Source organism: Manis pentadactyla, chromosome 1, assembly GCF_030020395.1.
Source record: "Manis pentadactyla isolate mManPen7 chromosome 1, mManPen7.hap1, whole genome shotgun sequence".
Classification (NCBI taxonomy): domain Eukaryota; kingdom Metazoa; phylum Chordata; class Mammalia; order Pholidota; family Manidae; genus Manis; species Manis pentadactyla.
The window spans coordinates 157,845,614-157,899,452 of record NC_080019.1 but is presented as its reverse complement, the minus strand read 5'-3'; the positions used below and the strand labels follow the sequence as shown (position 1 = coordinate 157,899,452).

At 44.0% G+C, this 53,839-nt stretch overlaps 1 protein-coding gene and 1 pseudogene across 1 annotated transcript; both read right to left on the bottom strand.

Annotated features, from left to right (window-relative positions):
• Positions 1–272: 272 nt before the first annotated feature.
• Positions 273–13,305, bottom strand: LNP1 (leukemia NUP98 fusion partner 1). The gene is made up of 3 exons (XM_036916434.2): positions 12,766–13,305; positions 4,445–4,675; positions 273–733 (listed from the first exon to the last, which is right to left on the bottom strand). Exons 1-3 carry the CDS (start codon positions 12,916–12,918, stop codon positions 584–586), a joined length of 534 nt encoding a protein of 177 aa, XP_036772329.2. The 5' UTR covers positions 12,919–13,305; the 3' UTR covers positions 273–583.
• An 8,730-nt stretch (positions 13,306–22,035) lies between these two features.
• Positions 22,036–29,018, bottom strand: LOC118927887 (ral guanine nucleotide dissociation stimulator-like; annotated as a pseudogene).
• Positions 29,019–53,839: the final 24,821 nt, after the last annotated feature.

Genomic DNA, 53,839 nt, shown 5'->3' with positions numbered 1-53,839 from the left:
TGGCCCTAACTGCCACCTCATCAGTGAATGACTGACCTTAACTTCAGTTTCCTCAGCCAGCAAGTAAAAAGAAGCCTACGTCCCACCTCAGAGTGGTGAGGATTATTTTAGGAATTCATTGAAGCCCTCAGCTTAGCACTCGGCATGTTAATTACCAGTGTTCATTAAATGATGGCCATTAGACATACCTACATAATTACATCTAACAAGGAAGTAAACTTAGAGTCATATCAATGACTTTTATTTAAGATTATTTGCAAGGTGGCATGGAAGAAGGGTTGGTGAAGATGTGTGGGTGGCTCATTAAATATCTTCCTTCACATTTTCGAGAATTACTTTATTCTATTAAAATATCTTTTATTCTTCATGTTTCCATAAAAGCGCAACAGAACAAATCACACTCTCAACCAAGATTCCAGCAGCAGTTGGAATATGATACAGGTTGTCCTGGGGAGCAGCTGAACCACCCATCTGCTTCAAGTCACTCAGTATCTGCAGGCACATTTATAGCCACCTCTCCCTCAGTATGGTGTGCTGGGCCTCAAAAACACCAGCACGGCAGTGGTGATGTGGCAACAAAGTACTATTTGGGCTCTTTTTCAAACAGCAGGGCCGTGGATGCTTCCCCATGTTTCTCCTTCCTAGAGCTCCTTCTTTCCGCCACTTTCTTGTGAGATCTCATCTCCATCCTCAGGCCTGTTCCTTCATTTCTCCCCTTTCTGCTCTCAGGTCCCTGAAAGAAGAAGGTCAGAAAGGGGTAGAAATGTGCAGGTTGCCAACAACATTCCTCCTGACAATCAGAAAGGAAGAAAGCCCTGATCGTTTAGTAGACTTCCACGTCTGAGTCCCTAGTAATAAATCAGCATAAGCCTAAGGGTGTTGCTAATGGTTTCAGCTAGAAATAAAAGAAAATAGGGGGCTTAGTCATGAGGAGATGGTCTGTGGAGGAAACGCAAGTTGCACATGACTCTTGACTCTTTGATGCTGATGAACAGAGGGATATGGTTTCACAGCACTATAAAATTAATAGTCTCTTGGTGCTTTTTGAAAAGGAATGTGGTGAGTGAATCATACATGGAATGATTCTAACCTCCCTGTGTCCACAACCTTAAATTACATTAATAGTAGGCTTTGCACTAAGTTTTAGTGTGAAGAATGAAGTGTGGAATGAGATCCAACCACAATAACATTCCCTGATAGGTTGCCCAGGGGTCCAGTTCACAGATTTATTGAACACTGTGTGTTCTGGAACTATGTGTTTTAGGGTCAGGAGATATTGCCCTAACTAGAGAGACCCTATTTCCTAGATATTACATCTTGTCGAGGGAGACAATCAATCAATAAGCCTAAAGGAGACAAGAAAATAACAGGTAAGTGCGATGATAACTATAAACAGAGTGATATGGTAGGGAAGTGGGGGGGGGGGGACACTTCTTGTTTCCATGGTCAGGGAGAACCTTTTTAAGGAATAACTGACTAAAGAATGGCATTGATAAATGTGATGATGGTATCTGTTTACACTTCCATTTTTTAAAATAAGCAAAATCATGACTCTCCTTCTTCTCCATTTGACCTGGAAACACTGGGAAACCTCTGAGCATCTATCAGGTGAACATACACAGTAGTGAGTGGTGGTCAGGTGAGAAAGGTCTTGACTCGGTCCTGCAGGCTTAGTCTTGGAGGGTCTGGTTACTGTGGTTGTGTCAGCTGCTCTACAGGGCCAAATTGTTCTTGGATTGTTTCCTTTCTACCTATAATGATCCATGGTCAAGGTCAGAAAGCAAAATAAATGATGAAGCTGAGATATGTTAAGAACTTACAAATTGTGCTAGCTCTGTAAATGTGCCTTCCAGATTATTTTCTTTAGAGCCAGTAGTTGTATTAGATCCATCAGTTTGAACAAAATTGATATCTAGCAGTTATGTTTCTAATACTTGTAAGAACAGTATAAAAAAGAAAAAATATTGTGAAGATTATTTCCAATTTGGCTTTGCCTTTATTGAGAATAAAGAATACCTGAGAAATACTTGTAAATAATGACCTAAAATATTTTTTCTTACCTAATCACTGAGAAACAAAATGTGAAAATTATCAAAAGAAGCCAAATAAGTTTTCAGTATCAAAATGAAAGACTGCAATGTTGTGGGTCATGATGAGGTCATGAGAGTAGTGTCTGGCTCTTCTTGATGCTAAAGAATGTGAAATTTAAATCTATGGATTAGTATACATTTGGCCCTCAAAGGATAATATATATCATTTTTAAATTTGCTGACAAACCACACTTCTTAATGTAGTTAGCCTTAGAAAAGTGTGTCAAGTGCTGAATAGGAAAAAGTTTTAATGTATCTGAATTTTTAATTTTGCATTAAGATAAACTTTATGATACACTCATTAAAAACTGATACAAAATAAAATATTTAATTTAAAATTATCATGTGATATGAAAAAATTTGAATGATTTTATAAATTCCTAGAAGGTTTCTAGTTATTATATATAAGTGAGTTCTTGAGTCAAAAAATTTGAAAATGCTGTCTTGGTCATCTTGGCATTCAAAAGGAAGAACTTGGGAAATAAATGAACAAATATATTTTATACTTAAGAGGTAATGTGATGAATATCTCTTTAAATAAAAACACTGATTTCACATTTACACACTTTTAGGGCTTATTATAATATTAGCGAGTGATTTCATATGACCAGTTATATAAGATTATATGTTGTTACGTGAAATTTTTTCTGAGGCCGTCAGAATCAACAAAGAACTGTTCAGATTAAGATTTTTCAAAATATATTTATACCCTACCTTGTTCCAGTATGAATTTAAGGCAACTAAGCCTCCCAAATTAATATAATGAATGACTTGAATATGTAGTTTTAAAACAGGAATTCTTCCACTTGTGTTTTATTCCCCTCAGAAGGTTCATAATCTTAATCTAATCACAAGGAAAAATCAGATAAACTCAAATGGAACATCATTCTAAAAAATAATTGGCCTGCACTTCTCAGATGCTAGTGCCATGAAAGACCAGGAGAGACTAAGGAACTGCTCCAGAATGAGACAAATTAGAGGGGCATGAATATCGATTGCAGTTCATGATCTGAAGTCTCACTATAAAGAATATTATGGGGCCAAATGACAAAATATGAATAAAGTCAATAGATTAGATGTAAAAGTATTGTATTGATGTTAATTTCCTGAGTTTAGTTATTTAGTATTGTGTTTATGTAAGAGAATGTTCTTGTGCCCTTGCTTGGGTTTGAGAAGGAGAGAGAGGGTATAGGTAACTATGGCAACGTGTCAACATTTACAGAGACTCTAAGTGAAGGGTGTATTCTTTTTACTATTCTTGCAACATTGCTGAATCTGAAACCATATTTTTTTAAAAAACAATATAAAGGAAAGACAAAATAGGAATGCTCACTAAGGTTTAGATATAGTAAGTGGAAGCTGCTCACTATTTATCATTCCTTAATCTTCTTATACCAGGTAAAGAGAGCAGGCAAATGCGCACGGTGGCAGTCCCCACAGCCAACACAGCTAAGCAGAAAGCGCTGCTCTCAGGTGGACAATGAAGTAGGAAGCACTCACAGAGAACTTCCCATTGATTCACAGAGCATAGCTCAAGAACCAGGTCGGTAATATGCCTAGTCACTGCCTAGTCATACACCTAGTCATTCTGCCTACTACATGGCAGAAACATATCATTTTTCCTGTTTTGAAAAATAAAACAAAAAACCAAAGGCCCACAAAAAAAAAGTATTTTGCTCCAGGTCCACTTAGTGAGCATGTTGCAGAGTTGAAAATGACCTCCAAATTAATTGATTTGTAGTACTTCATGCATCAAGGTTGGCATATATCATTGGAGTTTCTATTCTTCCCCCATTTCATGCCTGTTTCCTTTGTGTTTTACTTAGACTCCCAGGAGGCCATTGTGAGCTCTTGGGCTGCTCCTACTTTTGGATATTTACTAGATAAGATGGCATCCAAAAAAAACTCCTTCTGTATGCTTTTTAGAAGTACAGAAGAGCACGGTGCCATCATAGACTGTTTACTATTGGATTAAATATGAAAGGACAGGAGTAGTAGTAAGGGCAGCTCTTCTGTTCTTCGAATACTGAAGAGAACAAGTCAAAATGATTTATAGTAAGGGTAACAAAAACAATCTTCAAGAATCAGGGGACTCAGGAACAAAAACATTCCACCTATGGTCCTCCAGGAATTCTTCCTACAAAGTCTTCAACTGGAAAAAAAAAGAAAATTTATACACCTGGGCTATCTGAAACTGAGTGTCATTTTTCAGATATCTCATCACCAAGCTCTAAATGAAGAAGTTAGATTTGTTCTCTTTAAACTTGGGGAGGATGAGCCCTTTGGGTTTACTTTTCTAAAGTGGCCTAAATATTCAACAAGTCTACTTTAATAAGTGGTTTAAATATTCATACCAGAGAGAGAGAGCGTTTAGTTCTAAAGCACAGTTGCTGTTCAGAGGACTCTGAAAATGCATGAATTCTGGAATGAGGTCTTCCTTTTGATTCCAGTGGCTTCCTGAAGGACCCATCCCCTGAGCATTTTCTGTAATCCTGCGTGTGGGTCTGGCATTGAAGCCCTTGGTCCTCATGAGGCTGCTTTCCAGGATGGCTGCCAGATGCTGGGATTCTGGGAAGCACAAGAAGCTGGAAATACAGAGTAACATTTTTCACATTAAGAAAAGACTGCACAGTATTGACGCAGAGACAGAAGAGCCATAAATCATAAACTAAACAGATGTTATGTTGAGCTGAACTTTATATTCTGGTTCCATAAGGCCTTTCTGCTACAATGAAGCAGTAGAGCCAATTGGTTAAAACGTTAACTAGAGCACCCCAAGGCCAGCTTTGTTATTCTTCTACCATTAGAGCAGTGTAATGAAGTGTTTCAAGCTTTAAGGTGAAATGTAAAAATAAATTCCAAAATTATCAAAAAAATGATGTTTCATGTAGCCATAGATGTTTAAGAAATAATACCAAGGTGAAGGTTTATGTGATTTCAGTATGGAGAAGTAATTTCTAAGCAAAAGAGTAATAGGAGAAGTCACAGAAAGAAAAGAGATTTAACTATGTAAAAATAAAGCTAATGTGCACCAAAAGCCACATAAACAAACATAAATGGCGGATAAAGCTTCAAAATATTTAGTACATGTTACTAATGTTTAATAGACAGCCTGAAAATAAGTATTTCTTACATATACCCAGGCAAACAAAGAGGTCATATAGTACAGTGATATCAGTGTCAAAATCACAGTTAGAAAATGATCAAAAGACTGGCAGTTCAGAGAAGCCAGGCTTCTTGGAAGAACTGGGACACTTGCTTTCTCCATTTCTCTCACTTCCCAACTCACTGAAATCTAGTTTTCGCATCCACAACTGATTTTGGTCAGGATATTTGTCTCCACATCATCAAATCCTATATACCTTCTGGTCTTTAACCACTCAGTAGTAGTCAGTCTTGTTGCGCATAGGGCCCTTCTGGAAACCCTTTCCCTTGCCTCCTGTCACTGACCCCTCTTGGTTTCTCTTTGTTCTTTCTGCCACAGTTTTGTAGACGTTGCTCACTCCTCCCTCCAGCTGCCCATAACTGGTGGAGTTCTCCAAGGTTCTAAACTGCTCTTCCTTCCCTTCCTTCCCCTTCTCACTTTACACTGTCCGCCTCAGTATCTCACCCTCAGGCTTCAGTTTCTAGCTATAGTCTGATTCCCTAATTTATGCTGTTACCCAGACCCCCCTCGGAGTTCCTGTCCACTCAGGTTCACTCCTGGTGCCCCACAGACACCCAGCCTGACTTGTCCAAACTTGAACTCATCATCTCTCCTCCACAAACCTGCTCCTCAAGTGTCTCCTGACTCAGAAGATGGCAGGACCATTCATCGGCTGCTCAGAAGCCACCATCCACATCCTATTGCCCAGTCAGCAGATTCCACTTCTCAAGTGTCTCACAAAGCCATGCACTCTTTTCCAGGGCCGCTGTTACTATGGTAATCCAAGTCTCCATAATCTTTCACCCAGATCAGAACAAAAGCCGCTTAATAGTGGATATCCAATAACCACTCTTACTCATTTTATTTCATTGTTCTCACAGCAGTGAGAGTTGTTAGAACAGCAGCCAACTCCTACCTTTTCGTTTTGCACCTCGTCTTGGACCAACCCACCTCTTCAGCGACAGCCCTTTGCCCAGTGTCTCTAGCTCACCGGCTTCTGCCCAGCACAGGCGCCTGCGCAGGTGGTCCTTTCCGCCGGTGACCTCCCCCACCAGGCCTCCCCTTCACCTCGGTCCTTCTGTGTCGCCCCAGAAAGGCTTTCCAGCCACCCTCATTGGTTAAGGACCCTGTTGGATGCCCTCCTGGGATCTCATATTTCTCTTTTAAGACACTCACCACAACTGTAATGAGTAACTTGAGTAATTTTGTTACACGTCTCTCTTCTCCATTAGATTATGCTCCATCATATCAAGGGCTGTGTTTCATTCTCTGCAAGAATCCCAGTATGCAACACCTTGCCTTATGCACAGCATGTGTCCATTAAATATATATTGGATGAATAAATGTATGAAAGAAAAAGAAATCCCAAATGGCAAAAGTTGTTTATGCTAATTAGTAATCAAAGATTATGTAAAATGAAATGATATACATTTTTGCCTTTTAGGAGAGCAAAAACAAATACTTTTTAATGATACCAACACTAGCAAGAGTACAAGGAAACAGGCACGGTAATTCCTTGCTGGTAGGACTATAAATATATACAGCCTTCCTAGAAAGCTGTTGGCAGTATGTGTGAAGAGGCCTGAAATACACCCCTCCTTGAATCCATCCATTGCACATTGTTATGAGCTGAACTGTGTTCCCACCACCAAATTTATATGTTGAAGCCTTAGGTGAGTAGCTCAAAATGTGGCTGTTTTAGGAGACAGGGCCTTTAAAGATGAAGTTAAAATGAGGCCATAAGGGTGGGCCCTACTTCAATCTGACTGGGGTCCTTACAAGAAGAAATTTGAACAGACCCCAAGGATGTGTGTGCACACGTGAGGACACAGCAAGAAGGGGGCCACTACTAGCCAAGGAGGGAGGCCTCAGAAGAAACCATACCTGCCAACACCTTGATTTTGGACTACCAGCCTCCAGAATTGAGAAAATACATTTCTGTTGTTTGAGCCACCAGCATGTGTTCTTTGGGTATGACAGCCTGGCCAAACTGATGCACGTGTCTAGAAATTTACTCTCAAACAATAATCAGAAGTATGGTCAAAGTTTTGTAAAGCTACTAAGATATATAAGGTAAATCTCTATATATTAGTCTACTTCCTGCAGGTCAGACATGGTACTTGGTGCTGTGGATAAGTTGGGAAATAAAACAAGCAGAGTATCCCCTCTTGGAGCTCCTGTCTGCATGGGAGATAGACGTTAAACAAGGAGGGCAAATGCTTACGTCCTTGCCAAGTCCTCTGAAGGGAAAGGTCAAGGTGCACTGAGAGGACATAACAGGGTAAAACCACATCTGTTTGGGTGGGTGTTAGGTTGGCTAGGAGGGTCAGGGAGACTTCTCCCAAGGGATGACCATTAAGCTACCATTTGAAGGATGAGCTTTAATTAGGGGACAGAGGACACTTTTCTGCCTGGGAATGGGCACCATATGTGCAGAGGCACTGCCATGGAAGGAGCTCACTGGTGTGGAAGGAAGGGAAGCCCAGTGGGGCTGGGGGTGCAAGCTCCTGAGAGGAGGGGAAGGCTGGAGGGGGAAGGCAATGAGGGTCTTGAAGGAGGGTAATAGCATAAGAAGGGCAATCCAGTAATACACCCAACTGTTTAGAAAGGTTCTCTCTGTGCTGTGGAACTGTTTTCTTCCTACTCCTTTGTAGTATTTTCCAAGTTTTCTACAGTGATCTTGTACTATATTATCAGTGGGGAAAAAAGGTAAACTTTAAAAATTTGAGACTGAAACACAGAAGGACAAATTTTGCATGATTTCACTTGAGGTATCTAAAAAAGACAAACTCAAAAAAGCACAGAATGGTGACTGCCGGGGGCTGGGAGGAAGGGCGATGGGGAGTTGTTCATCAATGGATATACAAGTTCAGCTATGCAGGATAGATAAACTCTAGAGATCTGCTGTACAGCACTGTGCCTACAAGTTAGCATTACTGTTTTGTATATTCAAAGTCTACTAAGAGGGTAGGTCTCATGGGAAGTGCTCTTACCACAATAAAACTTTTTAAATAAAACTTTTAAATTTGAGATTGGAAGTGAAATGAGGATGTTTTCAGACCTCTTCCACTGAGAGGCCTGAATAGGATGGCAAGAATTTTGATCACAATATAAATAAAATATGAACTTAATATCTCCTTACATCAGATAGGGTTTTCAGTTTGTTTGTTTTGATGTGTGACTTTGAGGGAAACAGGCTTAAATGAGTACTTTAATTGGTTACAGAGAAAAGCTCCCATTTTTTTAAATGTTTACTTATTTTGCAAGCTCCTCCTTTGGAATTTGATATGCCCTTCCAATGTAATTTCCCTCACAAGACATGAAACCATGCCCTAAAAAGCACCTTTTTACAAAATATATGCGTGCTGCCTCCAAGGCCATGGTCTATTTCCCCCGCTGTGATGCAGCCTCTGGCGCTGGAACAGGATCCCCCCCACACTGGTTCACCAGCTGGGCTCTGAGCTCCCAGGCTACAAAGCCTGCAGCAGGTACGGATTTCCAGAGCAATATTGTCCCTGCGCGCTGACCCGAAAAACAAAGAGCACTCCTTGGCAGCCTAGCTGTTTCCACTGTGATCCCAGAAAACAATTCTGTCAAGAAAAATCCTATGCACCCTCTGGCCCAAGTCATTGGTTCTCATTTGAAAAGAAATTGTGATATAATATCTTCATCCCAAGAACTTAACTTCTTGAGGTTCTATATCCCGGCTTTAATTGCAATGCCCTTTAGTTGTACCCAGCCTGCCCTCTGAGTAAACACAGCACCTGGGTCACCCATTGACAGCAAGATGAGAAGCAATGAGGAGGAAGTTCCAGGACCTGGGATAAGAAGACCCATGCTGAGACTTAGTGCCCAGCGTATACCAGGCATGCCAGGACTATGTCCTTAATCTCTAGCCTCACAACAAATCCTACAAGGGAGTCACTCTTCCCCGTTTACAGATGAGGAAAATAAGTCTTAGTTTGGCCAAGAGACTTGCCTAAGACTTAGGAGATTCATGATTTTACTGGAGAGACAAAGTGGCAGGCCTAAACATGAGACATCTCTTTCTTGGATTAATAATCCTAAACTTTAATCTTCAATAGCAGCAATTCATTTTATTTCTATGTGAAAATGTGACTTTTAACAATATATCAGTTATAACAGAATTCTATTATAAAAGTAATAACAATAATATGTAGGTCTTTAGGAATTAATCTAAAAGATTTTTAGGTGAGGAATATTTCATAACATAGTCTAATGCTATCAAAAGAGCCAAGAGGGTTGTAACCACTCCGCTCTGCTGCCTTTCCAGATACTCCTCTACCTTAGCGTCTAGTAGAAGAGAGAAAAGGAGTCCGTAGAGCATTATGGGAAAGTTCCTCTGCAGAGTCGTCACTGATACTGAAATCCTATCACTCATTTTGTTTCCTTGCATTAAGGCATTGTCTCCTGTCGAAATTAAACACAAACTTAATCAGAAAAACAAAAAACCTCTGTTAGTCATAAAACCTTTGGGCATCCCCTCTCTGTTCAGGTTTGTGAGAAATCCTTTAAGACGCTACCCCTATAATGAGAAGCTGTGATATGTCGTCTCATCATAGTGTGAATGTGTAGCCAGCCTCAAGTGAATCAGGAATAAAAATACAATTTAAAACATATTTTACTACTTTAAAGCAAGAAGGGGAAGAGAGAATATGAAATTGGTTAAAGATGCTAATTTTTAAAAGCAAAAAAAAAGAAAATCCCTTGGGAGCAGATAGGTAGAGGTTTATTTTATATCCTTTCAAATGATATCGTGACAGCAAGCACATATGGTTCCTACCTTGGAGCATAAAGGAAGCACCGAGAAAGTCCCTTTGGAGTCAGCAAAGCTCTAGGCCAGGGAACTCAGTTCCTCCTTGAAGAGGTCTGTCTCTCATTTAGAATGGTCTTCCCTTCCACTGAGCCCAAACTGTTATAGAACAATGTTAAGAGAACCTTTCAAAGGATATGGAGATGACTAGAAAGCTGAATAGACCAAAGTATTAAAAATCCAGTTTCAATGAGTAGAGTAAATAAGTTATGTAAACTGTTTTACTTCAAGTGTGTACTCGTGTGATAATGGTGAGATCAGTTTAGTAATGAGAGACTTCACATTACTTACTTTTTTCTTTCCACCAAGGACATCAGGTCAGTAAAGTTAGATTGTTTCATTCCCTTTACATCAACAATTACAGTTTGTAAAGAGTCCTGTCATAAAGTAGAGTTCTCTGAGAGGACCAAGCTTTACCCCTCGTCTATTGCATTCTTTCTGCCAAATCTGTATGTTCCCCTAGACTGGAAGTTCCACAGACACGGAGACCATGCATGTCTTCATCTACCCTGAAATCCTACTGGGCCTTGCCCAATGCCTGGTGCATAAATATATTCAATGAATTAATGCACCATCACTATGGTTTTGCAAGAATCATGAGGCTGAAAAGCCATATCAGAAACCATGTTCAAATACGAAAGAAGGGGAAAACTTCTCTTTCTGTGCATGTAATATTGATGGATATAGGTTATTAATAGGTTGCAAGAGGAGAGCCTTAGACTGGAGCAATGTGGAGAGAGTAAAAAAACATAAGGCTAAAAGTCAGCTCTCCTTTTTAAGTTATTTTCATTGAGCTCAAAGCAAAGCACAAAAATAAAAAAAACAGTATATTTTCATTATCTCTAATGTAAGGAAAATTCTAACACATTTTAGAGTTAGGAAAAGTTAAGTATCCAACTACAGATGCACTTCAGAAATACATGGCATTATGTGACCAGAGATGAAGGATCAGATTGCCAACTATTTGACTGTTTTCCAGGACTCTGCCCATGTGGCCCTGGACGCCCAGGTCTGTGTTCAGTGTTTGTGCTCTCTCTACTCTCTCTGCTCTGCCCAGTCGGATTGTCATTTTTATTCCATTCTTTGTCTCCTTAAATATACACATGCTTTCTGTATGTTAGTCTGATAAGTTTGGAATTCATTGTTGACTCAGAGAATCAAAATAGGTCAATTCAGTCAAGTGCCTGTAGTTGAGCCAAGCAGGAAAAGACATATGGATTCCATTTAGAAATGCTATACATAAATTCTGCTAGTCCCCAATACTTTAAGGCAAAAAACATTGCAATCTAAAAGAGAATTCTCTAAATAAGGTGGATTATCTCAGTTTTTAAAGTCTAATAGATGATAAAATGTATTCAAGAAGCTGTATTTTATGTCAGACTTCATTTTCATATTTTCTGTGGCTCCAAAGAGCTGTTGTTAAATAGTAAATCATGATTTTTCCCTTTATTTCTTCCCGGTTCTCACTATCTTGAAACTGAAAACTAATCAGACTCTGTTCACACATGAGTACCTCACTTGATGTGGAACATAAATGATTAAAATGAGAGTGTGATAAACAATTATTTATTTTATAACAGAATTGTGGAAAATCACTTCTCAGTGATTGTCCAATACCACCTCTCTTCTTTTTCACTTAAGAACCTGAAGCTCAAAGAAGTGTTGAAATTTGCCCTTTGTCCCTAAGCACGCATTTGGTAAGAGATCTGTTTTCAAACATGTGTGTCTCAAAGAGGTCTCATTCCTCAAAGTTGTTGATCACGGGGAGTAAAAGAGGTTGCCTTATACACTCTAATATCCCGCACAGGAATTATGCATGTGGGAACTGTGGAGCTAAAAATAAAATAACATTACCCCCCAGATTACTTGGTTCTGGGGTTGGCAGAAGCAGAGGATTGGGGAGGATTTCTCCGATCGCTGGAATTCTTAGTGACTTGTGAAGAAGTAAAGCTATCTTGTTTCTGTAAAACCGTGAAGCAGAGGACAAACAGGTCTACTTTGGAGCCGTCTAGCCCCCAAGTTGAGCAGAGAGAACTGCCGCCTGTACCTGCTGCCAAGTTCACACCTAGTCAGGCCCACCCACCCCTCTCACCCCTCTCACCCCTCTCAAGAGCTTTCCTGCTCATATCTTGCTCCCCAGACACTAGGGGCTCTGCCTCACCACAGGAATATAGTGCTAAGGGGACAGAACTTTGCTTCCCTCTTCCCCAAGGAAACCAAATGGCAATCAGAAGGAAAAGTATATCAGATTTATCAAAGGTAGCCACTTATTATGTGGACTCTCCAATTCTTTAATGACCACCAAATAGTAGAGATATTTTCAGTATTTCAAAAAGACTATTGGAAACATGCATTGATCCACACCCGTGCCACAGACTACAACATCAAATTTCTTTCCTTTGGCTTGAATTATATTATCACTCAGGATTATCTCAGGTTTCTCAGGAGATCTGAATAGCAGTTAAAGATATCTTAGGTTACTACAGATGAAGAAATCTTTACCAAAGAGATGAAAATCAGGTCCCTTGGAGGACAACGTAAAATAATAAAAGGGATTTTGTAGGCACAAAAAAAAGTTGGGAAGTACTGATTTTCAAACAAAGAAAATTTTATACCAAAGGACTCTTCAAAAATGATCCAGGAAAACTCCCCCTCCCCTAGTCCAGCTCTCCCCTGGCTCCATCATAAGAACTCACTGGGCAGGGCAGGGAGCTTTTCCTGCGTCGGGCATCTTGTGATGCGTGGCAGTCCCGGAGTCCTCTCTCTTCCTCTATCCAGCTGTGACCCCAGAAGCTGCTCATCCATTCGGCAAAAGATACATCATCGTCGTCATCATCCTTGTGCTCCATGTAAAGGTGATTCAGAATATGGAAGGCCTGTCCCTCAATCTAGCAGAGAGCAGTATCACCCAACACAGCTGACTTGGTGAAGCCCGGGGTCTCCCCAAAAGACAAAATGAAACTGGTATTTGCAAATGGCCTCCGATAATGAGATCCTTAAAGGAGAGAGATTTACTAAACAACCATTTCACCGTCAGGCAGCCTCGGGTACTGTCTATTTATAAATTGTGCAGCTCACACTCCCTTCCCCTCCCCTTCTTTTTTTCAATTGAGAGGCTTGTTTTAATCCTTCCATTGCTAGGGCTTGAGCCTCGAAGCCTAAGGGCAGGAAGCACAGTACACTGCCCGGTTTTGCCTGTGCTTTGCTGTTCATGGCATGTGATGGCATCTCCAGCTGTCAGTGGTGATGGAGCACGACCCTCATGATATGCCTGTCAGCTCCAGGCCAGCTCTGAAATGGGGCACTCACAAGAGACAGACCGACTGCAGCCTGCAAGATGGCAGGCTATTGGCATATCGAGAGCTAGGTCCTCTGCTAATAAATAACACTGATATTGATATAAAATCCAGTTCCTGGAACAAAGGGAGTACCCAACACCCACAGGCACACATGCACACACACATATGCACCCCCTACATATGTGCACACGCATCCACAGCTGCACAAGAATTTTGGCGTGAATAATCCTGAGGATCAGGCCTGCTGCTGAAGGCAAGACCTGGGGACTCGAGGTGGGTGCTGCACACTGTCCGACAGAGAGCCTGACCTTTCACACTTCTCTCTATGGATCCCCGGGTACTCTTCTTGCTCACATGGCACCAGGGACAGTCGTCACCCGCCTAGAACCTTCAGTCTGTCGGGGACCCGTGCCATCTCCGAAGTATGTACACTTGCGTGTCCTATCTATGCCACACACTCTACACTCCCCATATGTGTTGCCTCTTGATTGGAATTGCCTGTGTTGCTCTTTGTCCCTTTTTACAACATTGACTTTTGAGACTCCTTGGAACATGGAGATGTCAAACCTGACCTCAGCCTTGGGTTGAGGAATGGCTTTTGCTGTTTGTGGTTTCTCTTTCCAGCTGTCTACATTTTTCTTGTTTTTGTTTTGGCCATGGGAACAGCCAGCCATTTCCCTTCTGGCTTCTGGCTCTGGTGTCACACAGACTAAGGTCCCTACCCCAGATTGTGCACGTCCTTACTAAGAGAGCTTCACTTAGGTACCTAATCTTTAATTCACTAGGATGCCCCTTTTGAAATAGAAAAATGCTATTTTAAGTTAAGACAGAAATGAACTAGTTCCCTCATAAAATATGTGGGCAGACACAAAAGGCACCTGTTGTTTGATTCCATTGGTAGGAAAGATCCAGAATAGAGGAAGGAGCAGAGAGAGAAAACAGACTGGAGGCTGCTGGGGACCAGGGGAGGGGGATTGGGGAGCAAGTGCCCTGGGACAGGGTTTGCTTTGGGGAATGATGCGCCCTGACCTGGCCGGTGGTGAGGGCTGCAGTACTGCACTTAGTGCCCATGATGCATTCAATTCAAAATGGGAAAGACACGATTTTAATTCATTTAAAATTTTAACTTAGAGAAAATCATTAACTATATAAAACAAAAATGGAAAATTCTACCAAAATCAAACACAAACACACACGGGGTCAGGAAAAGATACAGTAGAGCAGCAGGTGGACTGAGTGGTTGGGGAGTTGGTGCAGAGAACTGTTTTGGACCTGGCACTCCCTGCAGGGGTGGGGAGACCAACTGGGCTCTTGATGCCCTGCAGGTGCAAGGGCAAGAGCAGGGATCAGCTCTGCCTTCAGGAGTCTGGGGTCCTGACCCGGCCCAGGATCCCCTACAGGGACAGGAGCAGGTGCCCCATCTCCCTGCCTGGGTATGGTGTCCTGTGCAGGCTGAGGGTCCCCTGCAGAGGCAGGAGCAGGGGTCAGCTCATACTCTAGTGGTCTGGGGTCCTGCACTGGCTCTGGGTGCCTCAGACAGGAGCAGGTGTCTCGTCTCCCTGCCTGGGTGTAGTGTCCTGAGCTGGCTCTGAGTCCCCTGCAGAGGCAGGAGCAGGACTCAGCTCTTTGTGTTTGTCCCACTGGAGTTCATTTGAGCTTCTGAATGGGTAAGTTTATGTCTTTCATCAAATTTATGACGTTTTCAACCATTATTTCTTCAAATACATCTGCTCCTTTCTCTTCTTTTGGACTCCCATTATGCATATGTTGTTACATTTGAGGATGTCTGCAAAGTCCCTCAGGGCCTGCTCATTTTCCTTCACTCTTTCCTTTCTGCTCCTCAGGCAGAATAATTCCATTGCTTTTCAATCAAGTTCACCGATTCTCTCTTCTGCCTGCTCTAATCTCCCATCAAACTCCTCTAAGGAGTTTTCATTTTAGTTGTACTTTACACCACCAGAATTTGTTTGGTTCCTGTCTTTTTATTCAGTTCCCTCTTTGTTTTTACCTCATTCTCTTGATTTCCTTTAGTTTTCTGTCTGAGTTTCCTCCAGCTCATGGGACATATTTAAGACAGTGGACATAATGTTTTTGACTAGTAATTTCAATATCTGGGCTTCCTCCGGGATGGTTTCTGTCAAATTCTTTCCTATCCTATGAAAAAGCTACATTTTCCTGTTTCTTTGTAATTTGTTGAGAACTGGATACTGAATGTTATTATCTGGAAATTAGATTCTCCCCATTCTCACGGATTGCTCTTGTTGCTTGTTGAGGGCTGCAGTCCTCCATTTCTAAGGTGGCTTCTCCAAAACATGTTTGCAAAGCCTGTTTCCTTGCTGTGTAGCCACTGAAGCTTCTGCCCATTGTCTTGGTGGTCAGTGTGTGACCTGGCAGAGGTTCCTCAGCTGGCAGTGTCCAGAGGCCCTCCACCAAGAATTCCTGTGGTTATTGCTCCTGATGAGGTTCCAGTGTCCCAAAAGTGTTGATTCTGATAGTTTATCCATGTCCCCCAACAACCACTTTAGTGGCTGTTTCCATGGTGAGACTGACCTCTGGAGATTCTGACTCCACCATTTTCCATCACAAGTATTAATTTTACAGACACCCAAGTCTGAGAGGTTGTTGCTATGCCCTGTGAAACCACCTCTGAACTCTGATGCCAGGGGCTCTTTGCAGCTGTCTCAACTTGTCCAGTCCAGTGACACCCAGGTGACCATCTTCTCTGTAGAAGGTGAATTTATATGTTCCCTTACATGAGCCAGAGAAGGGTGGCTGGCTTTTCTTACTTCCCCTGCATATCATAAAGTGATAGCCCTGCAAGAGATCCTATTTGAACATGGAAATATGGAATGTAAGACTCTATATATCATTTAAATTAGCACAGGACCTAGCCACGGCAATCAGACAAAATAAAGAAATACAAGGAATCCAGATTGGTAAAGAAGAAGTTAAACTGTCACTATTTGCAGATGACATGATACTGTACATAAAAAACCCTAAAGACTCCACCCCAAAACTACTAGAACTGATATCGGAATACAGCAAAGTTGCAGGATACAAAATCAACACACATAAATCTGTGGCTTTCCTATATACTAACAATGAATCAACAGAAAGAGAAATCAGGAAAACAACTCCATTCACAATTGCATCAAAAAAAAATAAAATACCTAGGAATAAACCTAACCAAAGAAGTGAAAGACTTATACTCTGAAAACTACAAGTCACTCTTAAGAGAAATTAAAGGGGACACTAACAGATGGAAACTCATCCCATGCTCGTGGCTAGGAAGAATTAATATCGTTAAAATGGCCATCCTGCCCAAAGCAATATACAGATTTGATGCAATCCCTATGAAACTACCAGCAACATTCTTCAATGAACTGGAACAAATAATTCAAAAATTCATATGGAAACACCAAAGACCCCGAATAGCCAAAGCAATCCTGAGAAAGAAGAATAAAGTAGGGGGGATCTCACTCCCCAACTTCAAGCTCTACTATAAAGCCATAGTAATCAAGACAATTTGGTACTGGCACAAGAGCAGAGCCACAGACCAATGGAACAGACTAGAGAATCCAGACATTAACCCAGACATATATGGTCAATTAATATTTGATAAAGGAGCCATGGACATACAATGGTGAAATGACAGCCTCTTCAACAGGTGGTGCTGGCAAAACTGGACAGCTACATGTAGGAGAATGAAACTGGACCATTGTCTAACCCCATATACAAAAGTAAACTCAAAATGGATCAAAGACCTGAATGTAAGCCATGAAACCATTAAACTCTTGGAAGAAAACATAGGCAAAAACCTCTTAGACATAAACATGAGTGACCTCTTCTTGAAAATATCTCCCCGGGCAAGGAAAACAACAGCAAAAATGAGTAAGTGGGACTATATTAAGCTGAAAAGCTTCTGTACAGCAAAAGACACCAATAGAACAAGAAGGATCCCTACAGTATGGGAGAATATATTTGAAAATGACACATCCGATAAAGGCTTGACGTCCAGAATATATAAGGAGCTCACACGCCTCAACAAACAAAAAACAAATAACCCAATTAAAAAATGGGCAGAGGAACTGAACAGACAGTTCTCCAAAAAAGAAATACAGATGGCCAAGAGACACATGAAAAGATGCTCCACATCGCTAATTATCAGAGAAATGCAAATTAAAACTACAATGAGGTATCACCTCACACCAGTAAGGATGGCTGCCATCCAAAAGACAAACAACAACAAATGTTGGCGAGGCTGTGGAGAAAGGGGAACCCTCCTACACTGCTGGTGGGAATGTAAGTTAGTTCAACCATTGTGGAAAGCAGTATGGAGGTATATCAAAATGCTCAAAACAGACTTACCATTTGACCCAGGAATTCCACTCCTAGGAATTTACCCTAAGAACGCAGCAATCAAGTTTGAGAAAGACAGATGCACCCCTATGTTTATTGCAGCACTATTTACAATAGCCAAGAATTGGAAGCAACCTAAATGTCCATCAATAGATGAATGGATAAAGAAGATGTGGTACATATACACAATGGAATACTACTCAGCCATAAGAAAAGGGCAAATCCAATCATTTGCAGCAACATGGATGGAGCTGGAGGGTATTATGCTCAGTGAAACAAGCCAAGCGGAGAAAGAGAAATACCAAATGATTTCACTTATCTGTGGAATATAAGAACAAAGGAAAAACTGAAGGAACAAAACAGCAGCAGAATCACAGAACTCAACAATGGACTAACAGGTACCAAAGGGAAAGGGACTGGGGAGGATGGGTGGGTAGGGAGGGATAAGGGGGGGAGAAGTAGGGGGGTATTAAGATTAACATGCATGGGGGGTAGGAGAAAAGGGAGGGCTGTACAACACAGAGAAGGCAAGTAGTGATTCTACAACATTTTGCTATGCTGATGGACAGTGACTGTAAAGGGGTTTATAGGGGAGACCTGGTATAGGGGAGAGCCTAGTAAACATAATATTCATCATGTAAGTGTAGATTAGTGATACCAAAAACAAAGCAAAAAAAAAAAAAAAGGGCAGTTCCTGTGTGGTAACCTCCAACGAGTTCTACACAAGGGTATAAAGGGCATATAAAAGTGTAGGCAAAGGGTCTGTTTGTGTTTATACAGAGGATCAAAGCCTAATTGGGCTACCCCGAAAATGAACTAAGATACGATATGAAAAAGTACTTCCAACATCAGCACTCTCTGGAAGACTCATGCCAGAAGATGATCATCAAAAAACCCCAACAAAGATCCACGCACTGCTACAGCTGTAGATGCACTCATCCCACCCGTTCCTGGACTTGCCATGGGAATGAGGAAGGAGATATCTAAGCTGGCCTGTGCATACAGTAAAACAACAAATTTGACTGGATCTATACTGTTGGAACTCAACCAAGAATTTGGAGAAGTGCAAATTGTAGCGCTCCAAAGTCTTACAACTACAGACTATTTACTGTTAAAAGAACATATGGCATGTGAACAGTCCCCAGGAATGGGTTGTTTTAATTTGTCTGATTTCTCTCAGACTGTTCAAGTTCAGTTGGACAATATCCACCATATCATAGATAAGTTTTCACAAATGCCTAAGGTGCCTAACTGGTTTTCTTGGTTTCACTGGAGATGGCTGGTAATTACAGATATGCTTTGGTTATGTAACTATACTCCTATTATGTTAATGTGTGTGCGCAATTTAAGTAGTAGCTTAAAACCTATTCATGCTGAGGTACTCTACAAGAAGATATGCCAAAGAAATAATCAATCTTCCCATGTTTTCTTCCGCCTGCTACTTCTACAGCTTTTCTTCTTCCTTCCTAATTACAACCCTTAAATAGAATTCGTGCCTCGTATCAAATTTACCGAGTATCATAATTCTTCCAAGTGGTAAAGATACCTCAAGACAAACGCTGGGCATAGAAGCCACAGGGCATAAATATGCAAAGATGTAAAAAGCTAACCTTTTCAAACAATAAGGCTTCTCTCTCACTTACCAACTTCACATTTCCCTGTATGGCCCCGGAAGATGACTGGTTAGCCAGAGACGGGTAAGATTCCTCAAGGGAGGAACAACCTAAGACAGGCACAGTCGCAGGGGGGCCATCAGGTGAGAAATTGGGGATCAACAGAGCTGAGGCTTAGAACCTCACCCTCCCTGTTCTGAGAGAAATCTTCTGCATATGTGGATGTTTTATTGCCCTGGTCTAGCTTGGATTAACACATAGTCTACAGGCACACACCTGATCATCTACATTTGCTCTCTTACAACACTAAACTATGTTTTCTACCTTTATCTTGTATCTACCTACCACTTCAGCATTTTATTAAAAATAATAATAATAAAGAGAGAAATGTAGTATCCACACATAAATCAAGTATAAAAACCAAATGAGTATTCATAATTGAACTGACTGTTTAGATTTCATAATGCATGAGCAAAACTGAAAGTTTCTGTGATGACTGCCCTTGTACTGTTCACTATGTAACTTATTCATTATGTAAGAATTTGTTCTCCATGTAAGAACTTGTTTGTTATGCCTCAGAAGATTGGAGACTGATGAAAATTAGGCTTGGGGTGGATTAATGATTGTACATTGAGCATTGACTCCCCTATACAGAATTTTATTGTCGTTAACAATCATTTGATCAATAAATATGAGAGATGCCCTCACAAAAAAAAAAAAAAAAAAGGACAGACTTCCAATGGTAAAATAAATAAGTAACCGGGATGTAATGTATAGCATAAGGAATATAGTCAAGATAATGTAACAACTTGGTAGGGTGATAGCTGGAACCTCGAATTATGTATATAAATGTTCTACCACTGTGTTGTACACTTGAAACTAATGTAATGTAATACTGTGCGTCAACTACCCTTCAATAAAAAATAATTATTAAAAAAAAAAAAAAAAAAAAACCAACAAAGATCCACGCACTGCTACAGCTGTAGATGCACTCATCCCACCAGTTCCTGGACTTGCCATGGGAATGAGGAAGGAGATATCTAAGCTGGCCTGTGCATACAGTAAAACAACAAATTTGACTGGATCTATACTGTTGGAACTCAACCAAGAATTTGGAGAAGTGCAAATTGTAGCGCTCCAAACTCTTACAACTACAGACTATTTACTGTTAAAAGAACATATGGGATGTGAACAGTCCCCAGGAATGGGTTGTTTTAATTTGTCTGATTTCTCTCAGACTGTTCAAGTTCAGTTCGACAATATCCACCATATCATAGATAAGTTTTCACAAATGCCTAAGGTGCCTTAATGGTTTTCTTGGTTTCACTGGAGATGGCTGGTAATTACAGATATGCTTTGGTTATGTAACTATACTCCTATTATGTTAATGTGTGTGCGCAGTTTAAGTAGTAGCTTAAAACCTATATATGCTGAAGTTACTCTACAAGAAGATTTGTCAAAGAAATAATCAATCTTCCCATGTTTTCTTCCGCCTGCTACTTCTACAGCTTTTCTTCTTCCTTCCTAATTACAACCCTTAAATAGAATTCGTGCCTCATATCAAATTTATCGAGTATCATAACTACTCCAAGTGGTAAAGATACCTCAAGACAAACGCTGGGCATAGAAGCCACAGGGCATAAATATGCAAAGAAGTAAAAAGCTAACCTTTTCAAACAATAAGGCTTCCCTCTCACTTACCAACTTCACATTTCCCTGTATGGCCCCGGAAGATGACTGGTTAGCCAGAGACGGGTAAGATTCCTCAAGGGAGGAACAACCTAAGACAGGCACAGTCACAGGGGGGCCATCAGGTGAGAAATTGGGGATCAACAGAGGTGAGGCTTAGAACCTCACCCCCCCTGTTCTGAGAGAAATCTTCTGCATACGTGGATGTTTTATTGCCCTGGTCTAGCTTGGATTAACACATAGTCTACAGGCACACACCTGATCATCTACATTTGCTCTCTTACAACACTAAACTATGTTTTCTACCTTTATCTTGTATCTACCTACCACTTCAGCATTTTATTAAAAATAATAATAATAAAGAGAGAAATGTGGTATCCACATATAAATCAAGTATAAAAACCAAATGAGTATTCATATTTGAACTGACTGTTTATAGTTCATAATGCATGAGCAAAACCGAAAGTTTCTGTGATGACTGCCCTTGTACTGTTCACTATGTAACTTATTCATTATGTAAGAATTTGTTCTCCATGTAAGAACTTGTTTGTTATGCCTCAGAAGATTGGAGACTGACGAAAATTAGGCTTGGGGTGGATTAATGATTGTGCATTGAGCATTGACTCCCCTATACAGAATTTTATTGTCGTTAACAACCATTTGATCAATAAATATGAGAGATGCCCTCACAAAAAAAAAAAAAAAAGGACAGACTTCCAATGGTAAAATAAATAAGTAACCGGGATGTAATGTATAGCATAAGGAATATAGTCAAGATATTGTAACAGCTTGGTAGGGTGATAGCTGGAACCTAGAATTATGTATATAAATGTTCTACCACTGTGTTGTACACTTGAAACTAATGTAATGTAATACTGTGCGTCAACTACCCTTCAATAAAAAATAATTATTAAAAAAAAAAAATTAGCACAGGAAATGAAAGACAAAAACCACAACTCCCAGGCTAAAGTAGAAATGGGATTTTAGTACAATATTCAAACCTTAGTTTTGCTATTTACAACAAATAAATATTGCCCTTCCCCAGCTGGTAGACATTTTTTCTTTTATACAAATATTCAGCCCCCTGCCCCCCTTGCCCCAAATCCTCCTTTCCCACTAAGCCACATCTCGTTTGGTCTGGTGAAGCCCAGGATGCAGTGGTGAATGGCACTGATAGTATCATGAGTTTCAACATCAATGGGACTCATCTGAGAGCATCCTCACCCCTGGAGGGAAGAGTGTGGTCTGTGAAGAGGGTCTCTTTCTCCTCCAGATGGGGGGTGAGTGGGATGTGGGTGACACTCCCTCATCTCAGTTGGCCCTGACCATGAATCTTTGGTGCAGCCTGAGAAAAGCTAGCTTGGTGGGAGGAGGGACCAGAACCCTGTGAAGGGCCTGGGCCAGTGACTGTGAGCATGAGGAGAGCACTGCAGTGGTCAGACCCTGTAGGTGAGGGTGCCATTGGGCAAGGTGGCAGTGACCCCCACCTGGGAAGGTGGAGGGAAGAGCACAGAGGGCAATGCCATGGCAGCATGAGGGGCTCTGGGCCCATGGGCAGCACTGCTCAGCAAAGTCAGGTGGTCCTCTGGTTCCAGAGAACAGAAGGTACCTGAGGCAGTGAGGGGTCCACGGGAGGCCAGGTCAGCCCGTTGACAGGCAGGTGTCAATCCTGGCAGCAGGAGAGGTCAGGGTGAATGAGTCTGGAGGAGGCCTGGGCTGGCAGGTTGGGCAGAAGGCCTAGACCACTGGAGCCTGTAAGTGCTTAGCTGCTGGCCAGCAGACACTGGAAGGGCAGTCCCATGGCCAGACATGCTTGGGACTAATTAGAAGATGTCTTTGGTAGCCTCAAGTTCCTTCTGCTTTATGTGAAGGAGGGTTATGCTGGCTCCACACCTGACTTTTCTCCCTCTGCTGAAGGTCCGTTTCTTCAGGACAAAATCATAGTTGGCAGTAGAGTTCATGCCATAGAACACATTGGGGTTCTCAGGGATCTTCAGCTCTGGGGGGGAAGGGGCAGAGACGGTCAGCAGTGTTTACAGGGGCCTTGTTGAGACACTCACACTTGAGAGCCCCCCAACAAGGACAGGCCTGAGCCAGAGACCTGAGACCCCCAACCCAACTCCAGCAATTTTCCAAGGACTCCCCTTGATGACACCTGCCTGAGGACAGCCTCTGCTGAGGCACTGATGAAACCTAACAACTCTCATTTATAAAGGGTCCCTGACTCCAGAAGTCCCCACCTCCGACTGGAGCTGGCAAAGGGCCAACTATCCCTTCCCTGCTGCCCTTGCTGATCAGAATCTTGAGCTGGAACAGTCTTTCTAGAATCCAGAACCCATGCCCCACTCATGACAAAGGCTCTGGAGTCCAGCGAAGGGCAGGACCCAGGAGGCCTCCACACTCCCTGGGTACCAGGCATCCAGCAGTCCTTACTCTTGGCACCCATTTGTTCTGCTCTAGAGCAAACCCAAGCTGGCAAGAATTGGTGCTCAGGTCTCTATGGGGCTCTTATTCTAGTTTCTTAGCCTGTCTGTAAGCGGGGGTCCCACCTGCCCTGCCCATCTCACCAAAATGGTGCAAGAAGGTGAGAGAGGATTTAGTAACAATATCTAGGGATTATGGGAATGGCTACACACTGTCTGTGCTATGGGCTGTGAGGTGGCAGCAAGCTCAGGAGAAAGAAAACACAATGAGGATATTTACAGTTCACCAAGGGCACACGTCCACCACAGGTGCTTCTAGATCTACACGTAGATTAACCGCTGGCTACTAACCTAAAGGCAGAGAGCACTTTAGGAAGGTGCTGAGGGCTCTGAGTCTGTGCTTGTTCTTGATTCCAACCCTTTCCATTTTTTAGAAAACTCAGCTGCTTCCTAGTAGCCTCTGCTTTGTCGTTGGTGTTTGCTATGGTCTGATTGTTTGTGGCCCCAAAATTCATGTTGAAATCCCAACGCCCCCCACCCCTACCATTAGGAGGGTGATGGCATTAGGAGGCGGGGCCTTTGAGTGGTGAATAGGTCATGAGAGCAGAGCTTCATGAATGGGATTAGCATCCTAGAAAAGAGCCCCCAGAGAGCTCTCGCACCCCTCCACCACGTAGGGCTCACAGAGAAGCTGGCCGTCTGCACAGGGAAGAGGGCCTTCACTAAACCTGACCATGCTGTCTCCTGATGTTGGACTTCCACCCCAGAACTATGAGAAATAAATATTTATTGTTTATAAACCATCCAGGTAGTGGTATTTGTTAGAGCACCCAGGATGGACTAAAATAGTGTCACGTGTAGAATTTTAACATATTTAGTGCTTAGGTCCACGGCAGTCAGATTCTTTCTGAGGCACACATTTCCCATCTTATCTAGAAAGTGTCCCTTAGAATGACCTGTGGACTTGACCATCTGGCTGCCTTATCTCAGGACAAAAGCCTTTTCTCCTCATTCCTCAATGCTGCTAGCTTTAAACTAGGACCCTATTGCCTGTTCACACCCAGGGAAGGGCACAGGAGGGGGCCCATCAGCCCCGGGGGGGGGGGGGGGGGGAGCAGACAGCCGGCATGCAGGGCTGCCCCAGGGCAGTCTGGGTCATGTACAAGGCCTATCCCCCACCTGGTGGTCCTTTTCCTGTGCCTGGGCATGGTGCTGACCCCTGCTCCCCTCCCTACCGCCTCCCTCCCCACCCTCCACCCACCCCTCTACCTCCCGGCTCTGACTTACTGTGATTGTCAGAAAAAACCTGCACCAGTTCATAGTCTCCTGGCGCATCCTCATCCAGGCTGTATTTGTCCATGGCCTTGCAGATTATGGCTGGCAGGGGACAGGCCATCAGGGCAAGGGTCCTGAAGTAGCTCCCCCAGAGTGCCGCAGCCAGGGGCTCTTGGATCTGCCTCGGCACTGCATACAGGGGCCTAGCCTCTGGCTGGGTGCTAGGTCCAAGGGGCCCCATAACCTTCTCAGGCCCCTTGGGAGACCTCCATGCGATGGTAAGAGGCCTCTCCCAACTGTCCCCATTCCCATTCTCCTGCAAGCTTGCCCCCTCCTCCCTGCCCACCTAAGGTAACCGCCTGCCTCCCAGGTCTGCTCCCCTGACCCTACCCTCACAGGACAAGGGTATCAGTGAGCCCAGGGAACCAAATCGAGGCCCAGTCCTGGAGTTAAGAGAAGAGGAGCCAGGCAGACACCCAGGGGCCGCCTACATAGTGGGCCTGCAGCGGCTGGAGGCTGCAGTGGTGGCCGGAGCACAGGCAGGCCTTAGGCACAGGGTCACACAGGTGACAGTTTAATGACACTGTGTTTGCTCCTGGCTGTCAGCACAGGGTGGGTGTGGAATGGGGCACCTGACCCAGGGTGGGTGGACTAGAGGCAGGTGGGGCTTGCAGCTGGCTCCTCTGTAGCCTGTGTTCTGGGGGATAAGAGGAGTCCCCCCAACTTACACGTCTGCAGGCAGATCCTGTTGCCTGATCTCCGTCTTCAAATCACATCCAGTGTCTGAAACTACTGGCCACCTGCCCAACCACCAGCCTGGGGCAGCCACCAATCTCCTGCCTGGACTGCAAAGCAGCCTCCTACCCAGCCCCATGGGGATAGCCAGGCCACGCTGTCCCTCCCCTGCTGCTCCACCTCCCTCTATGCTTCCCTGCCCCTTACCTTCACCCTGGTCCTCCTCACTGCTCCTCCAGCCCCCAGGCACCCTCCTGCCTCAGGCTTTGCAGCTCCCTCCTTCCTTCCCCCTCTCCTCACACTTTCTCCCTAAAGCCCTTCCTTTCCTTTGACCCAACCCTAAGGCTCCTGCCCTTGGTACTGATCCTCACCAACTGCACAGGCTGCTTTCTTTCCCTATCTGGCTGCCCGCAGGTCCTTCCCAACCACTAGAAGGTCGGCTCCAGGAGGGGAACCTTACATGGTTCTCCTCAGATTTGCCATCAGGCAGAGTGAGGTAAGGGGCCCACCATGCAGCTCACCAGGATGCTCTTGTACGTGTTCCCATTGCCACATCCAGCCTGATGCAGATGATGCAGCAGTCACCCACCTGCTGGTTGTAGAGGGTCTGCAGAGAACTGTGGTTGCAGATCCCTGAGGCAGAGCGCTGGTAGGTGTGTGCAGCCGTCACAGGCAGGCCGCAGGCTGAGGACGAGGAGGGGCCACTGGAGGCCAAGCTGAAGTCTCTGGGGATGACTGGGGGGTCAACTCCCAGAACAGTGGGGACAAGACAGCCTGATCAGCAGGAGCCCCAGGCCCTGCAGAGTGCCCCTGGCTGGGCTGCAGCTCTGGGGACTTCTGGGAGCTGGGGTTCCTGGCCCATGGTAGGTGTGGGATGGGGGATGCTGGCCATGGGAAAGGGGTCTGGGGACCATCAGGGAGTGGGGTGGAGCAATCACCTTTCTTTCCTGGCCATCAGGGGACTCAGAGACAAGGCTCATTTTGTTCTTTTCCACGTCTGAGCTGGAGTAGCCAGCCGAGTAGACGCTGAGTGCATCAGCAACATCCCTGCTGCCCAGGTAGGTGCCGACCTGAGCTGGTCGCTGGACTTGGAGTGGGAGTTGCCACCAGTACTGAGCTCCGTACTGGAGGCCTAGTGGCTTCATGGAAGGGCCAGCTTACCTGGGGGCCTTGCCTGTGACACACACACCCCTGCCCCCTGCACTCTGAGCTCCAGGCCCTGGACCAAGTGTTCGGTCAGTCACCAGCACCCCATTTGCTCCAGACTTCTGATTGATCACTTACCATCACCCGGCTTCACAGGGAGGAAACAGAGGCCCGGAGAGGGGAGGCAAATAACCCCAGTCACAGGGCTGCTCAGCGGAGACGCTGGGGTCCCTGTGCCCACTGTCTGCCCCTAAGGCCCTCACTCAACCCAAAGCTTCCTTGAGCCCCAAGGGAGCCCCCGCCCTCCCGGGCTCTCACTTGCTCCAGTACTTGACGATGGCCATGTTCTTTTTGGACTTGAGGTTGTTGCTGGATGACTCACAGGGAGACTCCAGCTCACAGGACAGGTTGTAGCTACTGTAGTAGACAGAGCGCCACTGTGAGCCACCAGGAGCCACAATCACATATCCCTCCCCACAGCTGGAGTCAGGTGCCCAGCCGACACCAGGGAACAGAGTCCAGTGCTGGCCAGGAGTCAGGCGCTCTGGAGCAAGCCCCCGCAGACAGCCTGTCCATTCTGAGCCCAGCTCCTGCCTGGCCTCACCTCTCAGTCTCACTGAGCAGTTGCAGCCCGGGAAGTGCTCCTCAGGTGCAATGCTGTAATTGTTGCAGGCCGACTGGAGCAGCTTGATCTGCGCAATCGCGTCGAATTCCAGAGGGAAGGACAGGATGGTGATGGCTTTGGTCGGGGGGCTGAGGAGGTGTGGCCTGTGTGGGGAGCAGTCCTGAGAGAGACCCCTCTCTGGCTGTGGAGAGGGGCAGTCTCTAGGCCCCTCCTCCTCTCCTCCTGCCCAGGTCCCACCCTGTTCCCAGACCTGGGTTCAAACACCCCTTCCCAGGAGGTCCAAAGTTCCAACCTCCCGTCCCACCTCCAGGGGAGAGGTTGCCCCTTTTCTCTGTATCCAACTACCCCATAAATGGAGGGCGTGGAGCCAATAGTTCTTTCTGCACAGGTGGATCTCTGGTCCCTCTGCCTAAGCAGAGGCTGCAGGTACTCACCTTCCTCCTCTTCAAGAAGTTGATCAGTCTCCCCTGGAAGGCATACAACCAAGGCCCACCCATCAGAGACTGCCCCTTGCCTACTGCCATCCTGCCCACTCAGGCTGCACTACTCAAAACACACACCAGGGGGCAGGGCATACAACACCCCTGCTCCTCAGTGGGTCCGTGGTGCCAGGGGCAGTGGGCCTCAGCCGGAGCCCTCGGGCAGGAAGGCCCAGCTTGGCCACCACCTGCCTGACCTTGGAGGGCAGGGCCTCTCCATCTATGGCCACTGCCTGAGGGTGAGCTGTGTACAGCAGGGCCAAGCCCTCCTGCAGTTCCGAGTGCCACCAGCCAGAGCCAAACTACTTTCTCCCTGGTGAGTTGGGCAGGCACACAGGTGAGGCTGGGGGCTCTCAGGTTGGCCTGAGGCTCAGGGGTGGGTGAGAGGGCACTCTCCACACAGGCTTCAGGAACCGGCCCCGCCGCACTCCAGCCCCCGGGCTCACTCACACACAGGTAGTCCTTCATGGTGGTGTCCAGCAACACCAGGTCTGTGAGGAAAGTGCCCAGGTAGGGAACTATACAATGGATGACACCCTAGGACATGGGGTGGGGCTGATAAGCAAGGCCCAAAGCCCCACCCATGAACACCCACCAGCCTCAGCCCCACCCAGGCCCCCACCTGGAGCAGCCTGGGACCTATAGCCATCTCCCCAAAATCCCCTCCTAGAGCCCATGGATACCAGCCAGCCTCCAGTCACCTTGTGGGCCTGGTGTTTGGCAAATCCCCAAGGTGATAGGGTCCCTGGCCTGTCCGCCCCAAGTCAACCATGAACCACTCTTCCAAGCCCTGCCTCTGGTAACTGCAGCTCGTCACCCCAAGACACCAGCTGGCAGGGCCCAGCCCACCCGGGTGCCTGTCCTACTCCGAGGCCAGACCCCTGCCCCTCCCCGGCCTCGTCACACTCACCATCTCCTCCGGCCACTCCTGGGCTCTCTTGGGGTTCATCTCCAGGGTGGCAAGCTTGGAGGTCCCCTTCTGCCAGGGTTGAAGATGGGATCAGAAAGGCTTCCTCCAAGGGACCTGACCTTGGGCCTCAGTCACTGGTACAAATACTTGGGCCACCAGTGGCCTGCTCTGATGCTAGCTGGGGGTCCCTGCTGCAGCTTCGCTGGGTGTGGGAACCAGGGCCAGCAGCCCGCCTCCCTGGGCCTGGCTCCTTACCTGGAGAGGGCAGGCCAGGATGCCACTGCCTCTTGGGGTCCTGGACTCACTCTCACATGAAGATTCCCATTGCTGTCTGTGCTTGCCCTCTTTGTAATGGGTCTGTGCACAAATCTCCCATACATTTCTTTTCTCCCCCATCACCTCCCATGAGGTAGGCACCCTGGGTCATCCCTCCTCCATTCCCCAGAGAGCGGCGGTGAAATGCCCAGGGTCCCAGAGGGACTCAGAGGAGTAGCTTCCCACCACCTTCACCCCCCACCCCACTGCTGACCAGAGCCTCTCAGTGGTGCCAGGGACCCCAGCCTGGCCAAGCCATGGAGAGAGGTACAGGGACCCTTGGGGGCCTGGTTGAGTGGCTCCTGCATTCCCCAGCCCCGCTGGGATGTCTGTCCCCAAGGCCGGGCCCAAGGCCAGGCCAAAGGCTACACATCCCCACAGAGCCCCTCAGGATGCCCTCTGCACAGATTTCATCCACTCAGGGGGATCTCCTTGGTGCCATCTCAGGTGGCAGGAGCTGTGGATGGTGACACTCTGCTTACCCTTTTATATGGAAGCTTCTGTGGAAGGTTCATGGATTCACTAGCCCCCTACACTTCCCACAAGCCATGGGCTTTCATCACGGCTAACCTGAGGCCTGAGGGAAAAATGCAACAAGATTCATGGGGTTTGGCATGCAGCAGGTGCCCTGGGACACAGGTGCCCCCAGATCTGCCTCCTGGTCATGTGGACCCAGCCTGGCACCCCTTTGGGGTCTAGCCACTGGGCATCCCCGGAGTACACTGCCCCTGGGCAGGTGGGGTGCCATCCCTGTGGGGTGCGGTGCAGATGGAAGGAGCACCATGGGCCTGGCCTTGTGGGGACTGGCTGGTTGGGAGGGAAGGGACCCCATCCCTGTTCCCAGTCATCACCAGCTGGGAGGAAGCTAAGAGCCAGGGGGAGGGACCAGCCAGGAGGACCTGCTAGGGCTGCCGGCTCAGCCACCCTGTGGGAACACCCCGCCTGCTTCCACTCCATCCACCACCATGCAGGTGAAGACATAGAACCTTTCCAGCACCCTAGCAGGCTCCCTCCTTCCCATTTCCAATCCAGCCTTCCTCCACAATGTTACAATTTCCTTTTAAGATGGACTTTTATTTTGTGGCTATTACTTCTAGATATATGATAAAAGAAAACTGCTGTGAATTATTATATGCTTGTAAATTCATAAATGCTAGAGGGAGTATCCCAATCAAGAAAGCTGTCCAATAAAAAGTATTAGTAGAACATGACCCCATGACTTTCTGCTGCTGGTGTATGGGTTAAAATTTAAGCTCTTTGAACATTTGAGTATTGATATCTCCATAACTGATTGTTTTTGCTGATTTTTGCCTGTTGGAGCCTATGGGGAAAAGTAGAGAACATAAAATGAGAGATAATTTCCACAAGAAAATACATTTTTTGAGTTTTAAAAAGCAGTTTCAGTTTGATAAGTTCTTATAAAATCAGATGTCTGATCATTAGAGGCTAATGATTTTGTAGTCCAATATGCATATTTTTGAGTGGGTCGATTTGGATTCCAAGACTCCAGTATAAAAGGGGCTTGGATGAACTTGGAATCCCACTGTCTGGCTCTGTAGTCTCTTGTCCATGCTGCTGCTAAAGAAGAAAAGTCACTTGCTTTTTTGGATTCCTGAACTCAGGACCTGACAGTGTCCTGAACTCAGGACCTGACAGTAGGCTAAAACCTGGTAATGTCTGTAACGGCTGTTCCAACCTCTGAAAGCAAACATAGGCTCAGGGGACAGAACGCAGACTCTAGGACTACTGCAAATATAAGACATCCCTTTGGGGTCATAAATTACAAAAACATCATGGCTGCTAGCTGGACCACATGATCACTTGCAGATGACCACATGAAAAGGCTTGTTCTCTGATGGGACCATCTGAAAGAAGCTGCCAGGGGCTCTATGTTTCTAATGCAGGTACTAGTTGCATCTGAGATGACTGATCACAAAAAACCTACCTTGTGATCCCTGTCGAAACTGTAAGCTGCAAGTGAGCACATCACAGGGACCTCCCTGCCCACTCCAGACAGATAGGACTCTCAATGCCTTCTCAGACATGTCTCACTGCTGTCAGCCTTTATTTGGCTTTCAAGATATTTGAAATTTTCAACAGTGGACTGATAGCCTGAGTCTACTTTACTCACTTTTCTCCTTAGTTAGGCAGTTTGATATTGAGTATAGCTATCCCTGAACAGAGATTGATCTTTTCCAGGATGCTTACTGAATAAATGATCTGGATGAAAAGGGTAGGGATTATGTAAATACATCCTGAGAACTTGAAAATTCTGGACTGTTTCTTCAGCAGTTTCTGAACATGACATATCTTTCTGGTTAAATTATATTAACAGTGTTTTTCTATGTAAATTCTTCTGTCCCTCTGTTATGAATGTGTTAATATCAGACTAAGTAGAGCATAGTGTGTCAAATGGTGAGCTGCATTCAACAATACACCATAAAATGAATTAAAATAGATAAGTTTATTACTCACAGGCCCTGGAGGAAGTACCTAGCATGCCTTGAGGGGTCACATAGGTAGGTCAAGCCAGAGCATAAAGAGAGGTAGGACTTGGCGCACATGTCTTTATTAAGAATCTATGGGTGGAGTGCTTTGGGGTTTCAAGGGCTAAGGCCAGACTGGTCAATTAAACCAAAAGAACAGGGTTTTGATAAGCCACACAGGTGTCTTCTTTAAAGATCACATAAGGGGAAGGCCCTGGGAAGCAGGGAAGGTTGTTGACCACAGGGACTGTTGGGGAAGTCATATCAGGAACTTACATCTGCTTGTAATTCTGTGGGCTGCTATATAGAGCACGTGCTTGTATGAGGGGACTAGTGCCAGTTTAAGGTCACTGCCAGCTGCTTGGCCAAAAACAATGGTTGCCATGGCAGCAATACCATGAAATAGCTTAGATAATTCTCAACACCATCTTTGCACCCAATCCTTCCTGATAAAAGACTTCGAAGAGAATAAAAATGATTGGAGGAAAAATGTGAAGTTATAATTACTGAATGAGACACACTCATTTTTGTAAAAACACAGAAACCACCAAAACATAGCACCTGGGAGATACAGGGGAAAGCGGGCATTAATGGTGTCTGTTTTTCAGAACTGCTCCTGAATGCCAGTATTGCCTTCCCAAGATGCTGAGAGGTCTTACTTTCAAACTGACTCCTGGGCCTACAATCACGCTGGACAGCACTTAATGTAGGACAGCAGAGGGTAGTCCCAGATCCTATGTTTTCCATGAAGAACACCTCTAGATGTTGTCCACATTCATGAGGCAAATGAACAGATGTCAAAGACAAGCAAAACTGGCTGAAACCAACTACCTTCTGTAAGTCTTCCACTAGATAGAGAGCCCTGGGGCAAAGGACCCACCATGGGAAGCCACACTGGGGGCCCGGCTAACCTGTACTGCCTAGCTAATGTATGTCTTCATTGAGGTGACTTAATAATTGCAAACTTTTTGTTTCCAAGGGTATTCTCTGGGACCATACTTCCTGTGTGTGTACCTTGACTTTCATAGACTTCCTCAGTCCTGTAAGATCAGCCTCAACTTTCCAGTCAGAGTTGTGCTGTGGTTGAATTGATGAGTCAGACTAGGAAAAAGGTTAATATAAAAACCTGAAAAAGCCAGGTGGCTTCCTAAGATTGACCTCTTTTGTTAGTAGGATTTGTTTAATTGGCTAAATCCATGAGCCCCGAAGGGCATGACAGAGGTCAGTACTGCAGGTTTCACCCAGCTGCATGAGTCCACTGAAAATAATTTTGTTCTAAAAATGTGTTGGCCAAAGAGGGTGGACTTTACAGAAAAGAGTTGAGAAAGCAGTCTGAGCCTATCCTTAGAAAGACCTCCTTGCAAGGTTGGCCCTTGGCTGGTACCTGAGAAGTTGGCTGGTAAACAATTCCCTACACTGACATAAAACTTCCCTTAACTGAGGAATGGCCTAAAGGGCTTGTACAACCAATGTGATATTCAGTGAACAAGGACTTTTCTTCTAGAAATCTGGAATGTTGGAACAGAGAGTGACTACATGGCCAGCATCCATTAAAAGCCTTGGGCTCTCAGTCTTCAATGAGATTCCCTGGTAAACAACCCTTTGTATGTGTTGTCAAAACTCATTACTGAAGGAATTAAGCATGTCCTGTGTGACTCCACTAAGAAAGGACTCTTGGAAGCTGAGACAGGTTTCCTGCAGTCTTCATCTATGCACCTTTTCACTTAACTGATTTTACCTTGTATCCATCCACTGTACTAGATCTTAGCTCTGAGTAGAACTACATGCTCAGCCTTGTGAGTCCCTTTAGCAAGTCACCAAAACCAGAGGTAGTCTTTGGGAACCCCCAATAGAGAAGGAAAGGGAAATCTTCACATCTTCAGCCAAAAATTTTCTCAAAGCAACAAGATATAAATTTACCCCTTGTGGGTAAAATTGTAATATTTCCAGAATATCTCACCTGGCTTTAGTGCATCCTCAGGGGTGGAGAGAAGTATGGCTTTAGTGCATCTGCATATCAATAGGCATGACTCAGGGGTGGATAGAAGTTCATCTCCATATCAATGGGTAATTACCTGGGCAACTTAGGGCTTATCTGAACCTGAGAGGTTAGTGGGAATGCTGGTTTTGCTTCTGCTTCTGCTTCTTCCCGGGCAGGAAAGAGAGACGGACCTGGACTGAAGTTTGGAAGCAATAAACGGGTTTTAAACTTTATTTCTCCATTTGATTCATTCCCGTTTTAGAGGTGTTTTGCCCTGGTATTTCCTCTTCCTGGACTTACATCTGGTAGTCAGCAGGATCTCTGAACCTGAAATCTGTCATAATGAGTACAACCTTTGGGAGGGCTGCTCCTAGAGATGATGGGGAGAAGTGGCACTTGTGCTAAGGGACGTGTGTCTGCACTCATGTGGTCATGGAGACACCACCAACCCTGCTGGCCGCACCGACCCTAGCCCGTGGCCAGAGTCAAAGGCTTGCTGCTACCACTGCTCCTGCTGCTAGCTGGAGCCTGGCCACAACTATGGAAAGGAGCAGAGGTCTGGTTCACCCTGATAGAGAAGTAACTGGCTGCTGTGTACCATGCCTTGATGGCTACGGAATCCATCTCCAGAACAGCTCTAACCAATAATAACCACCTATCCCATTGCAGGGTGAGTGCCAGACTGGACCCAAAGGCTATGGAGTGGCATGGCACAGACACCTACTGTATATCATGCGACTTGCCACTTGCCTTTGGCATCCCCAGAGAATGATAAAGCAGACACATTGGCCCAGGTGCACTGGCTAGAAAAAAAGTCTGCTTCTGATATGGCCCAATGGCTACATTAGTGTTTATTGCATGAGGGGCAAAAGACAATGTGGGCCCATTGGTGGGGCTTGCCATTGACCTTTGAAGAAGTCAGCCGTGCCCAGAAGGAGTGCCCTGCATGTTGTGCAGATCAGCAAAACACCAAGAGGGGCCTAGAGCATCTCTTTGCAGCCTATGGCCAGTCGCCAGTGATTGAGAGCGATCAAGGCACCCACTTTAATGGATATGCATTGCAAGTATGGGTGCAGCAATTAGGAATAAAATGGATGTGGCCCTGAACATTTTGACTCATGGACCAGCGATGGCTGGCTCTTCTGGCACCTGGGAGAAAAGGTCTGGAAGCTGGCCTTCTGTGTTCCTGGAATAACAGCAGAATCACCCCCCAAAATCATGGTTATTTGCTTCTACAGTCCTTGTGTCCTGGATGCGCCCCCTGGTTGCAGCTGCCACATGATGGATGAAATGGAAGAGCTTTGGACTTAATCTGCATGGGACTTTGAACCTAGCTGAATCCTCTGGCTTGATAATTATGATTGTGTTGCTGTTGTCAAGAAAAAAATGCTTAAAGAGAGTCTTAACTTTGTCTAATGTTTGGTAAAAGTTTTATGAGCAATCTAGCATGGTTGTTAGGAATGAGTAAACAAGTGTAAAAACATTTTGTGCTTAATGAGAGATTGTGCTGTAAAGTACATTTACTTAATCTGCGTAGGTTGAATCCTCTGACTTGAGGATTATCAAGATTTTATTGCTGTTGCTATTATATGTTATTAGATTGGTCAGAAGAGGGGGAATGAGTAAACTGTAAGGTGAGATTTCTGGAGGGGTGGCCTATGGGTAAAATTGTAACATTTCCAGAATATCTTGCCTGGCTTTAGTACATCTGCATATCAGTAGGTGTTCAGAGGTGGAAAGAGCTATGTCTTTAGTGCATTTACATCATTCCTCCAGGTGGAAAGAAGTTCATCTCCATATGAAAGGGTACTTACCTGGGCAAGGAGGGCTTATCTGTACCTGAGAAGTTAGGGGAGGGCCGGTTTTGCTTCTGCTAGAGCAGGAAAGAGAGAAGGGCCAGGACTGCAGTTTGTAAGCAATAAATGAATTTTAAACGTTATTTCTCCCTTTGACTGATTTCAGTTTTTAGAGGTATTTGCCCTGGGATTTCCTCTCCCTGGACTTACACTATTGTGTCAATAGTCTGGTCACAATGCTTCAGTTTTCTCACCCAGGGACCATTGTGGAAGAGGGGGAATGAGTAGATTGTAAGACTAGATTTCTGAAGGGGTGGCCTGTGGGTAAAATTGTAATATTTCCAGAATATCTCACCTGGCTTTAGTGCATCCTCAGGGGTGGAGAGAAATACAGCTTTAGTGCATCTACATATCAATAGGTGTTACTCAGGGGTAGAAAGAAGTTCATCTCCATATCAGTGGGTAACTACCTGGGCAACAAGGGGCTTTTCTGAACCTGAGAGGTTAGGGGAAGTACCTGCTTCTGCTGGGGCAGAAAAGAGAGACAGCCCCAGACTGCAGTTTGTCAGCTATAAATGAGTTTAAAGCTTTATTTCTCCCTTTGACTGATTTTGGTTTTAGAGGTATTTTGCCCTGGGATTTCTTCACCCCAGACTTACACCCCTGAGAGGAAAAGATCTGATTTACATTGTATAAAATTAGCCCATCCCTATTTCTCCCCTAGTAAAGCCCATTTCTTTAAAATTATGAAAGATGGCTCCCCACTTTGCCTGGACTAAGGTTCTTACAACAAACTTGGGGCAGTGAAGGAGCAGCAGCAGCAGGTGTCAAGTCCTGTCAGCTGAGGGAAAGCAGCTCTTCTGCACCCAGAAGCCCTTCCAGAAGGCCATTCCCCACCCTGGGAGCCCCACTGACAGCTTTCCCTGGCAGGGGCCTGGACACCTGCCTTGGGGAAAGGCTTCCAGTGGCAGCGGGCCAAAGGGAGCTGCCTTTTTGACCCTGTTCTAATGCTCTGCCTTGCCAAGCCCACAGGGTGCATCCAAAAGTTCAAGTTGCTGAGACAGCTGCAGTTTTTTAGAGGATTTGAAAGTGCATTTCCTTATCTCAATGTGAAAAAAATTACCTTGTCTTTGTTGTGCCCTAAGTCGCGAATCCCAAGGAGACCACCAAGGAGCCAACATGGATGCAAAAGCAAAGAACCTTTATTCGAGCTAGCCCGAGCTCAATCTCACACCCATGCCAACACAGTGGCCAGGTGCCAGAGAGAGCACGTTTTTCCCAGAACAAAGGTTTTATGGGTTTCCAGGGTGGTTTGGGGGGGTGATGATCATGGCCCTGGCTGATTGGCTGGGCCTGGGGGTAGTTGGGGGGGTGATGAGTCGTGGCTTTGGTCAATTGGCAGGGTCCAGGGGTGGTGGGTGTACTTCTTGCTGACTGGAGGAGGAGAAGGACTAAGCTCCGATTGGGTGAAATAGGATCCAGGTCCCGATTGGCTGAAATAGGATCTGGGAGCTTGCCCTTTCATTCCCCCCTTTCTCTGGATCCTAAGAAGGGACCCAATCATGGGTCTAATAAGGTTTTGCAGTTGTAAGGAGATAAAGGCTGATACTGTTGTCTTAGCAACTATTAGCTTGACTGTATTAATTCTATCTTTAATAAGTTATAAGGTAAGCAGGAGTAACAAGATTACTAGGGGCTTGTATTGAGCAAGGAGGACTATCAGTTGGACGGCCCCCATGTGGTCTCTGACTATCTGGACCAGCCTGTTGATGATACAGGGCCTAAGGGTTAGTAAAAGGAGTAGGATGGCAAGGGGTCCTTGATTAACGATAATCTCCTGCCTTGATTTCTCTCTGGGACACTGGCGCCTTGGTCCGGGCGCACATTAAAAGACTGCGTGCCCAGCCTCTAAGGTGGGCTGAGATATTGTTTATTTGCTAAAGAATCCTGCCTTTTACTATGCCGTCTACAGCTGGGTCTGCATGCTAAGTCAGTTGCTCAGCTTGCAAAATTACTTAGATCAGAAGGAGGAAAGACAGCACATAGGCCTGGGCTTTTTAGTATGCTATAGTGAATCTTATACACGATTACAAATGATTAGCATAATAAAACATGTGCTACTCTTCTTTATCTGGGGAACATTAACTGATCTCACTGAAGAATGATTCTAGAGCTTAATGTTCAACATAGTTTTAGTAGGAGGGGGATTTCCAGCATGTAGTTACGTTGCTCTGATTGCAAATATCCTGTCTTGCTTTCTTCAGAGGCTCTCACTTTATTCTGTCTAAGCCTATGGTCCCTGTCTCATTCTCCCCTCTACAGATAGAGACTCTAGCTGCTGCTAGGGAAAAGGGGCGATGACCGCTCTGGCTGCTTCGTGCTGAGAAGGGGGCACAGTAAAGGGTGCAGCTAGGTTTCTCTCACTGGTCAGTTGAGAGGGCCTCAGAAGGTTGGCGCTTCTATTCTGGGTTTCATTTCTATTACTATTTGCAGTTTTGTGGCTTCTAGGCAAGATAAAACAAATTGTGTTATTAGGTTATGTAGCAACATCTGGAGTTGGATTTTCCATTCTGGAAGGACAAACTTGATGAGATTAAGAATGCATGGTTGAATATGAGAAATAGAAATAGTAAAATTTTAATTGCAACGATAGGAGAAAACTAAAACATACCTAGATATTTTGAAGAAGCTGGAATTCTGCATCTAGTTTATGTCCCAATGACTAGTATTAGGGTTTAGTATGGATAAGGCTGTGTTATTGAAACAATACTTTTCTCTAAAATCACCCTCATTTTTATTAGAAGTAACCAGAGTAAGAAAATAATTAACAGCTGGCTTGATTATTTGCATAAGTGCAGCAAGAAGAGCAATTGATTACACAGGCTCTTTTAAATATGCTTTGCTGGAACTTTTTGTAAGGAATTTCAGATTGAACTTTTAAAGGCCTCTTGAGGCCAGACAGCCAAGCCAGACTTGCCATCAGGCTTTGCCTGCAGTACCTGTAGATTTGGATGAATTCCTCTCTTCTCGAGGTCTCCGCACCTGCCAGGAAGTGACCTTCCTTACTCACCTGGTAAGGCTGCTAGGAACTCTGTAAGCAAGGTACCAGGCCAGTTCTTCTAAGGGGCTTTGTTGGCTTTATAAAGTCAATCTTAGTTCCTTAAAGTTGTTCATATCTGATTTTATGCACATGTCTCTCAGGTATGACATTCCAGTCAAAGCCTTGGTAGTATAACCAGTGTTTTTAATTAGTCTTCTTACAAGGAAAGCAGATTCTTATTGAACTTGTGCAAATAAACATACTGCCATGGAATATAAAAATAGTCACTGAAAGTTTTTAAATTCTGGAGGGATCAGGTAGAGAGAAAGATGTTTCAATTCTGCTTATAAAGATAGTCATTTACCAAACTGTTGTCAGCTTAAGAGAAACAAGCTTAAAACACTTTATCAGCAACATTTGAAACAAAAAGACACAAAATCATTTTCTTTAGTTTATGTAATCTTATGTAACTAATACCTGTTCTGCTGAAATCTAGTTCTTTACTAGTTTAGGAATAATAAAACAGTGATTATAAATGACAAAAGACTTACAAATGACAATGGTTATAGACTTGATGAGAACTTACTATAAGAGTTGATATAAGAAAATTTGGATATTTCTGTAACACAAAACATTCAGTAACTGTAAGATAAATTCTAGCCGGAATAAGCAGGCAAAGAGAGGCAACAAAGGGCCAGGTAATTTATTTAAATACCCCTGGGTGATGTTCTCGGGGCCTGGGTACTACAAGCTGGAGAAGTCACACTCGGTTAGGGAGGTGGGGCGCTTATAAGGGATTAGGAGGGGGAGGAGTGGGCAAACTATCTCAGGCGGGTGTTGAGAGGTATGATTGGCTAAAGGTGACATAATAGACAACTAGAAACTTTTTTCTTTCCAAGAGGGAGGAGGCTGACATCCGGATCTTAGTTGGCACATCAGGATGGAATTCAGGGAGAGCTGTCCCCTTTCTGTATATGGCACAGACTTTGGGGTCTGGTCTGTTCTCCCCCTATGGCATCTGTCTGTTCTGTTTGCATGTCCTTGTTTTTCCTTTCTCCAGCCTAACAGTAACAAAGTTTAGCATCATTCTCTTTGACAGTGCTTTCCTGGTAAATATATATACATCAGATAAAGAAGCCAAATTAGTCAAATACTTTCTCCAATGAGAAAAAATTCCTCTGACATGTTCCAGGGGCCCTCTGGAAAATATCAGAGTTAACTAGAAGTAAAAGCACCATTTTGCATTTGATTTTTTTTTTTTTTTGGCACTTGCTTAAATAGGATATAGGTTGCTATGAAGCAATACTTAACTATTTAACCAGAATGACAACAAAATGTTTCAAAGGCAAATAAAGGTTACACAGTTGTTAACAAACTTTAGCTTTTAGACTTTTTAATATTAAGATTTCATTTTTAAAAAAATATTCCGGCAACTCACTGAGACTTTAAGCATGAGAAACTACTTTGATAAAACAATTAGAGAACCTTTTGCAATCTTTCAACATTAAGAGCAGACTAACAGTTAAAGAAAACTTTGTTTTTTTAACTGGAAATAAAATTCTAATTTTGCTGTGTACTTATATCAAGACTCACTTGCTTTAATTTCACATAGCACGACTATATCTGTAAGAATATAGTAATTTATTCTTCATTTGCCCCATGGTCCCAAGCACATAAGCCAGTGAGAATTATGCCTGGGCTTGCCTGGGACTTGACTGGGTTTACCCCGCCTTATCTCTAAACATCCTGACCCTCCCCCAAAGCAACAGGCTGAGTGGATCCACCACAACAAAAGGTACCACGCTGCTGCACCACACTGCTCTCTCTCTCTTTGTCTCTGTCTCTCTGTCCCCCTTTAAATAAATAACTGTACTTTAGAACAAAGTTACTTTCTTTTATCAAAACACACATTCTTTAGCATGCAGACGAGTTTTCATTCTTTATACCTTCTCTTATTAAAACATACATCTTTTAGCATAGAGAAATGTTTTCCTTATTTAAGTAGTTTTCATTAGAACTTAAAATCATTTGATACTTTAACTTTCAGTGAACACTGAAAAATAGGCCACTGTAAACCATTACACTAGCATTCTTCAGATTGATACATCTATGAACATATATTATCATTTTTGGAAATGTGCTTTACAACACAATTTCTCATTAGGCACAAAATATGTCTATATAACTTAGCAAACTTTAAAAATTTTGGTTACCACAAAAATTCTCAGGCTGTTTGCATATATATACACTGTTATACATTAATACAGTATTATTATTAAGATGTTTATTTGCTACACTTGTTTACTTATTTTTAGCAACCATGCTAGATTACTTAGAAAACTTTTACTAAACATTAGACAAAGTCAAGCATTTCTTTAAGCATCTTCTTGAAATGTTTAACAGGTAACATCAACTTAAATGACTTTAAGTAAACTTTGGCAGCTGATAACTATAAGGACATGCATGCCTCAGCCAAACCCAAGCCTCAGCCAAACCCAAATTAGCATTAATGCTTAACACTTTTTATCAGATTTTCTGGAAGTTTTAGAATGCCCAATTTTCACAAGTGCTTGTCTTTAAATCAATTTCATTAATACCATCCGGAGGTAGAAAGATATTTTCATTTACACACTTAGACGCACAAACATACAGACTGAGTATTAATGATAAGGTTCCCTCTGGCAGCCATCCGACATTGAAAACTGGCTACTCACTAGAACAAAAAGTCTGCCACCGACCCTTCTGGACTTCCACACTGAGGTTGTAAAAGAGTGGTTGGATTAAATGTTCCCTCCGGCAGCCAGCCAATGTTAAAGGACAGCCACTCAGAGGTGCAGAAAACACGAAATTTTCCCTGATGTCTGTGCTCAAATTGTGAGCTCTCTCCCTAACGTCTGAGAAAAATGGTCTGTCATGAGAGAGAAGGGGGTCGTCTGAGTCTGTCCCATTTCTTCTGTCAACAAGACTAAGACAAACACTACAAACAACAAACAGGTGCCTACAGAGAAGAATCTGCCGCGGCCGTGGAGGCAAAACTGAAAGTAAGTTGAGGGCTTGTCAGACTGCAGCGGCAGCCGACTTTCCTCACAGATGAGGACCTTGTCCTCTAGACAGGGGCAAGGGACGTCTTCCAAGACCCCCGGTCGATGACCTGCCAGCGCGTCTGCCTAAGTCAATGCCGACCCAGATACAGATTGGAGCTCCTACAGGCTTATACAGGCTTCAGGCTTGTTCGCGAAAACAGTGAGACACAGACAGACAAAGACAGACAGATAACTGAGTGCACTCACCAGCCGGCACAGGGCTCTCCAGGTCGGGGGTCCTGGGGGTCTCTGGGATCACGGACAAGCCCCCAAATGTGCCCGAAGTCGCGAATCCCAAGGAGACCACCAAGGAGCCAACATGGATGCAAAAGCAAAGAGCCTTTATTCGAGCTAGCCTGAGCTCAATCTCACACCCATGCCAACACAGTGGCCAGGTGCCAGAGAGAGCATATTTTCCCCAGAACAAAGGTTTTATGGGTTTCCAGGGCAGTTTGGGGGGGATGATGGTCGTGGCCCTGGCTGATTGGCTGGGCCTGGGGGTAGTTGGGGGGGTGATGAGTTGTGGCTTTGGTCAATTGGCAGGGTCCAGGGGTGGTGGGTATACTTCTTGCTGACTGGAGGAGGAGAAGGACTAAGCTCCGATTGGGTGAAATAGGATTCAGATCCTGATTGGCTGAAATAGGATCTGGGAGCTTGCCCTTTCAGTCTTAGAGGTTAGGAAGCTTGTGTGTGTGTGTTTATGTGTGCATGCTCATAAAAAAAAGAAGAGTGAAATCCAATTACAATACTAAAGAAAACCATCAATAACAAGAGAAGAGTATAAGAGAGGAAGAAAGGAACTGGAAGGAGCTACAAAAAACAGCCATAAAACTATTAATGAAATGGCAATAAGTACATATCTATCAATAATCACCTTAAATGTAAATGGACTGAAAGCACTAATCAAAAAACATAGTGGCAGAATGGACAAGGAAACAAGACCCATCCATCTATATGCTGTCTAAAAGAGATTCACTTCAGACCCAAAGACATACACAGACTAAAAGTGAAGGGATATAAAAAAGATATTACACACAAATAATAGGGAGAAAAAAGCAGGAGTAGCAGTACTTAGAATTGATTACAAAAGCAAAGAAAGTAACAAGAGACAAAGTAGGACAGTATATAATGAAAGGGGTCAGTCCAACAAGAGGCTATAACCATTATAAATATCTATCCACCCAACATAGGAGCACCTAAATATGTAAAACAAATGCTAACAGAATTAAAGGGGGAAATAGATTGCAATACATTCATTTTAGGAGACTTTAACACACCATTCACATCAATAGACAGATCAACCAGACAGAAAATAAATAAGGAAACAGACACAAACAATACATTAGATCAAATGCATTTAACAGATATCTACAGAACTCTCCATCCAAAAGCAGAAGGACACACATTTTCCCCACATTTAATGTTCTCCAGAATAGATCACATACTAGGCCACAAGAAGAGCCTCAATAAATTAAAAAAGATTCAAATTGTATCAAGCAGCTTCTCAGACCACAAGAATATGAAACTAGAAATAAATTACACAAAGAAAACAAAAAGACTTACAAACACATGGAGGCTAAGCAACATGCTTATAAACAATCAATGGATCAATGAACAAATTAAAACAGAAATCAAGGCAATATATGGAGACAAATGAAAACAAAAACACAACTGTCCAAAATCTTTGGTATGTGACAAAGACAGTTCTAAGAGGAAAGTACATAGCAACACAGGCTTACCTCAAGAAACAAGAACAATCCCAAATGAACAGTCTAAACTTACAATTAATGAAACTAGAAAAAGAAGAACAAATGAGGCCCAAAATCAGTAGAAGGAGAGACATAATAAAGATCAGGGCAGAAATAAATAAAATTCAGAAGACTAAAACAATAGAAAGAATCAATGAAACCCGGACCTGGTTCTTTGAGAAAATAAACAATAGGTAAACCCCTAGCCAGACTTATCAAGAAAAAAAGAGAGTGTACACACATAAACAGAATCAGAAATAAAGAAGGAATAATCACAATGGATACAATGGAAATACAAAGAATTATTAGAGGACATTATGAAAAATTATATGCCAACAAATTGGACAACCTAGGAGAAATGGACAATATTCTAGAAAAATACAACCTTCCATGACTGACCCAGGAAGAAACAGAAAATCTGAACAGACCAATTACCAGCAATGAAAATGAACTGGTAATCAAAAAACTCCCAAAAAACAAAATACTATTCCAGATGGCTTCACAGACAAATTCTACCAAACACTTAAGGAAGAGCTAATACCTATCCCTCTTAAAGCATTCCAAAAAATAGAAGAGAAGGAAGTACTTCCAAACTCATTCTATGAGACCAGCATCACTCTAACACTAAAACCAGACAAAGTTACCACAAAAAAGAAAATGATACACCAATATGCCTGATGAACATAGATGCAAAAATCCTCAACAAAATATTAGCAAGCTAAATCCAAAAAGATTATTCATCATGACCAAGTGGGATTTATTCCATGGATGCAAGGGTGGTAAAATATTCATAAATCAATCAATATCATACATGACATTAACAAAAAGGATAAAAACCACATGATCATCTCAATAGATGCTGAAAAAGCATTTGACAAAATTCAGCATCCATTCACAATAAAAACTCTCACCTAAATGGGTATAGAGGATAAGCACCTCAACATAATAAAGGCCATATATGACAAACCCACAGCCAACATCATGCTGAAGAGCAAAAAGCTGAAAATTTTTCCTCTAAGCTTGGGACCAAGACAAGGATGCCCACTTTTCCCACTTTTACTCAACATAGTACTGTAGGTCTTAGCCACGACAATCAGACAACACAAAGAAATAAAAGACATCCAAATTTGTAAGGAAGAAATAAAACTGTCACTATTTGCAGATGACATGATATTGTACACAGGAAATCCTAAAGACTCCACCAAAGAACTATTAGAACTAATAACTGAATTCAGCAAAGTTGCAGGATACAAAATTAAATCACAATAATCTGTTGCAGTCCTATATACTAACAATGAACTAGCAGAAAGAGAAATCAAGAAAACAACTTCATTTCTAATTGCATCAAAAAGAATAAAATACCTAGGAATAAACCTAACCAAGGAGGTGAAAGTCCTTTACTCAGAAAACTGTAAGACACTCATGAGAGAAACTAAAGAAGACATCAATAAATGGAAATCTATCCCATGCTCATAGATAGGAAGAATTAATATTGTCAAAATGGTTATCCTGCAGAAAGCAATCTACAGATTCAATGTAATCCCTATAAAAATACCAGGAGCATTCTGAACTAGAATAGTTCTAAAATACAAACTAAACCATGAAAGATCCAGAATAGCCTAATGCCATCCCGAGAAAAAATGAACAAAGCTGGGGGGATTATGCTCTCTGACTACAAGCTCTACTACAAAGCTACAGTAATCAAAACAGTTTGGTAGTGGCACAAGAAGAGATGTACAGACCAATGGAACAGAATAGAGAGCCCAGCTATAAACCCACACATATACGGTAAATTAATATATGATAAAGGAGTCATGCATATACAATAGGAAAAGACAGCCTCTTTAACAACTGGTGTTGGAATAACTGTACAGCTACATGTAAGAGAAAGGAACTGGATTATTATCTAACTCCATACACAAAAGCAAACTTGAAATGGATCAAAGACCTGAATGTAAGTCATGAAACCACATAACTCTTAGAAGAAAACATAGGCAAAAATTTCTTTAATATAAGTATGAGCAATTTTTTCCCTGGGCAAGGAAACCAAAATAAAAAATGAACAAGTGGGACTACATCAAACTAAAAACCTTCTGTACAGCAAAGGACACCATCAGCAGAACAAAAAGGCATCCTACAGAATGGGAGAATATATTTAAAAGTGACTCATTTAATAAGGGGTTAACACCCATAATATATGAAGAACTCATACACCTCAACATCCAAAAAACAAAAACCTGATTAAAAAATGGGCAGGGGACCTGAACAGACATTTCTCCAAAGAAGAAATACAAATGGCCAACAGGCACATGAAAAGATGCTTCACATCGCTAATCATCAGGGAAATACAAGTCAAAAACAAAATAAGGTATCACCTCACACTAGTTAGAATGGTCACTATCCAAACACAAGAAATAACAAATGTTGGCGAGGATGCGGAGAAATGGGAACCCTCCTACCCTGTTGGTGGGAATGTAAATTGGTGCAACTGCTGTGGAAAGCATTGTAGAAGTTTCCTCAAAAAAAACTAAAAATAGAAATACCATTTGATCCAGTAGTTTCACTCCTAGGAATTTACCTGAAGAAAACAAAATCCCTAATTCAAAAAATATATGCACCCCTATGTTTATCACTGCACTATTTGCAGTAGCCAATATATGGTATCCATCAATAGACGAATGGATGAAGAAGATGTAGTACATATACACAATGGATTATTATTCAGCCATAAAAAGAAAATAATTCCTGTCATTTGCAACAAATGGTGGATCTATTGGATATTCTGCTCAGTGAAATAAGTCAGGTGGAGAACAACAAATACCATATGATTTCACTTATTTGTGGAGTATAAAGACAAAGCAAAACAGAAGGAACAAAACAGCGTTAGACTGATAGACACTAAGAAGTGACTAGTGGTTACTGAGGGGGAGTGGTTGTAGTGCTGGGAACATGAGGGGCATAAAGGGGTACAATAATTTGCATTCACACTATAAGTTGGTCATGGGGACAGTGATATAGCATGGAGAATCTTGTCAATGATTTTGTAACATCTTTCTATGTTGATAGATAGTAACCACACTAGAAGGGATGAGGATTTAATAACATGGGTAACTGTTGAACCACTGTGCTATACATTTGAAGTCATCATAAGATTGTATATCAACAATACTTTAATATAAATAAATAAATAAATGTACAGTCAAACTACAAGCAAGAAAAAACCCCCACAATCAGATATCACTATACACCTCTCAGAATGGCTTAAAAAGTTTTAAATAGTGTTAAACATCAAATGTTGGAGAAGAAGCAAAGAAGCTGAATTGCTCACACAATACTGGTGGGCATGAAACATGGTACACTTTGGAAAATAGTTTGCCAGTTTCTTTTAAAACTAATAATGCAACTACCACATGATCTGGCAATTTCACTCTTGGGCATTTAACCTAGAAAAATGAAATCCTATATTCATGCAAAAACCTGCACATGAAGTACAGATTTGATACAATTTAGATTGATGTTGAGAATGATGCAATCACAAAAGATACATACTATGTGATCTTAATTATATAACATTCTTTAAATCACACAATCCTAGAGATAAAGAACAGATTAGTAGTTGCCAAGGGTTACAGACTAGGGACATGGGGTGTTGTGACTCTAAAGTTTAGCATGAAGGAACCACTCTATATTTCAATTGCAGTAGCAGTTATACAAAGCTATATATGTGTTCAACTGTACAGAACTACCACACACACACACACACACAGATGAGTGCATGTACAGTTTGTGAAATCTGAACTCTGTGGATTGTATCAATGTCAGCTTCCTGGTTTTCATAATGTTCTATAGTTATGCAAGTTGTCAATATTGGGAGAGGTCAGGTAAAGGGTACATGGGACCTCTATGTACATTTATTTGCAACTTCCTGTGAATCCATAATTATTTCATAATAAAAGTGAAAGCAAAAATGGCACTACAAAAAGAAATGTCTCTTAAAGGATATCTATAGGATCAAAATGCTATTGAGCTAGAGGTATTCTGGGAAAATAATAATGAAGGCAGCATGTTTTCACTCTCTCTTAATCCCCACATAAATAACCAAGATTGACTGTAGAGGAAAATACCCAAGGACAACTCTACCACAAATCGATATGACAAGAATGTCCTCCACTCCCAGTTGAAGGGTGTGGGGTCAAACCACCAACAGCTACATCAGGGTAGCTGTCCATGCAGGAGGGAAAAGAAAGAAGCAATGTGGCACCTACCAGACCTAAGAACAGGAGAACCACAAAATAGCCAATAGCTTGGAAAGCACAAGGGAACAATTTGAGAATAGTAGTAATCTTTTATCCAGCAACACTGCTGAAATATTTTCTCAGTTCTAGTGGATTATAAATCTGCTTGGATTTTCTATGGAGGCAGCCATATTGTCTATAAATAATGAAAAGTTACTTCTTCCTTTTCCAGTATCTTTTAATTTCCTTCTTGGCCTTGTTTGGCTAATACCTCCAGTTCTAAGTTCAAGAGACTGGTTCTTGTGTTCAAAGAGAAACCACTAATATTTCACTGTGAGGTATGATTTAGTTAGACTTTCAGATGATCTTTATCAAGGTTCTATAATAAAATGTTTTCCTAATTGGTCACAAGCAAATATGGCAAAATACTAATATTGGTTAAACCTTGGTAGAAGATTATGATACATTAAAAATAATTGCAAATCTTTTGCTACTTGTCCTATTGAGTGTTGGAGTCTAATTCAACTCTTCGTGAATCCATGCTCACCTTAGTAAAACGCTTGACCTGCAGAATGTAGTAGAAGTGATGTTTTGGAACAGCTTTGCAGCTTCTGCTTAGGGTCCTTGGGACACTCTCTCTAGGAATCCTGAGCTGCCACATAAGTCTGACTACCCTGACTACCATGCTGGAAAGGCCACAGAAAGGCACTCCAGTGGATAGTTTCATTAGAGTCTAGTCTTCAAGCCATTGGATGTCAGATGCTGAGTGAAGCCGTCTTGGACCCTCCAGACCAGCCCATCCATCAGGAGAATAAACTCTGTTGACACCAGCAGAAGGGAAGAATTCATCAAGCCTTGCCCAAATTCCTGAGCAACAAAAGTATAAGATATAAAAAAAATTATTGTTTGAAGCCACAACCACTTGGGATAGTTTGGTAAGCAGCAAGAGATAACTGAAACATAGATAAAGAAAAAAAATTTTTTTCATAATTTCACAAAACTGAGTCTCCTCCATATGGCTGGAGTGATGTTATTTTCCACTGGCTAGGAAAAACAACAGAAGGTAGAGATAGAGGAGCACAGCCTAGAGGACCTCAGGTTCAATGCTAGATTAGATCTGCATAACCAAGGCCATTAGTCTAATAGAAGTGAATTAGAAAACGGTGCCCTTTAGGGGACCATCACTTAATGATGGACCAAACATCTTCACACAAATTGTCAAAAGAAGCAACTTTCTTCAGGCAGACACAGCCTGACACCAGACTGTGATGAACAAAATGCAGGCTGGACCTCAGCCACCACTTACCTCAGCTTCCTTGTGCAGGGTACAACTAGTGTAACCTAATATGTAATATCCTTATAAATTAAAGTGCAAGGTAACATTTGCAAATGACACAAACTTTCATGGGCAATGGAACTAAGTTGATGAGTAAGATGTAACTAAATGTAAATCTGTGAGTGGGCAGAAAGGTGGCAAATGAGCACATAAAGTGTACACATGAGCCATCAGTCACAGCTAGGAGGGAACTAGGGTTACTGCAGATTGTTCCCTGAAGGTAAATGCAGAGGCTCCTTCTGACAGCAAAAAGAACAGCCACTTGATTGAATTTATAAAGTGACATTCCCCTTGAGATGCTAAAAGAGTACCACCCACTCAACGATGCTTTGGCGGAAGTTGACTAAGGTAGGAACCATCAGGAGAGACTGGAGAAAAATTCAACAGTGCGATGACTCAGAGGAAACAGGGACTGCTGTATCTCACAAGTAGGATATGAGGGACAAACCAACAGGTCCCAACAGAGGCAGCTGCAGTGGGGGAGGTGGCACGGGGATTAGAGTATAGCCTAGTGGCTATGATGATGTTGGTGATGGAAGCATACTATTTCTGGAGGGTGCAGCAGTAGCAGCGATTGAGTTGGTTTTCCAGCTAAGACCAATGGTGCTGACAGCAGGGGTGCCATCAGACCATAAGGCTCACCAAAGTGATGGAAATGGAGCAGCAACAGGACACTTGAAGTGTCCAACAAACACTTGGTCAACTCTTTACTGAGCACTGACCATGTTTTGGGCATCAGATAGATGGACAAATAAGTTAACAAAAATCCATTACATGCCCAGCCCAGGGAGATATGCAGGAGTACAAAGGTGATTAGAACATGGTTCCCACCCTTCAGGGACTCAGAATTGAGTATGGGTAGCACACGTGAGAACAAATAATTATGGCACTGCAGTACTTGTAGGGAAGAAATACAAACTGCTGTATGGTCCATTATAAAAAGAGAAAATATATTCCTTTGTGCTGACATATATTAGAGGAGACATTGTGTCAGGCACTGTACAAGATACAAGGTAAGTCAGACATGGCTCCTGATCTGGGATGCTTATTATCCAGCAGATGAGGCAGTACAAGTATAAGTCTATAAAGCAAGGTAGAAAAGTGGTATGTTTTAAGAAAGTTCCAGAAAAGTATCTTTAGAAATTTAGAGAAAGGCTTGCATATAGCAGGCACTCAATATTAAGTAAATGAATATTCTAATTATTCCATCTTGAATGTCGTTTCTTCCTTTTTCAATACCCTTCAATATCATTTACTTAAAACAGTATCTATTGCGTACCTACTATTTGCTACTGTAAAGAAGTGCAAAGAGCAGCAAAAGTCAGGAAAAAGAACTAATAAAACCTAGCTAAACCCTAGAGCAAGAGCCACCCAGTTTTCGTAGAAACTGCCTGAAGCTAACACGCCTGCCCTAAGTTAGATAACCAGAGGTGGGCAGTCGCCTCGGGACATAACCCGTGATAAGTCCCGTAGACACGCTTGTGTGAGCTAGAGATTACGGGAAGCGGTTAGGTAACTGGGGCGTTCTCGTTTCAACTCCATTGGTTAAAATATAGAATATATAGAATGTGTTTTAAAATTATTGGTTGTAGAAATGCGCGGGCTTCGGTGCAACGGCTGTGAAAACCCTATATAATCCATACCTAAAGTTGCCTAGGGGTCGACAGCTCGGACCCGACCTGCGTGTCAGGGGAGGTGCTGTCGGCCCCAGCTAGCTGGCTGAATAAAGACTTTGCTTGGATTTGCATCTCCGTGCCTGTGTGGTTTGTTCTCTGGAGAAGCCCCGGAGTCCTGGACCCTAACATTTTGGGGGCTCATCCGGGATTCGAGCGGCTTCCCTGGGAACAAAGGACAGCTGGAGGCAAGGTCTAATTGTCCGGACGGGGCAGTGTAATTCGAGGGTCGCCCCCTTGTGTCTGCATAAACCCATTATAAAGCGGGAGTCGCCATCCCGTGTATGGTCTCGGGTTAGTGACCCTGAGTGAGGAAGTCCGGGTTGGTAGTCCCGGCCCCCAGGTTAGCGACCCTGGGTGAAGTCCAGGTAACCAATCCTGGCCCTGGGGTCCGAGTGACTCGGCCTTGGGAAGGCAAGTCCGATTGGCAGGAACCTGGCGCCCAAGGAGGAAAAGATTGAGCTCGTCACTCTGCAGCAGTCCGAGTGGACGCCTTTCGGGAGAATCACGAGAGTTTTTGAGGATCCTGAAAGTGGTGAGTGTGGTGCGCACCAGAGTGAGAGAAGGACCGGTCCGAGCGAGTGCGATCAAATGTGATGTGTGTGTTTAGTGTTATTGTTGCTTGTTTTATTCTGTTTTGGTTTATATTTCTTTCTGTGCTTACCATTTTAAGTTTCCCCTATTCTGAGGTTCTCCTGTTCTTTCCGTTCCTCCTTTCTGCCACTAAATCATTCCCCGTGGGCACGGGTCGGGCAATTAAGAGCCATTAGGGCGCCCGCCGCTAGAAGACTCCCGTGACAGGATAAGGGGGTCACAGCCGCGAATCCCAGATAAATTTGCGTCCCCCGCAGAAGAAAAAAACTGTGCAACGACAGGCACCCGTTCACAAGCACACACACCAGTCATCTTGTTTGAAGTGGCATCTCTATCCTTCACCTTTGTCTTCCTCTCTATGGGCCAAACTCAGGCTACTCCTAAAGGTCTGATCCTTTCCCATTTTCTGAAGGTCAAGGAACAGGCCTTAAATATGGGTCTTAGCATCAAGAAAGGTAAGCTCGACACCCTTTGCTCGGCCGAGTGGCCTTCCTTTGAAGTAGGCTGGCCGATGCAGGGGTCTCTTTCCTTGGACCTTATTGGCAAAGTCAAAGCCATTATCTCCCGGCCAGACCCTGAGGGCCACCCTGACCAACTTCCCTATATTCTTGTCTGGGAAAATTTGGCTGAGAATCCCCTTTCCTGGCTGAGGCCCTTTTTGGTGGGGAAACCTCACACCAACCCACTAAAGACTTCCGTCCTAGTTGCCCGGGAAGATTTAAAGCCCTCTGATCGCAGGGCCAGAACCCCGAGTGTACCGCCCATTCTCCCAGACAGTTCTCCCCTATACCCCCCTCTGCCAATTGAACGGCCACCCCCGTATGCAGCTCTGAGGGAGGTATGGGGTGAAGCTGCTGGGGGGGTAGAAAACGAGGTTGGGGAGCCCAGCAGGGACCAGGCGGCCACAGCTTCTCCAGATTCTTCAGCAAGAGAAAACAGAAGGCCAGGGAGAGCGGGAGGAATGGCCGCAGCTTTTCCAGGCTCTCCAGCAAGAGAGGGCAGGAGGCCAGGGATAGCGGGAGGAATGCAGTTAAGGCCTCGGGGGGCCAGGGAACAAGAAGGGGAGGCTCCCTCCTCCACCTCAGAAGGAGCAGTGCCGGTCCTGCCTGTGCGTGCCATCGGTGCAGGCAGTCCGGATGGAGCTCAACAATATCAGTACTGGCCCTTTTCATCTAGTGACCTCTATAATTGGAGGACTCAGAACCCTCCCTTCTCGGAGGACCCCAAGTGTCTTATAGGTCTGGTGGAGTCCATTATGTTTACCCATTGTCCCACATGGGACGACTGCCAGCAATTGCTCCGCACCCTCTTCACAACGGAAGAGCGAGAGCGTATCCTCAATGAGGCCAGGAAAAATGTCCTCGGAGAAAATGGAAGACCCACTACCCTCCAGCCCATCATCGATGAGGCGTTCCCACTTGCGCGCCCGAATTGGGACTTCGGGACTGCAGAAGGTAGGGAGCGTCTCCGGGTCTACCGCCAGACTCTGATGACTGGTTTCCAGGCGGCCCACTAACCTGACTAAAGTAAAAACTATTGTTCAGGGGGAAACGGAAAGCCCGGCCACGTATCTGGAAAGGCTGTTTGATGCTTACAGGCAATATACCCCCATAAACCCAGAAGCAGAGGAACATAGATCAGCTGTAGTCATTTCATTCATCAACCAGGCAGCCCCCGATATCCGGAGGAAACTCCACAAGTGGGATGACCTGGGGGAAATATCTATTAGAGAAATGCTGCAGCAAGCAGAGAAGGTCTTCAATGCTAGGGAAACTCCAGAAGACAGAGAGGAAAGGCTGAGGAAAGAGAAATGGGTAATGCAGGAGAAAAATAGGAAAGAAGACAGAGAATTTCAGAGGAGGGAGAATAAGAAGCAGAGGGAGGAGATGGCCAGGATATTCCTGGCCGGGGTGAAGGAGAGCCCTAGATCACCTCGAAGAACAGGGCCCCGCCAATCCCGACTAGGACGAGATCAATGCGCCCTGTGTAAGAGATATGGGCATTGGAAGAGGGAGTGCCCCAAAAGGAGGGAACAAGGCGGAGGGAACTCCGTTAAGACCCTACACGTAGGAGAGGAGAATTGACGGGGATGGGGCTCGGCACCCCTCCCCAAGTCCTGGGTAACCCTGTGCGTGGAGGGGACTCCCATTGGGTTCATGGTAGATACTGGGGCGCAGTATTCAGTTCTCAACCAAGCCCATGGTCCCCTAAACCCAGGACGCACAAGTATAGTCCAAGGAGCGACAGGGTCCAAGAGATGTGCCTGGACTACTAACAGAAAAGTGACCTAGGAAGGCATCAGGTCGCTCACTCATTTCTGGTTGTACCCGAGAGCCCCGCACCATTGCTGGGCAGAGACTTACTAACCAAGGTCGGGGTGCGCATCCATTTTGAACCCGAGGGGATAAAGATCATGGACAAAGAAGGGCAGCCCTTACAACCGGTACATGTGTTGACTCTATCCCTGGCCGATGAACATCGCCTGTTTCAGGCGGATCAAGAAGAGGGGGGCCAGAGAGAACAGGGAGAAATTGACTTTTGGTTGCAGAGGTTCCCTTCCGCATGGGCCGAAACCGGAGGAATCGGTCTCGCCAAACATCTGCCCCCAGTTGTTGTTCAACTCAAAGCCGCAGCCCTACCAGTCCGGGTCCGGCAGTATCCAATACCAGAAGAGGCTAGGAAAGGGATAGCACCCCATATCCACAGACTGTTGGAGACAGGAATCCTTAAACCCTGCCGATCCGCATGGAATACGCCTCTGCTTCCAGTAAGGAAGCCTGGAGTGGGGATTACAAACTGGTGCAGGACTTGCGAAAGGTCAATGAGAGAATAGAAGACATCCACCCTACAGTGCCCAACCCTTACACCCTACTCAGCCACCTGCCACCCTCACATGTGTGGTATACTACTCTGGACCTGAAAGATGCCTT

Excerpts from the sequence above, each read along its gene's own strand:
- LNP1 (XM_036916434.2), bottom strand. The coding sequence starts at position 12,918 with ATGGAGCACAAGGATGATGACGACGATGATGTATCTTTTGCCGAATGG. Across the intron at positions 4,676-12,765 it reads AAAGCTCCCTGCCCTGCCCA|CTTCTTGTGCTTCCCAGAAT; the intron begins GTGAGTTCTTAT and ends CTGTATTTCCAG. Across the intron at positions 734-4,444 it reads CTAAACGCTCTCTCTCTCTG|GGACCTGAGAGCAGAAAGGG; the intron begins GTATGAATATTT and ends TTCTTCTTTCAG.